A 72,089-nucleotide genomic window follows, 5' to 3' on the forward strand; every position below is an offset into this window, starting at 1 on the left:
CCCATGGATCCTTTGACCCAACAAATCCACCGGAGGATTCCTTCCGTCTACCCAGGCAGGATCTTTTCACCGATACACTTTCATCCAAGAAGGCAGGCATCCTTTCACCTTTCATCCATCCTTCACCCACCCATGCCTTCTATCAGCCACCTATAGTATATGCATCCTTTCACCCATGCATCCTTCTCTTTCAGTCATATTACATTTTACCTGTCCTTTCTCCTTTCATCCATCTTTCCTTTTTCCATCAACCTATCATAGTTAAAAGTCTTCATTAAACTTTCTCTGCTGAGTTGAAGTTAGAAAAGGCCATTAGATACTCTACTCCCGCTGTATATGCTAAGTAAGGATGGGTGTGTTCAACTGTTCGCATGTGTCAACAGTACACCCTTGCAGTGGGTATAAAATTAATTATCAATAAGCAAGCAATATGACGTATCACTACAATAGGAATAGAAAAAGTATATGTAAAGAAGTGGCTAGAGCTATTGATGAATCTGAATGAAAATGAAATAAAAGAGTGTACAATTGGAGATATGTTCTTGGTTGGCAAAAGCAATTGGGCCATCCTCCTATTACTTCCTTTCAGCCATGGTGCACAGTCATCAGTTCACCAACTGCTGCTAATAATACTAGGCCTAGCTAAGAAGACACAACTTTGGGGTATCCAACGTGACTATGGCCACTCTCTCATTTTACTGATTGAGCATGAGAAAGTAAAAGAAAGCCTTTGCTCTCATCTCAACAAACATGTGTAGAATAATACATTACTTGGAAATGCAATCTGCTACTAGTAGTATGTGACCAATGGGTTCTCTGAGTCTTACAGTACCACCACTAGGCAGTCCACAAAATATAATATAAGGGGAGAGAGAAAGCTGACTGACAAAGCAGAAGAAAGGAAGCTACAGACAGACTAGTAAACAGAGACAATTTGAAGTAAAGTACAGAAACTAGGATTATGGAAAATAAGTAAATAGCATAATGCAGGGATAACAAGAATTTAGAAATAAATAGATTGAAGAGGATTTTGAAAAGAATTAGCTAATGGGTAGAATGAATTCAAAATAAGGAGCGGTAAAACGTAAGGAAATAACGGCCAGATTCATGAACCGAAAATCGGCTCGCAAAGGGCCAGATTCTGAGAATCTGGCCCTTTGCAAGCGCAATTATTGCATTTGGGATTCATCATCCCAAATGCAATAATCGCTATTATAGAATTCGCTATTGTGCGAGGAATTGCATTTAAGGAATCTCTATTAGAGATTCCTTAAATGCAATTCATCAACCAATTTTAAATTGTGAATTCGCTATATTTGTCCGCTATTTACCACGAAGTCTGACTTCGTGGTAAATAGCGAAAAAATAGATTAAAGCACTTTAGTGCATTTTTTTCTTTTGCATGTTACACACACACATGTCCTTTGGACATGTGTGTGCGCAACACCTGTGTAATGTTGCATTTCAGGGGTGCTACAGGGTGTCCTTTGGACACCCCTGGCACCCTTGAAATCGCATCCTTATTTGCGATTAGCAAATTGCTAATCGCAAATAAGGAATGTGTAGGAATTGCAATTTATTTAGCAATTCCTACATGAATCCCGTTTTGCAGGTCCTTAATAGCGATTCCTTATGAATCGCTATTAGGGGCTCGCAAAACGGGAGAATGATGAATCAGGCTGTTAATGTATTAATGTTAACAACAGAAGGACTTACTGGGCCCAGCAGAGCCATCTGCTGAGGACGAACATTGGTACTGAGCCACAGACCTCTTCATGCACCTGAATGCTGATATAAGACATAAAGTAAAAAAGAATTGTGGTAAATAAATATTCTCTCCAATACCATTTTTTGATATGAAAAGGCAATTTCAATATCATCTAACTCAGATCGACCGGTAGTAGATTAGTATCGCAGACCGTTCTATCCTATTCTAAATTTCCAGATTTTGGAATTACTAATACATTGCAATGAAGGATGTTTGCTTCTTATCATCTCATTCACAATCTCAACCACCTTTGATGTGCCAATTCACTAAGTCTGCATTTTTTCTTTGAATGCATAGATGGATGCATGCATAAATTAAGTTGGTTGCTTGTCACTGTACAAACTACAAAAAAGTCTCTATGAACTGAAGAGCGAGGACGTGTGAGGCTCCTTTGCTAATATTAACTACCATTATCTTAGTGACAGGAAAAAGGAGTCTCTGCATTACAGTGCAAGTGCACATTGTAATTAAATAAGTATCCACTTGTATGTAAAACCATGTGCAAGTAAGCCGTACATGATCTTCAGCAGCTAGTGTACTGTAGGAGTTAAAAAAGACATCCTATTAAGAGTGCAATTGTGGTTGAAAGGGAGCGCGGAGACAGGCAACAGCTGATGACATACTGTTTGATATTTAAGGTCATTACAGTAGTAACATGCAAAATGTATAACACTTATATATTAAAATATACACTTGGGGAAAAATCCCTCCTAAAAACAAGTAAGCCATATTGTAAGAACAGAAGGAGAGTTACTCTAAAATGCGTACGTGTTCACAGTACGGCAAGACCAGAGAGTTGAATTGCTGTGAATCTTATAACCAACTGGCAAATCTGTTTATTAGGTCAACAGAAAACTTGAGAGAAAGTCCTCTAGGCATATCAAGGATGTTCAGCATATTGCTGCCGCAGAGGGTTCCAGATTGCACTCTACATAGATGCTTATCAGTAGCAGAGATCAGCCCAAGGCTAACTGTTTGTTTTTTAGCCTGAGTCTTTGTGGTAAACTTAGTTGGAGATTTGCCAAGCGCACAGGTCGAAGGCAGCAGCAACTCCTTTTATGATACAATTGTTGTGACCACCTGTGGTGTTTACCTCATTGTGCAGTAATTTCATTAATGCTAATGGATTGCTTGAAGTTACAATATGCCAGATGGATAAAGATCATAAAGCTAATGTTTAGAGCCATGTTCTCTGGATTCAAGGCTGTGATGATATCCTGCCTACAGGTCTGTTCTCCCCGTTTATTCCACTCAGACCTCGACTTTGATGTGCACAAGTCCATCAGTGCTGAGCAGAGGCACACCACGTGCACAAGAGATTTGTCTGATTTTCCACAACCCCTGCACACAACCTTGCCTGCAGAACAATACCAGTGAGGTATGTGTTTAAAGAAATGCCACTCATAAGCGTGGAAGGGTATACTCAGATGTGAGTCCCTTGCTCATTGCACCATCAGGATTCAAGCAAGCCGGGCCGACGACGCCTGAAATGGCAGAAACCGGTCCCCGGAAGCTTGTTTCCTTCCCAGTACAAGAATTGGCTTGGTAGTTTGGTTTGCCCTGTTCCCACCATGCACTGGGACAGGAACAGACTAATTTGCATATGGCCAAGTTCTGAGCTGGGATGGTGCAGTGAGCTAAAAAACGGTGATGGATCAAGCCCTGATCTTTGGACTGGGTAAGAGTGGTCTGCTTAATTCAGGCACTCTGTTCATCACCACCCCCTTTTCTGAATCATTTTGTCCACCATAAGCGTGGAAGGGTATACTCAGATGTGAGTCCCTTGCTCATTGCACCATCAGGATTCAAGCAAGCCGGGCCGACGACGCCTGAAATGGCAGAAACCGGTCCCCGGAAGCTTGTTTCCTTCCCAGTACAAGAATTGGCTTGGTAGTTTGGTTTGCCCTGTTCCCACCATGCACTGGGACAGGAACATACTAATTTGCATATGGCTAAGTTCTGAGCTGGGATGGTGCAGTGAGCTAAAAAACGGTGATGGATCAAGCCCTGATCTTTGGACTGGGTAAGAGTGGTCTGCTTAATTCAGGCACTCTGTTCATCACCACCCCTTTTCCGAATCATTTTGTCCACCATAAGCGTGGAAGGGTATACTCAGATGTGAGTCCCTTGCTCATTGCACCATCAGGATTCTAGCAAGCCGGGCCGACGACGCCTGAAATGGCAGAAACCGGTCCCCGGAAGCTTGTTTCCTTCCCAGTACAAGAATTGGCTTGGTTGTTTGGTTTGCCCTGTTCCCACCATGCACTGGGACAGGAACAGACTAATTTGCATATGGCCAAGTTCTGAGCTGGGATGGTGCAGTGAGCTAAAAAACGGTGATGGATCAAGCCCTGATCTTTGGACTGGGTAAGAGTGGTCTGCTTAATTCAGGCACTCTGTTCATCACCACCCCCCTTTTCTGAATCATTTTGTCCACCATAAGCGTGGAAGGGTATACTCAGATGTGAGTCCCTTGCTCATTGCACCATCAGGATTCAAGCAAGCCGGGCCGACGATGCCTGAAATGGCAGAAACCGGTCCCCGGAAGCTTGTTTCCTTCCCAGTACAAGAATTGGCTTGGTAGTTTGGTTTGCCCTGTTCCCACCATGCACTGGGACAGGAACAGACTAATTTGCATATGGCCAAGTTCTGAGCTGGGATGGTGCAGTGAGCTAAAAAACGGTGATGGATCAAGCCCTGATCTTTGGACTGGGTAAGAGTGGTCTGCTTAATTCAGGCACTCTGTTCATCACCACCCCCTTTTCTGAATCATTTTGTCCACCATAAGCGTGCAAGGGTATACTCAGATGTGAGTCCCTTGCTCATTGCACCATCAGGATTCAAGCAATCCGGGCCGACGACGCCTGAAATGGCAGAAACCGGTCCCCGGAAGCTTGTTTCCTTCCCAGTACAAGAATTGGCTTGGTAGTTTGGTTTGCCCTGTTCCCACCATGCACTGGGACAGGAACAGACTAATTTGCATATGGCCAAGTTCTGAGCTGGGATGGTGCAGTGAGCAAAAAACGGTGATGGATCAAGCCCTGATCTTTGGACTGGGTAAGAGTGGTCTGCTTAATTCAGGCACTCTGTTCATCACCACCCCCCTTTTCTGAATCATTTTGTCCACCATAAGCGTGGAAGGGTATACTCAGATGTGAGTCCCTTGCTCATTGCACCATCAGGATTCAAGCAAGCCGGGCCGACGATGCCTGAAATGGCAGAAACCGGTCCCCGGAAGCTTGTTTCCTTCCCAGTACAAGAATTGGCTTGGTAGTTTGGTTTGCCCTGTTCCCACCATGCACTGGGACAGGAACAGACTAATTTGCATATGGCCAAGTTCTGAGCTGGGATGGTGCAGTGAGCTAAAAAACGGTGATGGATCAAGCCCTGATCTTTGGACTGGGTAAGAGTGGTCTGCTTAATTCAGGCACTCTGTTCATCACCACCCCCTTTTCTGAATCATTTTGTCCACCATAAGCGTGCAAGGGTATACTCAGATGTGAGTCCCTTGCTCATTGCACCATCAGGATTCAAGCAAGCCGGGCCGACGACGCCTGAAATGGCAGAAACCGGTCCCCGGAAGCTTGTTTCCTTCCCAGTACAAGAATTGGCTTGGTAGTTTGGTTTGCCCTGTTCCCACCATGCACTGGGACAGGAACAGACTAATTTGCATATGGCCAAGTTCTGAGCTGGGATGGTGCAGTGAGCAAAAAAACGGTGATGGATCAAGCCCTGATCTTTGGACTGGGTAAGAGTGGTCTGCTTAATTCAGGCACTCTGTTCATCACCACCCCCTTTTCTGAATCATTTTGTCCACCATAAGCGTGGAAGGGTATACTCAGATGTGAGTCCCTTGCTCATTGCACCATCAGGATTCAAGCAAGCCGGGCCAACGACGCCTGAAATGGCAGAAACCGGTCCCCGGAAGCTTGCTTCCTTCCCAGTACAAGAATTGGCTTGGTAGTTTGGTTTGCCCTGTTCCCACCATGCACTGGGACAGGAACAGACTAATTTGCATATGGCCAAGTTCTGAGCTGGGATGGTGCAGTGAGCTAAAAAACGGTGATGGATCAAGCCCTGATCTTTGGACTGGGTAAGAGTGGTCTGCTTAATTCAGGCACTCTGTTCATCACCACCCCCTTTTCTGAATCATTTTGTCCACCATAAGCGTGGAAGGGTATACTCAGATGTGAGTCCCTTGCTCATTGCACCATCAGGATTCAAGCAAGCCGGGCCGACGACACCTGAAATGGCAGAAACCGGTCCCCGGAAGCTTGTTTCCTTCCCAGTACAAGAATTGGCTTGGTAGTTTGGTTTGCCCTGTTCCCACCATGCACTGGGACAGGAACAGACTAATTTGCATATGGCCAAGTTCTGAGCTGGGATGGTGCAGTGAGCTAAAAAACGGTGATGGATCAAGCCCTGATCTTTGGACTGGGTAAGAGTGGTCTGCTTAATTCAGGCACTCTGTTCATCACCACCCCCTTTTCTGAATCATTTTGTCCACCATAAGCGTGGAAGGGTATACTCAGATGTGAGTCCCTTGCTCATTGCACCATCAGGATTCAAGCAAGCCGGGCCGACGACGCCTGAAATGGCAGAAACCGGTCCCCGGAAGCTTGTTTCCTTCCCAGTACAAGAATTGGCTTGGTAGTTTGGTTTGCCCTGTTCCCACCATGCACTGGGACAGGAACAGACTAATTTGCATATGGCCAAGTTCTGAGCTGGGATGGTGCAGTGAGCTAAAAAACGGTGATGGATCAAGCCCTGATCTTTGGACTGGGTAAGAGTGGTCTGCTTAATTCAGGCACTCTGTTCATCACCACCCCCTTTTCTGAATCATTTTGTCCACCATAAGCGTGCAAGGGTATACTCAGATGTGAGTCCCTTGCTCATTGCACCATCAGGATTCAAGCAAGCCGGGCCGACGACGCCTGAAATGGCAGAAACCGGTCCCCGGAAGCTTGTTTCCTTCCCAGTACAAGAATTGGCTTGGTAGTTTGGTTTGCCCTGTTCCCACCATGCACTGGGACAGGAACAGACTAATTTGCATATGGCCAAGTTCTGAGCTGGGATGGTGCAGTGAGCAAAAAAACGGTGATGGATCAAGCCCTGATCTTTGGACTGGGTAAGAGTGGTCTGCTTAATTCAGGCACTCTGTTCATCACCACCCCCTTTTCTGAATCATTTTGTCCACCATAAGCGTGGAAGGGTATACTCAGATGTGAGTCCCTTGCTCATTGCACCATCAGGATTCAAGCAAGCCGGGCCGACGACGCCTGAAATGGCAGAAACCGGTCCCCGGAAGCTTGTTTCCTTCCCAGTACAAGAATTGGCTTGGTAGTTTGGTTTGCCCTGTTCCCACCATGCACTGGGACAGGAACAGACTAATTTGCATATGGCCAAGTTCTGAGCTGGGATGGTGCAGTGAGCTAAAAAACGGTGATGGATCAAGCCCTGATCTTTGGACTGGGTAAGAGTGGTCTGCTTAATTCAGGCACTCTGTTCATCACCACCCCCTTTTCTGAATCATTTTGTCCACCATAAGCGTGGAAGGGTATACTCAGATGTGAGTCCCTTGCTCATTGCACCATCAGGATACAAGCAAGCCGGGCCGACGACGCCTGAAATGTGAGAAACTGGTCCCCGGAAGCTTGTTTCCTTCCCAGTACAAGAATTGGCTTGGTAGTTTGGTTTGCCCTGTTCCCACCATGCACTGGGACAGGAACAGACTAATTTGCATATGGCCAAGTTCTGAGCTGGGATGGTGCAGTGAGCTAAAAAACGGTGATGGATCAAGCCCTGATCTTTGGACTGGGTAAGAGTGGTCTGCTTAATTCAGGCACTCTGTTCATCACCACCCCCTTTTCTGTATCATTTTGTCCACCATAAGCGTGGAAGGGTATACTCAGATGTGAGTCCCTTGCTCATTGCACCATCAGGATTCAAGCAAGCCGGGCCGACGACGCCTGAAATGGCAGAAACCGGTCCCCGGAAGCTTGTTTCCTTCCCAGTACAAGAATTGGCTTGGTAGTTTGGTTTGCCCTGTTCCCACCATGCACTGGGACAGGAACAGACTAATTTGCATATGGCCAAGTTCTGAGCTGGGATGGTGCAGTGAGCTAAAAAACGGTGATGGATCAAGCCCTGATCTTTGGACTGGGTAAGAGTGGTCTGCTTAATTCAGGCACTCTGTTCATCACCACCCCCTTTTCTGAATCATTTTGTCCACCATAAGCGTGGAAGGGTATACTCAGATGTGAGTCCCTTGCTCATTGCACCATCAGGATTCAAGCAAGCCGGGCCGACGACGCCTGAAATGGCAGAAACCGGTCCCCGGAAGCTTGTTTCCTTCCCAGTACAAGAATTGGCTTGGTAGTTTGGTTTGCCCGGTTCCCACCATGCACTGGGACAGGAACAGACTAATTTGCATATGGCCAAGTTCTGAGCTGGGATGGTGCAGTGAGCTAAAAAACGGTGATGGATCAAGCCCTGATCTTTGGACTGGGTAAGAGTGGTCTGCTTAATTCAGGCACTCTGTTCATCACCACCCCCTTTTTTGAATCATTTTGTCCACCAAAAGCGTGGAAGGGTATACTCAGATGTGAGTCCCTTGCTCATTGCACCATCAGGATTCAAGCAAGCCGGGCCGACGACGCCTGAAATGGCAGAAACCGGTCCCCGGAAGCTTGTTTCCTTCCCAGTACAAGAATTGGCTTGGTAGTTTGGTTTGCCCTGTTCCCACCATGCACTGGGACAGGAACAGACTAATTTGCATATGGCCAAGTTCTGAGCTGGGATGGTGCAGTGAGCTAAAAAACGGTGATGGATCAAGCCCTGATCTTTGGACTGGGTAAGAGTGGTCTGCTTAATTCAGGCACTCTGTTCATCACCACCCCCTTTTCTGAATCATTTTGTCCACCATAAGCGTGGAAGGGTATACTCAGATGTGAGTCCCTTGCTCATTGCACCATCAGGATTCAAGCAAGCCGGGCCGACGACGCCTGAAATGGCAGAAACCGGTCCCCGGAAGCTTGTTTCCTTCCCAGTACAAGAATTGGCTTGGTAGTTTGGTTTGCCCTGTTCCCACCATGCACTGGGACAGGAACAGACTAATTTGCATATGGCCAAGTTCTGAGCTGGGATGGTGCAGTGAGCTAAAAAACGGTGATGGATCAAGCCCTGATCTTTGGACAGGGTAAGAGTGGTCTGCTTAATTCAGGCACTCTGTTCATCACCACCCCCTTTTCTGAATCATTTTGTCCACCATAAGCGTGGAAGGGTATACTCAGATGTGAGTCCCTTGCTCATTGCACCATCAGGATTCAAGCAAGCCGGGCCGACGACGCCTGAAATGGCAGAAACCGGTCCCCGGAAGCTTGTTTCCTTCCCAGTACAAGAATTGGCTTGGTAGTTTGGTTTGCCCTGTTCCCACCATGCACTGGGACAGGAACAGACTAATTTGCATATGGCCAAGTTCTGAGCTGGGATGGTGCAGTGAGCTAAAAAACGGTGATGGATCAAGCCCTGATGTTTGGACTGGGTAAGAGTGGTCTGCTTAATTCAGGGACTCTGTTCATCACCACCCCCTTTTCTGAATCATTTTGTCCACCATAAGCGTGGAAGGGTATACTCAGATGTGAGTCCCTTGCTCATTGCACCATCAGGATTCAAGCAAGCCGGGCCGACGACGCCTGAAATGGCAGAAACCGGTCCCCGGAAGCTTGTTTCCTTCCCAGTACAAGAATTGGCTTGGTAGTTTGGTTTGCCCTGTTCCCACCATGCACTGGGACAGGAACAGACTAATTTGCATATGGCCAAGTTCTGAGCTGGGATGGTGCAGTGAGCAAAAAAACGGTGATGGATCAAGCCCTGATCTTTGGACTGGGTAAGAGTGGTCTGCTTAATTCAGGCACTCTGTTCATCACCACCCCCTTTTCTGAATCATTTTGTCCACCATAAGCGTGGAAGGGTATACTCAGATGTGAGTCCCTTGCTCATTGCACCATCAGGATTCAAGCAAGCCGGGCCGACGACGCCTGAAATGGCAGAAACCGGTCCCCGGAAGCTTGTTTCCTTCCCAGTACAAGAATTGGCTTGGTAGTTTGGTTTGCCCTGTTCCCACCATGCACTGGGACAGGAACAGACTAATTTGCATATGGCCAAGTTCTGAGCTGGGATGGTGCAGTGAGCTACAAAACACGGTGATGGATCAAGCCCTGATCTTTGGACTGGGTAAGAGTGGTCTGCTTAATTCAGGCACTCTGTTCATCACCACCCCCTTTTCTGAATCATTTTGTCCACCATAAGTGTGGAAGGGTATACTCAGATGTGAGTCCCTTGCTCATTGCACCATCAGGATTCAAGCAAGCCGGGCCGACGACGCCTGAAATGGCAGAAACCGGTCCCCGGAAGCTTGTTTCCTTCCCAGTACAAGAATTGGCTTGGTAGTTTGGTTTGCCCTGTTCCCACCATGCACTGGGACAGGAACAGACTAATTTGCATATGGCCAAGTTCTGAGCTGGGATGGTGCAGTGAGCTAAAAAACGGTGATGGATCAAGCCCTGATCTTTGGACTGGGTAAGAGTGGTCTGCTTAATTCAGGCACTCTGTTCATCACCACCCCCTTTTCTGAATCATTTTGTCCACCATAAGCGTGGAAGGGTATACTCAGATGTGAGTCCCTTGCTCATTGCACCATCAGGATACAAGCAAGCCGGGCCGACGACGCCTGAAATGTGAGAAACTGGTCCCCGGAAGCTTGTTTCCTTCCCAGTACAAGAATTGGCTTGGTAGTTTGGTTTGCCCTGTTCCCACCATGCACTGGGACAGGAACAGACTAATTTGCATATGGCCAAGTTCTGAGCTGGGATGGTGCAGTGAGCTAAAAAACGGTGATGGATCAAGCCCTGATCTTTGGACTGGGTAAGAGTGGTCTGCTTAATTCAGGCACTCTGTTCATCACCACCCCCTTTTCTGTATCATTTTGTCCACCATAAGCGTGGAAGGGTATACTCAGATGTGAGTCCCTTGCTCATTGCACCATCAGGATTCAAGCAAGCCGGGCCGACGACGCCTGAAATGGCAGAAACCGGTCCCCGGAAGCTTGTTTCCTTCCCAGTACAAGAATTGGCTTGGTAGTTTGGTTTGCCCTGTTCCCACCATGCACTGGGACAGGAACAGACTAATTTGCATATGGCCAAGTTCTGAGCTGGGATGGTGCAGTGAGCTAAAAAACGGTGATGGATCAAGCCCTGATCTTTGGACTGGGTAAGAGTGGTCTGCTTAATTCAGGCACTCTGTTCATCACCACCCCCTTTTCTGAATCATTTTGTCCACCATAAGCGTGGAAGGGTATACTCAGATGTGAGTCCCTTGCTCATTGCACCATCAGGATTCAAGCAAGCCGGGCCGACGACGCCTGAAATGGCAGAAACCGGTCCCCGGAAGCTTGTTTCCTTCCCAGTACAAGAATTGGCTTGGTAGTTTGGTTTGCCCGGTTCCCACCATGCACTGGGACAGGAACAGACTAATTTGCATATGGCCAAGTTCTGAGCTGGGATGGTGCAGTGAGCTAAAAAACGGTGATGGATCAAGCCCTGATCTTTGGACTGGGTAAGAGTGGTCTGCTTAATTCAGGCACTCTGTTCATCACCACCCCCTTTTCTGAATCATTTTGTCCACCATAAGCGTGGAAGGGTATACTCAGATGTGAGTCCCTTGCTCATTGCACCATCAGGATTCAAGCAAGCCGGGCCGACGACGCCTGAAATGGCAGAAACCGGTCCCCGGAAGCTTGTTTCCTTCCCAGTACAAGAATTGGCTTGGTAGTTTGGTTTGCCCTGTTCCCACCATGCACTGGGACAGGAACAGACTAATTTGCATATGGCCAAGTTCTGAGCTGGGATGGTGCAGTGAGCTAAAAAACGGTGATGGATCAAGCCCTGATCTTTGGACTGGGTAAGAGTGGTCTGCTTAATTCAGGCACTCTGTTCATCACCACCCCCTTTTCTGAATCATTTTGTCCACCATAAGCGTGGAAGGGTATACTCAGATGTGAGTCCCTTGCTCATTGCACCATCAGGATTCAAGCAAGCCGGGCCGACGACGCCTGAAATAGCAGAAACCGGTCCCCGGAAGCTTGTTTCCTTCCCAGTACAAGAATTGGCTTGGTAGTTTGGTTTGCCCTGTTCCCACCATGCACTGGGACAGGAACAGACTAATTTGCATATGGCCAAGTTCTGAGCTGGGATGATGCAGTGAGCTAAAAAACGGTGATGGATCAAGCCCTGATCTTTGGACAGGGTAAGAGTGGTCTGCTTAATTCAGGCACTCTGTTCATCACCACCCCCTTTTCTGAATCATTTTGTCCACCATAAGCGTGGAAGGGTATACTCAGATGTGAGTCCCTTGCTCATTGCACCATCAGGATTCAAGCAAGCCGGGCCGACGACGCCTGAAATGGCAGAAACCGGTCCCCGGAAGCTTGTTTCCTTCCCAGTACAAGAATTGGCTTGGTAGTTTGGTTTGCCCGGTTCCCACCATGCACTGGGACAGGAACAGACTAATTTGCATATGGCCAAGTTCTGAGCTGGGATGGTGCAGTGAGCTAAAAAACGGTGATGGATCAAGCCCTGATCTTTGGACTGGGTAAGAGTGGTCTGCTTAATTCAGGCACTCTGTTCATCACCACCCCCTTTTCTGAATCATTTTGTCCACCATAAGCGTGGAAGGGTATACTCAGATGTGAGTCCCTTGCTCATTGCACCATCAGGATTCAAGCAAGCCGGGCAGACGACGCCTGAAATGGCAGAAACCGGTCCCCGGAAGCTTGTTTCCTTCCCAGTACAAGAATTGGCTTGGTAGTTTGGTTTGCCCTGTTCCCACCATGCACTGGGACAGGAACAGACTAATTTGCATATGGCCAAGTTCTGAGCTGGGATGGTGCAGTGAGCTAAAAAACGGTGATGGATCAAGCCCTGATGTTTGGACTGGGTAAGAGTGGTCTGCTTAATTCAGGGACTCTGTTCATCACCACCCCCTTTTCTGAATCATTTTGTCCACCATAAGCGTGGAAGGGTATACTCAGATGTGAGTCCCTTGCTCATTGCACCATCAGGATTCAAGCAAGCCGGGCCGACGACGCCTGAAATGGCAGAAACCGGTCCCCGGAAGCTTGTTTCCTTCCCAGTACAAGAATTGGCTTGGTAGTTTGGTTTGCCCTGTTCCCACCATGCACTGGGACAGGAACAGACTAATTTGCATATGGCCAAGTTCTGAGCTGGGATGGTGCAGTGAGCAAAAAAACGGTGATGGATCAAGCCCTGATCTTTGGACTGGGTAAGAGTGGTCTGCTTAATTCAGGCACTCTGTTCATCACCACCCCCTTTTCTGAATCATTTTGTCCACCATAAGCGTGGAAGGGTATACTCAGATGTGAGTCCCTTGCTCATTGCACCATCAGGATTCAAGCAAGCCGGGCCGACGACGCCTGAAATGGCAGAAACCGGTCCCCGGAAGCTTGTTTCCTTCCCAGTACAAGAATTGGCTTGGTAGTTTGGTTTGCCCTGTTCCCACCATGCACTGGGACAGGAACAGACTAATTTGCATATGGCCAAGTTCTGAGCTGGGATGGTGCAGTGAGCTACAAAACACGGTGATGGATCAAGCCCTGATCTTTGGACTGGGTAAGAGTGGTCTGCTTAATTCAGGCACTCTGTTCATCACCACCCCCTTTTCTGAATCATTTTGTCCACCATAAGTGTGGAAGGGTATACTCAGATGTGAGTCCCTTGCTCATTGCACCATCAGGATTCAAGCAAGCCGGGCCGACGACGCCTGAAATGGCAGAAACCGGTCCCCGGAAGCTTGTTTCCTTCCCAGTACAAGAATTGGCTTGGTAGTTTGGTTTGCCCTGTTCCCACCATGCACTGGGACAGGAACAGACTAATTTGCATATGGCCAAGTTCTGAGCTGGGATGGTGCAGTGAGCTAAAAAACGGTGATGGATCAAGCCCTGATCTTTGGACTGGGTAAGAGTGGTCTGCTTAATTCAGGCACTCTGTTCATCACCACCCCCTTTTCTGAATCATTTTGTCCACCATAAGCGTGGAAGGGTATACTCAGATGTGAGTCCCTTGCTCATTGCACCATCAGGATTCAAGCAAGCCGGGCCGACGACGCCTGAAATGGCAGAAACCGGTCCCCGGAAGCTTGTTTCCTTCCCAGTACAAGAATTGGCTTGGTAGTTTGGTTTGCCCTGTTCCCACCATGCACTGGGACAGGAACAGACTAATTTGCATATGGCCAAGTTCTGAGCTGGGATGGTGCAGTGAGCAAAAAAACGGTGATGGATCAAGCCCTGATCTTTGGACAGGGTAAGAGTGGTCTGCTTAATTCAGGCACTCTGTTCATCACCACCCCCTTTTCTGAATCATTTTGTCCACCATAAGCGTGGAAGGGTATACTCAGATGTGAGTCCCTTGCTCATTGCACCATCAGGATTCAAGCAAGCCGGGCCGACGACGCCTGAAATGGCAGAAACCGGTCCCCGGAAGCTTGTTTCCTTCCCAGTACAAGAATTGGCTTGGTAGTTTGGTTTGCCCGGTTCCCACCATGCACTGGGACAGGAACAGACTAATTTGCATATGGCCAAGTTCTGAGCTGGGATGGTGCAGTGAGCTAAAAAACGGTGATGGATCAAGCCCTGATCTTTGGACTGGGTAAGAGTGGTCTGCTTAATTCAGGCACTCTGTTCATCACCACCCCCTTTTCTGAATCATTTTGTCCACCATAAGCGTGGAAGGGTATACTCAGATGTGAGTCCCTTGCTCATTGCACCATCAGGATTCAAGCAAGCCGGGCCGACGACGCCTGAAATGGCAGAAACCGGTCCCCGGAAGCTTGTTTCCTTCCCAGTACAAGAATTGGCTTGGTAGTTTGGTTTGCCCTGTTCCCACCATGCACTGGGACAGGAACAGACTAATTTGCATATGGCCAAGTTCTGAGCTGGGATGGTGCAGTGAGCTAAAAAACGGTGATGGATCAAGCCCTGATGTTTGGACTGGGTAAGAGTGGTCTGCTTAATTCAGGCACTCTGTTCATCACCACCCCCTTTTCTGAATCATTTTGTCCACCATAAGCGTGGAAGGGTATACTCAGATGTGAGTCCCTTGCTCATTGCACCATCAGGATTCAAGCAAGCCGGGCCGACGACGCCTGAAATGGCAGAAACCGGTCCCCGGAAGCTTGTTTCCTTCCCAGTACAAGAATTGGCTTGGTAGTTTGGTTTGCCCTGTTCCCACCATGCACTGGGACAGGAACAGACTAATTTGCATATGGCCAAGTTCTGAGCTGGGATGGTGCAGTGAGCAAAAAAACGGTGATGGATCAAGCCCTGATCTTTGGACTGGGTAAGAGTGGTCTGCTTAATTCAGGCACTCTGTTCATCACCACCCCCTTTTCTGAATCATTTTGTCCACCATAAGCGTGGAAGGGTATACTCAGATGTGAGTCCCTTGCTCATTGCACCATCAGGATTCAAGCAAGCCGGGCCGACGACGCCTGAAATGGCAGAAACCGGTCCCCGGAAGCTTGTTTCCTTCCCAGTACAAGAATTGGCTTGGTAGTTTGGTTTGCCCTGTTCCCACCATGCACTGGGACAGGAACAGACTAATTTGCATATGGCCAAGTTCTGAGCTGGGATGGTGCAGTGAGCTAAAAAACGGTGATGGATCAAGCCCTGATCTTTGGACTGGGTAAGAGTGGTCTGCTTAATTCAGGCACTCTGTTCATCACCACCCCCTTTTCTGAATCATTTTGTCCACCATAAGCGTGGAAGGGTATACTCAGATGTGAGTCCCTTGCTCATTGCACCATCAGGATTCAAGCAAGCCGGGCCGACGACGCCTGAAATGGCAGAAACCGGTCCCCGGAAGCTTGTTTCCTTCCCAGTACAAGAATTGGCTTGGTAGTTTGGTTTGCCCTGTTCCCACCATGCACTGGGACAGGAACAGACTAATTTGCATATGGCCAAGTTCTGAGCTGGGATGGTGCAGTGAGCTAAAAAACGGTGATGGATCAAGCCCTGATCTTTGGACTGGGTAAGAGTGGTCTGCTTAATTCATGCACTCTGTTCATCACCACCCCCTTTTCTGAATCATTTTGTCCACCATAAGCGTTGAAGGGTATACTCAGATGTGAGTCCCTTGCTCATTGCACCATCAGGATTCAAGCAAGCCGGGCCGACGACGCCTGAAATGGCAGAAACCGGTCCCCGGAAGCTTGTTTCCTTCCCAGTACCAGAATTGGCTTGGTAGTTTGGTTTGCCCTGTTCCCACCATGCACTGGGACAGGAACAGACTAATTTGCATATGACCAAGTTCTGAGCTGGGATGGTGCAGTGAGCTAAAAAACGGTGATGGATCAAGCCCTGATCTTTAGACTGGGTAAGAGTGGTCTGCTTAATTCAGGCACTCTGTTCATCACCACCCCCTTTTCTGAATCATTTTGTCCACCATAAGCGTGGAAGGGTATACTCAGATGTGAGTCCCTTGCTCATTGCACCATCAGGATTCAAGCAAGCCGGGCCGACGACGCCTGAAATGGCAGAAACCGGTCCCCGGAAGCTTGTTTCCTTCCCAGTACAAGAATTGGCTTGGTAGTTTTGTTTGCCCTGTTCCCACCATGCACTGGGACAGGAACAGACTAATTTGCATATGGCCAAGTTCTGAGCTGGGATGGTGCAGTGAGCTAAAAAACGGTGATGGATCAAGCCCTGATCTTTGGACTGGGTAAGAGTGGTCTGCTTAATTCAGGCACTCTGTTCATCACCACCCCCTTTTCTGAATCATTTTGTCCACCATAAGCGTGGAAGGGTATACTCAGATGTGAGTCCCTTGCTCATTGCACCATCAGGATTCAAGCAAGCCGGGCCGACGACGCCTGAAATGGCAGAAACCGGTCCCCGGAAGCTTGTTTCCTTCCCAGTACAAGAATTGGCTTGGTAGTTTGGTTTGCCCCGTTCCCACCATGCACTGGGACAGGAACAGACTAATTTGCATATGGCCAAGTTCTGAGCTGGGATGGTGCAGTGAGCTAAAAAACGGTGATGGATCAAGCCCTGATCTTTGGACTGGGTAAGAGTGGTCTGCTTAATTCATGCACTCTGTTCATCACCACCCCCTTTTCGGAATCATTTTGTCCACCATAAGCGTGGAAGGGTATACTCAGATGTGAGTCCCTTGCTCATTGCACCATCAGGATTCAAGCAAGCCGGGCCGACGACGCCTGAAATGGCAGAAACCGGTCCCCGGAAGCTTGTTTCCTTCCCAGTACCAGAATTGGCTTGGTAGTTTGGTTTGCCCTGTTCCCACCATGCACTGGGACAGGAACAGACTAATTTGCATATGACCAAGTTCTGAGCTGGGATGGTGCAGTGAGCTAAAAAACGGTGATGGATCAAGCCCTGATCTTTAGACTGGGTAAGAGTGGTCTGCTGAATTCAGGCACTCTGTTCATCACCACCCCCTTTTCTGAATCATTTTGTCCACCATAAGCGTGGAAGGGTATACTCAGATGTGAGTCCCTTGCTCATTGCACCATCAGGATTCAAGCAAGCCGGGCCAACGACGCCTGAAATGGCAGAAACCGGTCCCCGGAAGCTTGTTTCCTTCCCAGTACAAGAATTGGCTTGGTAGTTTGGTTTGCCCTGTTCCCACCATGCACTGGGACAGGAACAGACTAATTTGCATATGGCCAAGTTCTGAGCTGGGATGGTGCAGTGAGCTAAAAAACGGTGATGGATCAAGCCCTGATCTTTGGACTGGGTAAGAGTGGTCTGCTTAATTCAGGCACTCTGTTCATCACCACCCCCTTTTCTGAATCATTTTGTCCACCATAAGCGTGGAAGGGTATACTCAGATGTGAGTCCCTTGCTCATTGCACCATCAGGAATCAAGCAAGCCGGGCCGACGACACCTGAAATGGCAGAAACCGGTCCCCGGAAGCTTGTTTCCTTCCCAGTACAAGAATTGGCTTGGTAGTTTGGTTTGCCCTGTTCCCACCATGCACTGGGACAGGAACAGACTAATTTGCATATGGCCAAGTTCTGAGCTGGGATGATGCAGTGAGCTAAAAAACGGTGATGGATCAAGCCCTGATCTTTGGACAGGGTAAGAGTAATCTGCTTAATTCAGGCACTCTGTTCATCACCACCCCCTTTTCTGAATCATTTTGTCCACCATAAGCGTGGAAGGGTATACTCAGATGTGAGTCCCTTGCTCATTGCACCATCAGGATTCAAGCAAGCCGGGCCGACGACGCCTGAAATGGCAGAAACCGGTCCCCGGAAGCTTGTTTCCTTCCCAGTACAAGAATTGGCTTGGTAGTTTGGTTTGCCCGGTTCCCACCATGCACTGGGACAGGAACAGACTAATTTGCATATGGCCAAGTTCTGAGCTGGGATGGTGCAGTGAGCTAAAAAACGGTGATGGATCAAGCCCTGATCTTTGGACTGGGTAAGAGTGGTCTGCTTAATTCAGGCACTCTGTTCATCACCACCCCCTTTTCTGAATCATTTTGTCCACCATAAGCGTGGAAGGGTATACTCAGATGTGAGTCCCTTGCTCATTGCACCATCAGGATTCAAGCAAGCCGGGCAGACGACGCCTGAAATGGCAGAAACCGGTCCCCGGAAGCTTGTTTCCTTCCCAGTACAAGAATTGGCTTGGTAGTTTGGTTTGCCCCGTTCCCACCATGCACTGGGACAGGAACAGACTAATTTGCATATGGCCAAGTTCTGAGCTGGGATGGTGCAGTGAGCTAAAAAACGGTGATGGATCAAGCCCTGATGTTTGGACTGGGTAAGAGTGGTCTGCTTAATTCAGGGACTCTGTTCATCACCACCCCCTTTTCTGAATCATTTTGTCCACCATAAGCGTGGAAGGGTATACTCAGATGTGAGTCCCTTGCTCATTGCACCATCAGGATTCAAGCAAGCCGGGCCGACGACGCCTGAAATGGCAGAAACCGGTCCCCGGAAGCTTGTTTCCTTCCCAGTACAAGAATTGGCTTGGTAGTTTGGTTTGCCCTGTTCCCACCATGCACTGGGACAGGAACAGACTAATTTGCATATGGCCAAGTTCTGAGCTGGGATGGTGCAGTGAGCAAAAAAACGGTGATGGATCAAGCCCTGATCTTTGGACTGGGTAAGAGTGGTCTGCTTAATTCAGGCACTCTGTTCATCACCACCCCCTTTTCTGAATCATTTTGTCCACCATAAGCGTGGAAGGGTATACTCAGATGTGAGTCCCTTGCTCATTGCACCATCAGGATTCAAGCAAGCCGGGCCGACGACGCCTGAAATGGCAGAAACCGGTCCCCGGAAGCTTGTTTCCTTCCCAGTACAAGAATTGGCTTGGTAGTTTGGTTTGCCCTGTTCCCACCATGCACTGGGACAGGAACAGACTAATTTGCATATGGCCAAGTTCTGAGCTGGGATGGTGCAGTGAGCTACAAAACACGGTGATGGATCAAGCCCTGATCTTTGGACTGGGTAAGAGTGGTCTGCTTAATTCAGGCACTCTGTTCATCACCACCCCCTTTTCTGAATCATTTTGTCCACCATAAGTGTGGAAGGGTATACTCAGATGTGAGTCCCTTGCTCATTGCACCATCAGGATTCAAGCAAGCCGGGCCGACGACGCCTGAAATGGCAGAAACCGGTCCCCGGAAGCTTGTTTCCTTCCCAGTACAAGAATTGGCTTGGTAGTTTGGTTTGCCCTGTTCCCACCATGCACTGGGACAGGAACAGACTAATTTGCATATGGCCAAGTTCTGAGCTGGGATGGTGCAGTGAGCTAAAAAACGGTGATGGATCAAGCCCTGATCTTTGGACTGGGTAAGAGTGGTCTGCTTAATTCAGGCACTCTGTTCATCACCACCCCCTTTTCTGAATCATTTTGTCCACCATAAGCGTGGAAGGGTATACTCAGATGTGAGTCCCTTGCTCATTGCACCATCAGGATTCAAGCAAGCCGGGCCGACGACGCCTGAAATGGCAGAAACCGGTCCCCGGAAGCTTGTTTCCTTCCCAGTACAAGAATTGGCTTGGTAGTTTGGTTTGCCCTGTTCCCACCATGCACTGGGACAGGAACAGACTAATTTGCATATGGCCAAGTTCTGAGCTGGGATGGTGCAGTGAGCAAAAAAACGGTGATGGATCAAGCCCTGATCTTTGGACAGGGTAAGAGTGGTCTGCTTAATTCAGGCACTCTGTTCATCACCACCCCCTTTTCTGAATCATTTTGTCCACCATAAGCGTGGAAGGGTATACTCAGATGTGAGTCCCTTGCTCATTGCACCATCAGGATTCAAGCAAGCCGGGCCGACGACGCCTGAAATGGCAGAAACCGGTCCCCGGAAGCTTGTTTCCTTCCCAGTACAAGAATTGGCTTGGTAGTTTGGTTTGCCCGGTTCCCACCATGCACTGGGACAGGAACAGACTAATTTGCATATGGCCAAGTTCTGAGCTGGGATGGTGCAGTGAGCTAAAAAACGGTGATGGATCAAGCCCTGATCTTTGGACTGGGTAAGAGTGGTCTGCTTAATTCAGGCACTCTGTTCATCACCACCCCCTTTTCTGAATCATTTTGTCCACCATAAGCGTGGAAGGGTATACTCAGATGTGAGTCCCTTGCTCATTGCACCATCAGGATTCAAGCAAGCCGGGCCGACGACGCCTGAAATGGCAGAAACCGGTCCCCGGAAGCTTGTTTCCTTCCCAGTACAAGAATTGGCTTGGTAGTTTGGTTTGCCCTGTTCCCACCATGCACTGGGACAGGAACAGACTAATTTGCATATGGCCAAGTTCTGAGCTGGGATGGTGCAGTGAGCTAAAAAACGGTGATGGATCAAGCCCTGATGTTTGGACTGGGTAAGAGTGGTCTGCTTAATTCAGGCACTCTGTTCATCACCACCCCCTTTTCTGAATCATTTTGTCCACCATAAGCGTGGAAGGGTATACTCAGATGTGAGTCCCTTGCTCATTGCACCATCAGGATTCAAGCAAGCCGGGCCGACGACGCCTGAAATGGCAGAAACCGGTCCCCGGAAGCTTGTTTCCTTCCCAGTACAAGAATTGGCTTGGTAGTTTGGTTTGCCCTGTTCCCACCATGCACTGGGACAGGAACAGACTAATTTGCATATGGCCAAGTTCTGAGCTGGGATGGTGCAGTGAGCAAAAAAACGGTGATGGATCAAGCCCTGATCTTTGGACTGGGTAAGAGTGGTCTGCTTAATTCAGGCACTCTGTTCATCACCACCCCCTTTTCTGAATCATTTTGTCCACCATAAGCGTGGAAGGGTATACTCAGATGTGAGTCCCTTGCTCATTGCACCATCAGGATTCAAGCAAGCCGGGCCGACGACGCCTGAAATGGCAGAAACCGGTCCCCGGAAGCTTGTTTCCTTCCCAGTACAAGAATTGGCTTGGTAGTTTGGTTTGCCCTGTTCCCACCATGCACTGGGACAGGAACAGACTAATTTGCATATGGCCAAGTTCTGAGCTGGGATGGTGCAGTGAGCTAAAAAACGGTGATGGATCAAGCCCTGATCTTTGGACTGGGTAAGAGTGGTCTGCTTAATTCAGGCACTCTGTTCATCACCACCCCCTTTTCTGAATCATTTTGTCCACCATAAGCGTGGAAGGGTATACTCAGATGTGAGTCCCTTGCTCATTGCACCATCAGGATTCAAGCAAGCCGGGCCGACGACGCCTGAAATGGCAGAAACCGGTCCCCGGAAGCTTGTTTCCTTCCCAGTACAAGAATTGGCTTGGTAGTTTGGTTTGCCCTGTTCCCACCATGCACTGGGACAGGAACAGACTAATTTGCATATGGCCAAGTTCTGAGCTGGGATGGTGCAGTGAGCTAAAAAACGGTGATGGATCAAGCCCTGATCTTTGGACTGGGTAAGAGTGGTCTGCTTAATTCATGCACTCTGTTCATCACCACCCCCTTTTCTGAATCATTTTGTCCACCATAAGCGTTGAAGGGTATACTCAGATGTGAGTCCCTTGCTCATTGCACCATCAGGATTCAAGCAAGCCGGGCCGACGACGCCTGAAATGGCAGAAACCGGTCCCCGGAAGCTTGTTTCCTTCCCAGTACCAGAATTGGCTTGGTAGTTTGGTTTGCCCTGTTCCCACCATGCACTGGGACAGGAACAGACTAATTTGCATATGACCAAGTTCTGAGCTGGGATGGTGCAGTGAGCTAAAAAACGGTGATGGATCAAGCCCTGATCTTTAGACTGGGTAAGAGTGGTCTGCTTAATTCAGGCACTCTGTTCATCACCACCCCCTTTTCTGAATCATTTTGTCCACCATAAGCGTGGAAGGGTATACTCAGATGTGAGTCCCTTGCTCATTGCACCATCAGGATTCAAGCAAGCCGGGCCGACGACGCCTGAAATGGCAGAAACCGGTCCCCGGAAGCTTGTTTCCTTCCCAGTACAAGAATTGGCTTGGTAGTTTTGTTTGCCCTGTTCCCACCATGCACTGGGACAGGAACAGACTAATTTGCATATGGCCAAGTTCTGAGCTGGGATGGTGCAGTGAGCTAAAAAACGGTGATGGATCAAGCCCTGATCTTTGGACTGGGTAAGAGTGGTCTGCTTAATTCAGGCACTCTGTTCATCACCACCTCCTTTTCTGAATCATTTTGTCCACCATAAGCGTGGAAGGGTATACTCAGATGTGAGTCCCTTGCTCATTGCACCATCAGGATTCAAGCAAGCCGGGCCGACGACGCCTGAAATGGCAGAAACCGGTCCCCGGAAGCTTGTTTCCTTCCCAGTACAAGAATTGGCTTGGTAGTTTGGTTTGCCCCGTTCCCACCATGCACTGGGACAGGAACAGACTAATTTGCATATGGCCAAGTTCTGAGCTGGGATGGTGCAGTGAGCTAAAAAACGGTGATGGATCAAGCCCTGATCTTTGGACTGGGTAAGAGTGGTCTGCTTAATTCATGCACTCTGTTCATCACCACCCCCTTTTCGGAATCATTTTGTCCACCATAAGCGTGGAAGGGTATACTCAGATGTGAGTCCCTTGCTCATTGCACCATCAGGATTCAAGCAAGCCGGGCCGACGACGCCTGAAATGGCAGAAACCGGTCCCCGGAAGCTTGTTTCCTTCCCAGTACCAGAATTGGCTTGGTAGTTTGGTTTGCCCTGTTCCCACCATGCACTGGGACAGGAACAGACTAATTTGCATATGACCAAGTTCTGAGCTGGGATGGTGCAGTGAGCTAAAAAACGGTGATGGATCAAGCCCTGATCTTTAGACTGGGTAAGAGTGGTCTGCTGAATTCAGGCACTCTGTTCATCACCACCCCCTTTTCTGAATCATTTTGTCCACCATAAGCGTGGAAGGGTATACTCAGATGTGAGTCCCTTGCTCATTGCACCATCAGGATTCAAGCAAGCCGGGCCAACGACGCCTGAAATGGCAGAAACCGGTCCCCGGAAGCTTGTTTCCTTCCCAGTACAAGAATTGGCTTGGTAGTTTGGTTTGCCCTGTTCCCACCATGCACTGGGACAGGAACAGACTAATTTGCATATGGCCAAGTTCTGAGCTGGGATGGTGCAGTGAGCTAAAAAACAGTGATGGATCAAGCCCTGATCTTTGGACTGGGTAAGAGTGGTCTGCTTAATTCAGGCACTCTGTTCATCACCACCCCCTTTTCTGAATCATTTTGTCCACCATAAGCGTGGAAGGGTATACTCAGATGTGAGTCCCTTGCTCATTGCACCATCAGGATTCAAGCAAGCCGGGCCGACGACGCCTGAAATGGCAGAAACCGGTCCCCGGAAGCTTGTTTCCTTCCCAGTACAAGAATTGGCTTGGTAGTTTGGTTTGCCCCGTTCCCACCATGCACTGGGACAGGAACAGACTAATTTGCATATGGCCAAGTTCTGAGCTGGGATGGTGCAGTGAGCTAAAAAACGGTGATGGATCAAGCCCTGATCTTTGGACTGGGTAAGAGTGGTCTGCTTAATTCAGGCACTCTGTTCATCACCACCCCCTTTTCTGAATCATTTTGTCCACCATAAGCGTGGAAGGGTATACTCAGATGTGAGTCCCTTGCTCATTGCACCATCAGGATTCAAGCAAGCCGGGCCAACGACGCCTGAAATGGCAGAAACCGGTTCCCGGAAGCTTGCTTCCTTCCCAGTACAAGAATTGGCTTGGTAGTTTGGTTTGCCCTGTTCCCACCATGCACTGGGACAGGAACAGACTAATTTGCATATGGCCAAGTTCTGAGCTGGGATGGTGCAGTGAGCTAAAAAACGGTGATGGATCAAGCCCTGATCTTTGGACTGGGTAAGAGTGGTCTGCTTAATTCAGGCACTCTGTTCATCACCACCCCCTTTTCTGAATCATTTTGTCCACCATAAGCGTGGAAGGGTATACTCAGATGTGAGTCCCTTGCTCATTGCACCATCAGGATTCAAGCAAGCCGGGCCGACGACACCTGAAATGGCAGAAACCGGTCCCCGGAAGCTTGTTTCCTTCCCAGTACAAGAATTGGCTTGGTAGTTTTGTTTGCCCTGTTCCCACCATGCACTGGGACAGGAACAGACTAATTTGCATATGGCCAAGTTCTGAGCTGGGATGGTGCAGTGAGCTAAAAAACGGTGATGGATCAAGCCCTGATCTTTGGACTGGGTAAGAGTGGTCTGCTTAATTCAGGCACTCTGTTCATCACCACCTCCTTTTCTGAATCATTTTGTCCACCATAAGCGTGGAAGGGTATACTCAGATGTGAGTCCCTTGCTCATTGCACCATCAGGATTCAAGCAAGCCGGGCCGACGACGCCTGAAATGGCAGAAACCGGTCCCCGGAAGCTTGTTTCCTTCCCAGTACAAGAATTGGCTTGGTAGTTTGGTTTGCCCCGTTCCCACCATGCACTGGGACAGGAACAGACTAATTTGCATATGGCCAAGTTCTGAGCTGGGATGGTGCAGTGAGCTAAAAAACGGTGATGGATCAAGCCCTGATCTTTGGACTGGGTAAGAGTGGTCTGCTTAATTCATGCACTCTGTTCATCACCACCCCCTTTTCGGAATCATTTTGTCCACCATAAGCGTGGAAGGGTATACTCAGATGTGAGTCCCTTGCTCATTGCACCATCAGGATTCAAGCAAGCCGGGCCGACGACGCCTGAAATGGCAGAAACCGGTCCCCGGAAGCTTGTTTCCTTCCCAGTACCAGAATTGGCTTGGTAGTTTGGTTTGCCCTGTTCCCACCATGCACTGGGACAGGAACAGACTAATTTGCATATGACCAAGTTCTGAGCTGGGATGGTGCAGTGAGCTAAAAAACGGTGATGGATCAAGCCCTGATCTTTAGACTGGGTAAGAGTGGTCTGCTGAATTCAGGCACTCTGTTCATCACCACCCCCTTTTCTGAATCATTTTGTCCACCATAAGCGTGGAAGGGTATACTCAGATGTGAGTCCCTTGCTCATTGCACCATCAGGATTCAAGCAAGCCGGGCCAACGACGCCTGAAATGGCAGAAACCGGTCCCCGGAAGCTTGTTTCCTTCCCAGTACAAGAATTGGCTTGGTAGTTTGGTTTGCCCTGTTCCCACCATGCACTGGGACAGGAACAGACTAATTTGCATATGGCCAAGTTCTGAGCTGGGATGGTGCAGTGAGCTAAAAAACAGTGATGGATCAAGCCCTGATCTTTGGACTGGGTAAGAGTGGTCTGCTTAATTCAGGCACTCTGTTCATCACCACCCCCTTTTCTGAATCATTTTGTCCACCATAAGCGTGGAAGGGTATACTCAGATGTGAGTCCCTTGCTCATTGCACCATCAGGATTCAAGCAAGCCGGGCCGACGACGCCTGAAATGGCAGAAACCGGTCCCCGGAAGCTTGTTTCCTTCCCAGTACAAGAATTGGCTTGGTAGTTTGGTTTGCCCCGTTCCCACCATGCACTGGGACAGGAACAGACTAATTTGCATATGGCCAAGTTCTGAGCTGGGATGGTGCAGTGAGCTAAAAAACGGTGATGGATCAAGCCCTGATCTTTGGACTGGGTAAGAGTGGTCTGCTTAATTCAGGCACTCTGTTCATCACCACCCCCTTTTCTGAATCATTTTGTCCACCATAAGCGTGGAAGGGTATACTCAGATGTGAGTCCCTTGCTCATTGCACCATCAGGATTCAAGCAAGCCGGGCCAACGACGCCTGAAATGGCAGAAACCGGTTCCCGGAAGCTTGCTTCCTTCCCAGTACAAGAATTGGCTTGGTAGTTTGGTTTGCCCTGTTCCCACCATGCACTGGGACAGGAACAGACTAATTTGCATATGGCCAAGTTCTGAGCTGGGATGGTGCAGTGAGCTAAAAAACGGTGATGGATCAAGCCCTGATCTTTGGACTGGGTAAGAGTGGTCTGCTTAATTCAGGCACTCTGTTCATCACCACCCCCTTTTCTGAATCATTTTGTCCACCATAAGCGTGGAAGGGTATACTCAGATGTGAGTCCCTTGCTCATTGCACCATCAGGATTCAAGCAAGCCGGGCCGACGACACCTGAAATGGCAGAAACCGGTCCCCGGAAGCTTGTTTCCTTCCCAGTACAAGAATTGGCTTGGTAGTTTGGTTTGCCCTGTTCCCACCATGCACTGGGACAGGAACAGACTAATTTGCATATGGCCAAGTTCTGAGCTGGGATGGTGCAGTGAGCTAAAAAACGGTGATGGATCAAGCCCTGATCTTTGGACTGGGTAAGAGTGGTCTGCTTAATTCAGGCACTCTGTTCATCACCACCCCCTTTTCTGAATCATTTTGTCCACCATAAGCGTGGAAGGGTATACTCAGATGTGAGTCCCTTGCTCATTGCACCATCAGGATTCAAGCAAGCCGGGCCGACGACGCCTGAAATGGCAGAAACCGGTCCCCGGAAGCTTGTTTCCTTCCCAGTACAAGAATTGGCTTGGTATTTTGGTTTGCCCTGTTCCCACCATGCACTGGGACAGGAACAGACTAATTTGCATATGGCCAAGTTCTGAGCTGGGATGGTGCAGTGAGCTAAAAAACGGTGATGGATCAAGCCCTGATCTTTGGACTGGGTAAGAGAGGTCTGCTTAATTCAGGCACTCTGTTCATCACCACCCCCTTTTCTGAATCATTTTGTCCACCATAAGCGTGGAAGGGTATACTCAGATGTGAGTCCCTTGCTCATTGCACCATCAGGATTCAAGCAAGCCGGGCCAACGACGCCTGAAATGGCAGAAACCGGTCCCCGGAAGCTTGCTTCCTTCCCAGTACAAGAATTGGCTTGGTAGTTTGGTTTGCCCTGTTCCCACCATGCACTGGGACAGGAACAGACTAATTTGCATATGGCCAAGTTCTGAGCTGGGATGGTGCAGTGAGCTAAAAAACGGTGATGGATCAAGCCCTGATCTTTGGACTGGGTAAGAGTGGTCTGCTTAATTCAGGCACTCTGTTCATCACCACCCCCTTTTCTGAATCATTTTGTCCACCATAAGCGTGGAAGGGTATACTCAGATGTGAGTCCCTTGCTCATTGCACCATCAGGATTCAAGCAAGCCGGGCCGACGACACCTGAAATGGCAGAAACCGGTCCCCGGAAGCTTGTTTCCTTCCCAGTACAAGAATTGGCTTGGTAGTTTGGTTTGCCCTGTTCCCACCATGCACTGGGACAGGAACAGACTAATTTGCATATGGCCAAGTTCTGAGCTGGGATGGTGCAGTGAGCTAAAAAACGGTGATGGATCAAGCCCTGATCTTTGGACTGGGTAAGAGTGGTCTGCTTAATTCAGGCACTCTGTTCATCACCACCCCCTTTTCTGAATCATTTTGTCCACCATAAGCGTGGAAGGGTATACTCAGATGTGAGTCCCTTGCTCATTGCACCATCAGGATTCAAGCAAGCCGGGCCGACGACGCCTGAAATGGCAGAAACCGGTCCCCGGAAGCTTGTTTCCTTAACAGTACAAGAATTGGCTTGGTAGTTTGGTTTGCCCTGTTCCCACCATGCACTGGGACAGGAACAGACTAATTTGCATATGGCCAAGTTCTGAGCTGGGATGGTGCAGTGAGCTAAAAAACGGTGATGGATCAAGCCCTGATCTTTGGACTGGGTAAGAGTGGTCTGCTTAATTCAGGCACTCTGTTCATCACCACCCCCTTTTCCGAATCATTTTGTCCACCATAAGCGGGGAAGGGTATACTCAGATGTGAGTCCCTTGCTCATTGCACCATCAGGATTCAAGCAAGCCGGGCCGACGACACCTGAAATGGCAGAAACCGGTCCCCGGAAGCTTGTTTCCTTCCCAGTACAAGAATTGGCTTGGTAGTTTGGTTTGCCCTGTTCCCACCATGCACTGGGACAGGAACAGACTAATTTGCATATGGCCAAGTTCTGAGCTGGGATGGTGCAGTGAGCTAAAAAACGGTGATGGATCAAGCCCTGATCTTTGGACTGGGTAAGAGTGGTCTGCTTAATTCAGGCACTCTGTTCATCACCACCCCCTTTTCTGAATCATTTTGTCCACCATAAGCGTGGAAGGGTATACTCAGATGTGAGTCCCTTGCTCATTGCACCATCAGGATTCAAGCAAGCCGGGCCGACGACGCCTGAAATGGCAGAAACCGGTCCCCGGAAGCTTGTTTCCTTCCCAGTACAAGAATTGGCTTGGTAGTTTGGTTTGCCCTGTTCCCACCATGCACTGGGACAGGAACAGACTAATTTGCATATGGCCAAGTTCTGAGCTGGGATGGTGCAGTGAGCTAAAAAACGGTGATGGATCAAGCCCTGATCTTTGGACTGGGTAAGAGTGGTCTGCTTAATTCAGGCACTCTGTTCATCACCACCCCCTTTTCTGAATCATTTTGTCCACCATAAGCGTGGAAGGGTATACTCAGATGTGAGTCCCTTGCTCATTGCACCATCAGGATTCAAGCAAGCCGGGCCGACGACGCCTGAAATGGCAGAAACCGTCCCCGGAAGCTTGTTTCCTTCCCAGTACAAGAATTGGCTTGGTAGTTTGGTTTGCCCTGTTCCCACCATGCACTGGGACAGGAACAGACTCATTTGCATATGGCCAAGTTCTGAGCTGGGATGGTGCAGTGAGCTAAAAAACGGTGATGGATCAAGCCCTGATCTTTGGACTGGGTAAGAGTGGTCTGCTTAATTCAGGCACTCTGTTCATCACCACCCCCTTTTCTGAATCATTTTGTCCACCATAAGCGTGGAAGGGTATACTCAGATGTGAGTCCCTTGCTCATTGCACCATCAGGATTCAAGCAAGCCGGGCCGACGACGCCTGAAATGGCAGAAACCGGTCCCCGGAAGCTTGTTTCCTTCCCAGTACAAGAATTGGCTTGGTAGTTTGGTTTGCCCTGTTCCCACAATGCACTGGGACAGGAACAGACTCATTTGCATATGGCCAAGTTCTGAGCTGGGATGGTGCAGTGAGCTAAAAAACGGTGATGGATCAAGCCCTGATCTTTGGACTGGGTAAGAGTGGTCTGCTTAATTCAGGCACTCTGTTCATCACCACCCCCTTTTCTGAATCATTTTGTCCACCATAAGCGTGGAAGGGTATACTCAGATGTGAGTCCCTTGCTCATTGCACCATCAGGATTCAAGCAAGCCGGGCCGACGACGCCTGAAATGGCAGAAACCGGTCCCCGGAAGCTTGTTTCCTTCCCAGTACAAGAATTGGCTTGGTAGTTTGGTTTGCCCTGTTCCCACCATGCACTGGGACAGGAACAGACTAATATGCATATGGCCAAGTTCTGAGCTGGGATGGTGCAGTGAGCTAAAAAACGGTGATGGATCAAGCCCTGATCTTTGGACTGGGTAAGAGTGGTCTGCTTAATTCAGGCACTCTGTTCATCACCACCCCCTTTTCTGAATCACTCACCCAGCCTAAGCACCAAAAATCTCAGTTTTGAGTGTAGGGAGTATGTGCAAGCAAGGTGAGGCAAAGGAGGGGCCAACTGATAAGATTTAATTACTGCCCATGTACGCTTTCGATTGGCTAAAGTCTCTCTGTTGGACAAACTGGTGTACAGTTTGGTTAGCTTCTTAGTGCTTGCTTTAAAAGCTTTTTTACTTTGGGTTGAGAGACCACAGTTCACTTGCTGATATTTGTAACAGGCATTCATGAAAAAATTGATTGTGTGCTGTGGTTGCTGATGCTGAAGTCAGTCCAAACAAGAGACTCGAGTGAGCCACCTCTAGCCTGCCTCAACTTGTGACAGAGGTTCAGAAAGGTTCTCACACTTTGTAAAGGGTAATTTACAAGACCAAGTCCCAGGTGAATCTGGGCGGTGGACAAGGTTTTTTGTAGCCACCGAACCTTTCTGTAGATGCTGGTTAAGTGCAATGCTAAGCTTGCCCAAAGAGATCTTATAGCCATTCGACAAGGTGGGACCGATCTTGGCTCTCATTACCTCCAGCATTGATGCTAAGCAAGGACCTGTCACATTTTTAGCGAGATTGGAGAGGCTGACTTGAAGAACCAGGGCTTTAATGGTGATGTGACTATGATGTTATCAATAAATCAATCAATCAAGGATTTGTAAAGTGATCTACTCACTCATGAGGGTCTCAAGGTGCTGGGGGAGAGCGTTCAGCTCATATTCAGCCAAAAAGTCAGGTCTTGAGGCTCTTCCTGAAGGTGTGCAGGGTGGGGGAACGTCTGATATTGACCGGGAGCTTGGTCCAGGTTTTTACCGTGATGTTGTAATAGGCTCTTCCACCTGCTCTGCAGTGGAGCAGAGGTTTCTCCTGGGTACGTGGAAAGAGACTCTTTCACTGAGGTATTGGGGTCCGGTGTTGTGGAGGGATTTGTAGGCGTGAGGGAGTACCTTGAAAGATGCTCTCTTATCGAGGGGGATGCAGTGGAGGTCTCATAGGTGCTGGGTGGTGTGGTCATGTCATGGGATGCCAAGGATGATTCTGGCAGTAATGTTCTGGATTGTCTCCAGTTTTCCGAGCAGGGATTTCTTGATTCTGGCATGGAGGGCATTTCCCTAGTCCAGTCTGCTCGGTGACGGTTTTCCTGGATTCGGGGGGATCAATTTGAAGGCCTTGTGGAGGATGCAGAGGGTGTTGAGGCATGTGGAGGAGATTGTGTTGAATGATCTCTCAGGTTATGCTGAAGGAGGAATAGAGTATGATGCTGAGGTTGCGGGCATGGTCCATGGGTGTGTTGAAGAGGGCGGTAGGTCACAGGTGTTGTCCAATGCTGAGGGGGTTGGTCTAAGGACAAGGACTTCTGTCTTTTCTTAGTTGAGCTTGACAAAGCTCCTGCTCATCCAGGAAGTAACATCTTTAATTACTTCCTGGAAGGTGAGTCTGGTGGTGTTGGGTTCCTTCGTGAGGGAGAGGATGAGCGGAGTGTCATTGGTATAGGATACTATGCTGAGTCCATGCTGTCTGACTATAGTGGCGAGGGGGGCTAAGTAGATGGTGAAGAGCGTGGAGCTGAGCGATGATACTTGGGGTACTCCGCATCTGATCTCTGTGGGTTCGGAGAGGAAAGGCTGGAGTCTGAGTCTTTGGGTTCAGCTGGTGAGGAAAGAGCTGATCCAGTCGAGAGAGGTTTCTGTATTCTGTGTTGTGGAGTCTCGTGGTGAGGGTGCGGTGGGAGACGGTGTTGAAGGCTGCAGAGAGGTTCAGTAGGATGAAAGCCTCTGTGTGGCACTGGTCAAGGAGAGTGCGGATGTCATCTGTGGTAGTGAGGAGGGTGGTCTTGGTGCTGTGGTTGCTGCGGAATCCAGATTGGGAAGAATAGAGGATGGAGTTGGCTTCGATGAAGTTTGTGAGCTGGATGTTGACGATCTTCTCTGTGAATTTGGCCATGAAGGGGGATGAGCGAGATGGGTCCGTAGTTTTTTAGGTCAATCAGGTCTGCGGGGGGCTTCTTGAGGACAGGCTTGACTTCTGCGCGTTTCCAGTTGTTGGGGAATGTGCCTGATTCAAAGGTGGCATTGATGGTGCGTTTTAGCTCAGGTGCTGTAGCGACGGCGGCTCTGTGGAAGATGTGCAGCGGGCAGGGGTCTGTGGGGGGTTCTGAGTGAATGCTCTTCATGGGTGTGGCGGTTTCTTCAGTGGTGACCGGGTTCCAGGCGGAAATGGTAGGTTGACTGGTATTACTGGAGGTGGGAATGGTTTCAATGTCTGGTGTTTGTCCGTTAAAGCTGTCATAGAGGGATTTAATCTGGAGATGGAAGCAGGAGCCGAGTTTGTTGCAGGGTTCCTGGGAAGGTGTGATGATAGAAGACTTCACTAGGGGGTTTGGTGAATTGCTGTATGATGCTGAAGAGTTCTTTTGAGTTGCTGAAGTAGCGAGGATTTTGTCCTGGATCAAGGTAATTTTGGTGGATCTGATGTGGGGGTGGTATTCTGTCATGGTGTTTTTTATGTGGTCTGAGTTTCCAGGGTTTTGCTGTTTCTCCATACTTTCTCAAGACATCTGCAGGTACATCTGGATTCTTGGAGGTTGGTGGTGAACCAGGTGGCTTTCATGGGGTGCTGTTTGTCAGAGTTCTGTAGGGGGCAAGCTTGTATGCGCAGTTGGTGATCCATCTGTGTAGTTCATCGGCTGCAGAATTGACGTTGGTCATGGTGGGAGGGAGATCATGGTGGTGGTGGGGTTTAGCTGCTCCTCGGTTACCTTGCTCCAATTCCTTCGCAGAGGGCACAGAGTGGGTTTGTGAGCGGTGGTTTTATCAAAGGTGGTGTTTGTCCAGGCTTCTGTGAGGAAGGTGATATCTGGCGATAGGGTGACGATGAAGTCTCAGATTCATACTGCATGTCTGTGCATGGAGCGTACATTGAGGAGGATGAACCTAAGGGATTCAAGTATGCTGGTGTCTTGTGGGAGGGTGGTGGCCGTGGGGGACCAGAGGTGGGTGAAGGATCGGCTACAGTATCTGGAAGAAAACTGGTTGTGGGTGGAGTCCGTCTTCGTCAGATGGCAGTTGTTGTTTCTTCTGGGGCTATGAGCGTGGAGGGTGGCTGAGACGCAGTGGTGGGGGGTTGGAAAACCAGGGTCCCTGGCCCTGGTCGTGGTTTGGTCACAGACGGGCTTGCCTTTGGCGCACCAGCGGTGCAGCCGCTCAGCGATCACCATTAAGTAAGGGACAGGGAGGGAGCGCAGTTGGTAGGCGGGAGCGGGAACCAGCAGGGGGAGGTGCTGTGGGGGCAGCAGTGGCAGGGAAACAGCACAACAAAGAGAAAAAAGAGGAAAAAAACACAAGGCACAATAAAGAGAAAAAAGATTAGAAGACACAGATAGACAAAAAAGACAGACAGAATGGAAGACAGTGACGGCTGGCAAAGCAGACCAGCAGAAGAGCAAGGCTCTCCCACTGGACCCCCAGGGATGAGGCGCAGGCAGGAGCCTGCGGGTGGAGGAGGACCTTGAACACCTACCTGAAACCAAAGAGGTGCAGTTGGCAGCGGGGCAACGATGGAGCTGTGTGAGGGGAGAGCGAAGTTTCCTGACCTGGAGCATATGTGAAAGTAATAGTAATATTTTAATAATTAGTTATTCACCAAGCCCCGCAATCTCAACCCCTAGCAGGTCCTGCAGCTCCTACTATCAGTCCAGGATGTCAGACCACCAATGAGTTAGCTGATTATGTGTATGGGGTACCCCAAAGCAGTGATACCATGCCCGGAGCATCTTCGCTGCTGGGGCTCCACGTAGCACGTAGTTCGTACTTGGACCCAGGCCTGCTGCCAGGGTGGAGGGGAGATGGTGCTGGACATAAAAAAAACAGTACTGCCAACTCAACCTCAGAAAACAAGGCCTTGGGATGCACCACTTCCTAGAACTGCCTTCTGCAAGGAAGAAGGCTATTTGTTGCAGTCGTTTTGGGCACAACATTATCTGCCGAGGTGCTGTGGGGGTGGAAGAGAGAAAATGTAGAAACAGGAATAATTAATGCTAAACAATAAAGTACAAAACTTACAAAAAGTTTAAAAAAATAGCAAAACACACTCAGAAAGACAAATGGTTAGATAATAAATATAAAAGATGGGAAAAAAAGTTTTAGAGCACAGGGATTGTAAATATTCTGGAAGGATAACAAAAATAGGCCTCAGCACCATGAATAGACTGAGAAACAAGATGGCCGGCCCTGTGTGCGACCGCACAATGAAGTTTGAGCAATATTTCTGCATGAACATGCAGTCTGCGTTGCTGTACGGCAGAAACATCACGCAGCCCAGTGGGACAAGGCCCACTCACGGGAACTCCACGTAGAGCATGGTAGCTTTTTTGTCACAATGCAGAGTTCTGCATAACTCCTCCCACCCTTACATTACAGATCATCTCGAAGCACAAATCCTCTCTTGGCTCTCCTGGAATCCAAAAGAGATACCGGGCATACCAAGGCACAAATCCTCTTACTGTGTCCTGAATTCAAGCCCTTGCTAATTGGCTCAGCATAGATGCATTGTGCTAGTGATGACATGGAGCACTGTTTGTCTCACAGCAAAGCATTTTATAATACTATCAATCTCTCGCCCTCAGGCATGACGTGTCCTGTAAGACTGTCTGTCTGCTACAATGTACACACGTACAATATATAATCCTCTAAAAATGCATGGGAAAATGTACATAATGTACTATTGGCGTATTACCATCCACTCTTCATACTCCACCAATATGATCTATATGTAAACATTTATTTGTAAATGATATTATGCTACATCTAAATGCTGTATGCAGATCTTCTATTACAAAGAAACTCATGATCTCTTAAAAAAAAATAAAGAGCAATTCAATGTTGTACTATAATCATAATAATTAGAAATAACATTTACAACGATTTATATGGTGGAAAAGGTTGATCTTTTCTGCTAGGTGAACAAAATAATCTTGCATAAAATGGAAACAAATTCAAATGAGGCTGATAAAGTACTACCGTAATTAATTAAAACACTGAAACCATACTTACTAATTAGTTCAAACCTCTAAATCTGTTGGGAACCTATATATATTTATACATGATCAACAATCTCAGGATTTCCTCAAGGTATATGATCAAGCTATACAATGTACAACGCTAGCTCTGTAATTTAAGAACAATGGTCTGTAAAGGTTTTGGTAGATAATAAAGGTCAAGAGGAGAAGACGTCTCTACACTCATAAACACTCTGGTCCTATGGCAATATCATGAATAGGTGTGCTAGTTCAGAATGGACCTGATGCCATATTATGATCCCTTTCCTGTGCTGATGCAGAAGCGACGCGTGTGTTTTGCACATACATTAACTAGAAATATCTCTGATTGAGTGTATTTGTTGCTCATAACAAAGCTCGTAAACACAGGGCAGTAATTGTCTCTGTGTTTCCAAGCTCTGCTGTCTGCAAAACATGCACTAACTTAGAGAAATTTTGAGTCAATGTATATACTCAAGATGTCAAAAGACACCACAGATGCATTTTTCAACAGCATAGTGCAGAAATGGGATCACAATGCAGCCCCCTGCTGTGTTTATAATGACATTATCTACAGTTGATACTGAAAAGAACTACAGCATATACTGCTAGAGCTGCTCCACTGGTCTCCTCTGCAGGAAGGAACAATAATGGGAACGGAGGTACGAAGACCCAGCTTTTCACCAATGCAAAGATGTGCTATAGACTTCAGGTGAGTATCTCCATAAAGATGTATTGCAAGACCAATGCGACGCAACTGGCATAGCCAACAACAAATCACACCATGTATTTCCTTCCCAGCCACCTTCCAACAATCTGGAACCAAGGTCCAACACATCTTTTCCCTCACACTGACTAACCCGAACTATGGGCCATAGTATCAAAAAAGAGTTTTGGAATCCTACATATTCCTTATTTGCAAATTGCACATTGAGATTTGCAAATAAGGAATACCTTCCCATTCATTCCTATGGGCTAGGAGGCCAACAGGAATGATTGGGAAGACATTCTCAATTTGCGATTACCAATTAGAGAATTGCAAATTGAGAATGCAATTTCAAGGTTGCCAAAAGGACACCCTGTTGCACCCCAGAAATATGAATGTATGCACATTTTGCGCACATACATGCCCTAAGGTCATGTATGTGCAACATATGGTACTTTTAAAAAACTAAAAAAAGCTTTTTTAAAGAAAATCGCAAATTACCACCAACTTGAAGTTGGTGGTAGTTAGCAAATTCTTAAGGCCAAATAGCAAATTTCTGCTGCTTTCAGAATTGCATTCAAGAAATCGCAATTTGCAATTCCTTAATTGCATTCGCAAAATAGAGGATTGCACATTTTGCAATTCTCTTTTTTGCGATGGCCTTTTGGGATGATATATACCAAAAGGATTTTTCCAATTTGCAAACGGGCTGATTCTGAGAATCTGCCCGTTTGCAAATGGGAAAAAGGCTCGATACATATGGCCCTAAGCCCCAATATATAAAAAAACATAACAAACACCCACATGGTAAAACAGGTCACTTCAAATAAAAAGTAAAAAAAGCACAATACATTGATAAAATGTGAAGGATTGACTCAATCACAGACATAATCTCCCAGACCCTTAGGAGGATTCCTTTCAGCTGGACACTTCAAACATCAACTCTTCTTGTGTTCTTAATTATGTTCATTGTCATACATACCATGACACTTTGGTGGCAGAACATGGCTTTGTAAAGACAATTTCACTTTGTTTCACCATTTCCCTTCTTCTAACTTCACCACAAACTCTTTAATATTCACCACGCTCCTAGGAGAGCAGAAAACTTAGAATGCCCCTTGGTAACAAAATGTGGTATTTTTATCTTGACCTACTCACCAGCTATTAAATCCAACTGACTATTATCACATCTCTCATTCATTTCAGCATACTTTTTTGTACCGTTGCCCTTTACACTTAACAACTGACAGATTTTCCTTCATGCCACTTTTCTTACTCCCATAATCTCTTCAATTTGGTGGAAGGCACACGTTCTTTTAAGAGATAAAACAGGGACAGATCTGTGAGAGCATTGGGAGTTGTGTGATTAGCCCACAACAAATCATTCAATTCCTTTTTCTAATCCAAACCAAAGTCAATGCACAATTGCACATTGCCATGGATCAACTGTTGCATCTCGCCATCTGACCATTGCTATGTGGATGGCACAATGATGTGGTTACATGTTTGATTCCTCAATTTTCCAAGAATTTATCAAACTCATGGGAGGTAAATTGTACACCATTGTCAGTCACCATTTTATCAGGCGCATCCTCCCTCAAAAAAATTTTTTAAGAAAAATTCAGCTATCTCAGTTGCACCAGCATTTTTCACAAAACAAACTTCATGCCACCTCAAAAAATGTATCTGAAACCACCATGCCAAAACTCCCTGAATACATTCATGGGTCCAACAGATCCATACCTAACTTTATCCAAGAATTCCCTGGGGCGGTAACAGCCTCAACTGGACTAGGAAACATGGCTTGAGATTTGTCACTCATGGCACAAGCCACACAGTCTTTCACCTAATGTTCAACACCCTTATCCAAACCCGGCCACCAAAACAGATACACCGTTTTCATTGTTCGTATATCCATGTGTCCTGCATGTCCCCACTACAAAATATTAGCATGTAACTCAGAACGAACACTAACAAATCAGACTTTCTAAAAATGCCATAAACTACATTTAGCTTATAAACTAAAGAATTGGCAAATTATAATATTATTAATATAATAAATCAAACAAATATTATACAAATTACAACATAAAATACATTCTTACAAATTAAAATGAATACATATACCTTTCCCACCACATTAAAAAGAAAACATGTTTCTAAAAATTAAATATAAAAAAGTATTACTCCAACCTAACACAACACAAAAGTAACAAAATATTTTACACCACACAAAAAAGATTTACTATTCTAATTACAATAAATATAAAATTGCATAAAATATAACATTACAAAATACTACAATGTACTACTCCCCTACACTTAACACAACATTAAAATCTATAATTAAAAAGCAATGCCCGTTCTAGTCAGTGCAACAGTAGGGAAAGCGTTGGATTGCAGAGGTGTAAAATTTACGATTCCCACTCCAGTCACTGCAACAGTAGAAAAAGCACTGGATTGCTGTGGGGTGAAATTTGCAATTCCCACTTCTGTCAGTACAACAGTAGGGAAAGCATTAGATTGTGGAGGGGTACAATTTACTATTCCCACTCCAGTCAGTACAGGGAAACCATTGGATTGCACAGGGGTAAAATGTTCTATTCCCACTTCAGTCACTGCAACAGTACGAAAAGCGCTGGATGGCGGAGGTGTAAAATTTACTGTTCACACTCCAGTCAGTGCAACAGTAGGGAAAGTGTTGGATTGCAGAGGGGTAAAATTTACTATTTCCACTTCAGTCACTGCAACAGTAGAAAAAGCGCTGGACAGCTGAGGGGTAAAATCTACAATTCCCTCTCCAGTCAGTACAACAGTAGGGAAAGCTTTGGATTGCGGAGGGGTACAATTTAATATTTCCACAGCAGTCAGTACAACAGTAGGGAACGTGTTGGATTGTGGAGGGGAAAATTACTATTTCAACTCCAGTAAATGTAACAGTAGGGAAAGTGCTGGATTGCACAGAGGTAAAATTTACTATTGCCAATCCAGTCACTGCAAAGGTAGGAGAAGCACTGGATTGCAGAGGGGTAAAATTTACTGTTCCCACTCCATTCAGTGCAATTGTAGGGAAAGCTTTGGATTGCGGAGGGGTACAATTTACTATTCCCACTCCAATAAATGCAACAGTAGGGAAAGTGTTGGATGGCGTAGGCGTAAAATGTACTATTCAGGCTCCAGTCAGTTCAACATTAAAAACAAACAAAATATTAACCTCAAAATGATTATATATTTGAAAAACAAAGAAAATAAAAAAATATATAAATATGTTGAAAAATATATATATTTAATATTAAAATATTTAAAAAATCATAATGTAATGTTAAATACATACACATATTACTATACATACAATAAAAAATGATTTTCATACAAATATTTTTATTTAGAAATTATTCATTAACGAAAACATTAATTATTACTAAAAATTTAATTTACTTACTTCCCACCCTATAACATCACAAACTCACAACCTGCACCTAAAAAATGAATTAGGATATTAAAATAAATATTCAATAAATACATTTTCATTAATGAAATATTCATTATTAATTAATTATAATTAATGCACTTCCCACAATATATCCCCACAAGACATGCAACACAATTAATTATTACATTAATAATTATTATTATTAATTGAAAAAATATATTAATTGCTTAAAATAGATTTCAATATCCAATGCCCCTACACAACCCACAACCCACATCTAAAATGTAAAAAGAAAAAAATTATTTGCACAATTAACATAATTAATTATCGGTAAAACAAATATTATTAATTAACTTCCCACCCTTTACCCCTACAAGCCTCACCTAAAATGTAACTTTAAAAATATTAATTACACATTTAAATGTAATTCCCAATTAAATAACTAACAGCATTGAACAACTAATTGCAAATTAAGTAAAATTAATTTACTCCCCACCCTATACCCGTATAGACCCACAACCAAAGATTAAACAATTAACATAATTAACTGTAATTTAATTAATGAATATTAATTTACAACTAATCATTATCTAATTAAAAATAAATTAATTCCAACTCTTCAACCCAATTAACTCTACAACCCACTCCTATAAAAATGACACAATTTACCCCAAAAAGATTAAAAGTGAAATTAACACTATGAAATATCAATTAAATGAATATATTTAAATGAAAAATAATCATTAATTTATTGCAATTAAATTACTCCCACCCTATTCCCCTATGAACCCAAAACCCACTACGGAACTAAAAGATGCAACATTTAATTAAATTTAATGTAATAACAACTAGAAATGTAAACATATATTAAAAACATAAACAATACTTACACAAAAATATTACATCACATATATGAAAATATATATACTAAAATACATAACACTAATTGAAGTCGATATTTTAAACAACTATATTTTTGAAAATAATATTAATGACTTCGATATTTTTAAAAACAATACTAATTCCATTTGAATCACTATTCTTGAAAGCGATATTCTTGCACTCTATATTACCATTCACGATATTTCTCATTCGATATTAATGTTGTTCACATTTTTTGTATCAATATCCTGTCTCATTGCTGTGCCAGGGCTGCGCCGCCAGTCACCGCTGCTGTAAGGAACAATAAAAGATTAAAGATTTATTGCAAGACCAACGCGACACGAGCAGCAGAGCCAGCAAGAATACACAACTGCCACCTCAGTTTCAAAACACAACATTCCATTTCTTTCCCACCTCTCAACAATCAACCAAAAGACCCAACACCGACGTACTTTAGGAAATGTTCCAAATTAGTCCTTGAAGTGTAGATAGCACACATGTGAAATAGAGTGACACCTGGGCTATATGTAACTCATGCACTAATTTAGAGACATTCAGGAGCATATTATCAAGAGATTCCAATTGAAGCCCATGTTAAATGTGAAGGACATTTAACATGGGCTTCAATTGGAATTCCATAGAGCATATTATCAAGCCCATTATCGCCGTTTTAGCGGCAGTTTTCTGCCGCTAAAACGTCGATAATTGTATCGCCTGTTTTGATAATATGCCCCTCAGAGTTCAATGAATGCACATTAGAATATGCAGTTGTATAAAACAGAGGCACGTCTGTGCCATGCGCGAGCGCACACATTCACGTTACGGCCATGGTTTGATTTTGCAGCCTCCACACAAAATTCTCCTGCATGAAAGAAACGAAATAGCACGAATGCATTTTCCTCTATATTGATGTTTTGTGTGTGCTGCCAAGTGTATAATTGAGTACCCTCTTTAACAATGTTGCTTTTGACGTATGTTTCTGTCAATACGATTGTATGTAAAATGAGTTCAAGTGGAATCACAGCAGAGCAGCGCTGATGGAAGTGAGCACAACACTTCAGCGGTGAGAAATGCAGAAATAAAGATGTTAAGAGAGAATAGTTGATGCTACAGCAAAAGGCTCAAGCTTCAGGATAGTTTGCTACTGTTAGACTCATTTTTTTTTTTTAGAAATACAGACTCGTTGCATCTTCTGGGAATTCTCTGGTTGAGCAAATAGTGGGGAGAGGTCACCCAGGTGAAAGAGTCTTTTACTGTAATTGGGCTGAGAGAATACTTGTTCCGTTCACCAGGGAATAACCGCTGCTTCTGGACAACTCCAGCTTCAAGTGCCCCATTCTAGAGAAGGCTGAAGCTGCTCCCACAAGTCACCACACTTTGACATTAGACACCTTGCAGCCTACGAGAGAGAATTGAACTAAATGATATTATATTAAGCTTTTGCTGCACGAAATAGAACACCTGAATCTAACCAACCACCACTGTTCCCTTGCTCAATATAATAATACATTGAAGGTATTCTGGTGGGGTTTTAATACCGAAAGGTTATCCATTTACTTTTCACGCTTTTCATTCTACTTTTGTTTTTCCAGTCATGTATTTGGAAAGCGCTACAGTTACCTAAAGAGAATCCAATCGTGCACACTGAAAAGAAAAAATTAAGGGGCAGATTTACAATTACTGGCGCATCCCTGCAATTTAGCAGGGATGCGCCAGTAATTGTGCGCAGCAGCTCCATCACCCATGATGCGCCGCATTTACAATGCGGCGCACTATGGGGCCAAAACGGTACAGATGCGTCACGCATCTGTGCAGTAAAGGCGGCGCATTGCTGGAGTTGCGTCGCAAGCGAGGCGCAGCGCCAGCAATGCTCAGGGGGGGTCCTATTCTGTCAATGCTGCCTCAAGCCTTATGCCTGCTTCAAGCAGGCGCTGGGTTTTGACGCAGCATTGGCCTAAAAGTGACTGAGTGGAATCTTGTAGGAACGCCCCCTTGCGCAGGAACGCCTCCTTATGGCGCAGGGCCTTACAATGTGACACATCTCCCAGATGCGTCACGTTGTTAATACCCCGCACCAAGGCGCAAATGTGATGCAACGGGGCGCAAAAGAGGCGCAAGGGGCTTGTAAATCTGCCCCTTAGAGTCAAGAGCCAGTTTAAAGAGGGACCAGCAACTAAAATGATGGATCAAATGGGCGGGGGCAATCGAATAACAGGACGGAGAGTGGAAGGGAAATGATTCATAATCAAGGTGGAGACTTGAAAGCCTGATTCACAAAGGCAAAATACACTTTTGAGTAAGTTTATTCTTTTCAGTAAATGTAATCCTTTTCAAGTACTCACATACTCCAAGTGTAATTTACAACTAAAAAAAATCAAAAAAGGAAAAAGTATTAAGTCCAGCTCTACACATAGCCAACCACTCCAATAGAAAAAAACACTCCATTAGAAAATAAAGTGAATGACTTACTAATCTGTTTTCATTAGTAACTTAAACGCGAATTTGTGAGTATTGAAAAAAGTACACTTAATCAAAAATGTGAACTTATTCAAAAGCGGAAATTAACTTTGTCAGTCACACCCTTAAGATACATGTACTGCTTTATGGATAGGTTGTTTGTTTTTCCATGGATCATATGACACTTGCACAGTTACATTTCTTAAAAATTTAAAATTTCCAATGCATAGATGTGATGATCAAAGAAGGGCATAGTACTGAAGTACAATAGTGAAAAAACATGAAGAGAGCAATCTTCTGCTACTATGTTCTAGTCTCACCGGGCAATGCATGAGAATAAAGCAGAGGCAGCACTAAAGAATTGCACAAGAGCCTTTATATCTCGACATCTGTGAACAGAAAAAACATTCAAATCACTACTTAAGCCTGAAATGCCATGTTCTTGGTCATGGACATCAAATTAAATTAATCACAGTGCCATGGGTAGTAGACATTACATCATACACGTGTTAACCTCAACATTAAACGAAATGACATAATATGACTTAACCTTGAAGGTTCATCCGACCTTCATGATTATTACAACAACACAACATGGATAATGGCCTATATAGCACCTATATTTTAATTAGTATACCAACATGATATTCCAGAGGAACATTATACTGCCATAAAACATAGAACAGCACTGTGAATCTTAACAATGAATGCCACAAATCATCATTATATCATGGTTTCCCAAGTGTATGGCTATAAGAAATTGGATTATTGGTTTAGGGGATGGAAGACCTACTCTGGCAACAACAGCAGTCCTTATCAGGGTGAGCTGCAAAAGTTATTAAATTAACCCATGTTTAGCCCTCTGGTAACTTGGAACAAAAGCAGTCAGGCTCAACTTAGAGGCAATGAGTACAGTATTTAAGCAGCACACAAATAATAATAAAGTGGAAACACAATACAAGAAAACGCCCAAACCCATTTAGAAAATTAGAATAAATGTTAATGAATAAAATGATATCACAATAATAAAATCCTCATCAGTGAAACTGGAAATATTCAATGTCAATGCTGCAGGTGAAAATAATTCCTAAAATCACAAAGTGACACTTGTGGTCATCTGGTCGCGATATATCAGGGAAAGTCATAAGTTCTGGCAGACCATGATGGAGCTCGTATTAGATACAGGGACCAGGTTAGTCTCACTGAATGGTTACCCTATCAAGTCAAAACCAAAGAGGGTGATGGATGGATTGTTGAACAATGCAAGCACTCCTCCCCAGTCAACTAATCTGGGTTTAATCCATCATCATTCTTTAGCTCACACCGCCGCCCCAGTTCAGATATGGCCATATGCAAATCTGTCTGACCCTGTGCCTCATGGGAACAGTCCAGCCCGAACTGCCAAGCCATGTCTTCCCTGGATCGGAAACAAGCATCCTGGGACCGGTTTCTGGCTAATCAGCCGTCATCAGCCAGGCTACCTTGAATCCAGTGGCAAAGTGAGCAAGGGACCCACATCTAGGGCATACCTTGCTAACTTAGGGGGAACAAAGCAAAACCAAAGGGGGTGATGGACAGAGTGTTAAAACAATGCAAGTACTCACCCCTAGGAATAAGCCATGAGGAGGAGGCTGAGTAGGGTGGCATGGTTGTTGCTGTAGCCCGATGAGCAGGTCGGGAATCGTAGTTGGTATTGCTTTAAGTGCGAGAAGCCGGATGGGCGCCCGGATGGTAGTACCTGTAACTTCACATTGGCGGTAGTTGTGTGCTCACATTGCTGAAGCATGAAGTGCAGGTTTTGTGTTACCGGTCACTGCAAACAGTCAATGTTGGAATGAAGAGCAGATTTCACAGGAGCTGTGCATTGGCTGTCGTCACATGCATCAGAGTTTTGATGTGAATGGGCCCTTTCACAATCACGAGGAGTCCAAACGTCAGGTTTATCGCCTTTAGTTGCAAGGTGAACTTCAACTGATTTCACACAAGGGTCCAGGAGGCATCTCTTGGGGATCAGGACTCACTCCAGCAGAGGATGGCAGCAAAGCTCAGCAGCTAAAGTTGCAGCATGTTCGTTGGGCATTTACATAGCTCAGGCAGGTCCAGTTGCAGCACATCAACTTGGCGGTTTCAGGTAGGCCTCCGAAGCTTGTTGTGACCTGGTAGCTCAAAAAGCAGGTTAGCCCACTGGAACCTGGAGTTAGTTTGTTAGTCCTGGATTCAAATAAGCAGGTCACGTTCTCCTTCCTCAGACAGCAGGGCAGCAAGGCATCTGGGCAGTCCTTCTTCTGAATCTTCCACAGGTCCAGAAGTGATGAGACCAGTGACTCTGGGGGTCCAATATCTATACCACAACTGGGTCCAGAAAGTTATTCTACTGATCTAGGCTCCAAACTGTCTAGAGGTTACAAAAGGCAGGGAAGGCCTGGTGTCACGTTTCTTTATGGGTGCTGTACACAGAACCCTTTCAAGTGTAAGTGCAGGTAGGTATAGCTCCACCCCATCCATCCTATCAGGATGGTCCATACTGGTCCATACTGTACACAACCAAGCCCCCTTTATGTTACCTTCAGGAAGCAATACACAGACTGTAACAGCAGAGCCATTCACATTCACATGACCCTGGACACAAGGTTGGGCCAAAAAAACGTCAAATTTCTAAAAGTAGCACTTTCAGAATTCTACATTTAAAATCTGTTGCTGCCATTAAAAGAGATTTAAAATTCCAATTAATTTGAGTGTAAACAGCATATCTCTATCTGCTCCCAATCTAAAGTTAGCACTTATTAAATTTAACAGGGCAACCCTGTGTTATTCAGAGGGAGTGACAGGCCTTTTAACCGTGATAAATGACTTTAGAAGTAGTGTATTGGTTGAAAGGGGTGAACCCCTACTCAAGCAGTAACCACAACCCTAGTCAGAGTCACGTTACAAGCAAATCCCAAATTAACTTGTGATCAACCCTATGGTAACTTGGCAAAAAAACAGTCAGGTTTAATTTAGAGTCAAAATGTATGCAGCACTTCAAATACTTATAAAGTGAAAACCTAACACAAGAAAATTAAAAACCAATTCAAAACAATAGAGTAAAGTTTAATAAAGACAACAAGAACGAAAAAACAAAATTCAAAATAATATAACTGGAGATATATAATTTCAAATATTTTAGTGAAAATAGTGCCAAGGAGCACAAAGCATCAACTGTGGTTACCTGATTGGGACAAATTCACATGGTGTGGTTGACCACGATAGAGCGCTGGCCATGAACAGGCACCCAGTTAGGCTCGCTCAACTAGAGTGACTTAATTCCTGGTTGCTAAGTGTTGCGAGGTTCCAGGTCGTGGATGCATTGTGCAGCCAGGGAGATGTATGGTCCTGATCGGAGATCCATCTTGGAACATCAGTTCTGAGGAGTTACTAGACCGTGATGCGAGTTCCTGTTTTATCGTCGAGGATGCCCTTGATGAAGGGGCTTGTTTTGCGAAGGCATGCTTCAAGGGCGCATAATACACTGGGTGGTTCTAAACAAGCTGTGGGGATTGCAATGTGGAGTCCTGCATCATTTTTGAGGATGCCTTCGATGAAGAGCTTGCAATGCAAGGACCTGAGTCTAGGATGCATCACGAAGAATGCGGTTCCAATGAGGCTTTGGGTTACAAAGGCAATGCAAATTCTTTGTGTCCGTAACGTCCATGCATCAATGGCAATGCATCAGTTCTTCTGGGGGTTGCACTGTACCACAGAGGAGCTATGTCTATTCAACTAGGTTCACTGATGGTTACATAGAACATACAGACTCACTTCCTATAGTCCTCGCACCAGTTGGGATAGCAGGACTAACAGGTGGCAGAGTCCAAGAGATGGGCTGAAGATGGGCCTATCTGTTGGAAGCCTGTTCTGTCCATGAGGCTTCTCATTCGGAGCCCAGCCAACTAGCCATTGGAATCACTGTGGGGTCCTGAAATTTTGAGTTGCAGGTCCAGTCCTTCTCACCTACGCAGGAGGACAGCAGGGTGGCAGATCTGCACAGTTTGGCAGCAGACCTTCAGGGCAGTAGTCCAACAGAGCTGCAGTCTTTTCAGCAGCACAGCCATTCTTCCTGCCAGAGTTTTCCACAGGTCCAAAAGTGCACTGAAGAGTTGGGTCTTAGGGTCCAATATTTAAACCATGTGCCCACTTTGAAGTAGAGGAACCTTCAACAGGTTTCCTACACCCTGAGGAGTCAGGTATATCCCTCCTCCCTGTCCTGACCCCAGCTTGATTGTGGTATCAAAAGACCACTTTCAAACTTTTTGTGAGAGTGCTGAGGCAGGGCCTTTATGATGTGCAAGTGTGGTGGGTGACAGCTCCTTCCCATCATTAACTATGAGTGTCCTATCCGGCTAACACGTAGCCTCACTTTGTCTCATTGTCTAGGAGCAGTGCACAAACACCAACTGTCAGCCGCTCCTAGTCATGTAACCCAAGATTAGGCTGCAGGAACCACATGGTTAGGAGAAGAAAATGCTAACTTTCTATCAGTGAAAAAAAAGATCAATTGATGGACAAAATGCTGAACAATGTCAATCATTCAACACCAGTATAGATATCAGGGACTAAATCCATCTTTTTTTGTTCACCATGCAATTCCAGTTTGGAGCCAGCCATATGCAAATCAGTCAGGAGCCTAGTCCCCATGGGAACAGTCCACTCCATGTTGCCAGGCCAGGTCCTCCCCAGCCGAAATCAAGCATCCTGGGACCAATTTCACCCTTCATCAACCAGGCTACCTTGACTCCAGTGCCATGGAGCACACAGTCCCCATGTCTGGGCATACCGCTCCACTTGGGTGATAAATGCAAAAATAACAATTGTTGGACGGAATGCTGAACAATGTCAAACGTTTACCCTTAGTACAGAGATATGGGCCTAAATCCATAATTTATTTGCTTACCATGCCATTCCAGTTTGTACCCAGGCATATGCAAATCAATTTTGACCCTGATCCCCGTGCCACTGGATTCAAGCTAGCCTGGCTGATGAGGGGTGATACCCTAAAATTAGTCCCAGGATGCTTGCCAGTACCTGGCTTAGCAGTACGGGCTGGACTGTTGCATGAGGAGAAGGACTAAGACTGATATGCATATGGCTGGGCCCAAACCTGTGTGGTATGGTGAGCAAGAAAAGATGGATTAAAAGCAGATCTGTGATGGGGTGAATGTTTGCATGGTTCAGCATTCTGTCCATCATCTTTTCTGTATGCTTTTATTGCCCTAAGTGCGAAGGGTATGCCCAGACGTAGGTCCTGTGCTCACTGTGCTACTGAATTCAAGATAGCCTGGCTGATGAGGGGTAATACCTCAAAACTAATCCCAGAATGGTTGTTTCGGGTCTGGGGAGGACCTCAGCTTGGCAGTTCAGGATGGACTGTTTCCATGAGGAGCAGTGTAAAGACTGATTTGCATTTGGCTAGGCTCGAACTGGGGTGACATGGTGAGAAAAAAGAAACTGATGGATTAAACCCAAATATTTAACTTGGGGTAAATGTTTGCATTGTTCATTATTCCATCCATCATCTGTTTTTTTCTGATTGAACTTTATAAAAGTGCCATTTTCAGAATAGTGCTTTTAATTACAATTCTTTAGAGGCCAAATGTGAACTGTGCACCTGCTCCCAATCAAACGTTATCACTTACTACATGTAATAAGGTAAATCAATGTGATCCCATGAGCGAAGTAGGCCTTACAGTAGTATAATACAAATATAGGATTTTTTCACTATCAGGGTATGTAAAACTTAAAAGTAAATGTCCAATTTTTCAAATAAAGTGTATACTGCCCTACTGGCTGTTCAGGGCCTACTCTAGGGCTGATTTATATGTATTTAAAAAGAAGGTTTGGGCATGGCAAAAGCTTTCTTTTGCAGGTCAAAATGACAGGCCATCTAGTAGCATATAACTTACAGGCCCTGGGCAAATGTTCTACCACTTTACTTGGGACTTTCAAGTAAATGAAATAGGTCAATTGGGTGTAAGTCCATTACACCATGTTTAAAGTAGAGAGCACAAGATTAGCAGTGGTAAATGTGGCCATATACTTTTTCACTACTAACATTATTCTACGTCATAATACCAGCTTACCCTCCTTTATTTGCCAAGCCCAAGACATGGTATCCACTAATTAATTGCTAAATAACCACAATGGTTCAATTTTTCTACTAAGGTTTCTTCTAGTACCTACCCCTACATGAATGGTATGCATTTAAGATCATATATTTTGTCTTCCCTGGATTAATCTTAAGCCCTTAACAAGAGCAGAAGTGAGAGAATTGATTTAACAGTGACTACCTAATATAATCTGACTGGCCAGTTAGTAATATATACCATGATGCTATCATTATGTCTTCACAGTTTACATATATGCAATTATGTACATGTCTAACCCATTGAATTATTTTATTAGTCAAGGATTTACTACCTTCTATAATTTATGGGTGGAGTATAAGAAGCTTAATCATAAATAGTTCCTTATCTCTAGGTCGAATGACTTCTTTCTTGTAGTATACTTCACACCTGTTTGTGTGGGATATGTGAGGTTGTAAATAACATTAATTGATTGTATATCTCCAGTCAGAAGGTTGTGTTCCATTTCTTCTTAATCCCATGGTGCAATCACCCATTTTTCGATCACCTAGAGTGTATGTATCTTTCATAGTGTGTCCAATCTACAAGCTTTTAAAACTGCTTTGTTGAAGGCCTAATGTTTTTAGTATTAATCATATTGCTAGAGCGGAGATTTAATTTAAACATATTTATGACAAAAAGAAAGGATTATGACAACACTTTACATAAATGATGACAAACGTGTGTTAAGCTACACGTTTTTGAAAATGACATGCAACCTTGATTCAGAGACTGCATCATAAAGGCATGCAGATGGTAGAATAGTAAAACTATTAATGAATCAGATCTTGTAACATTATAATGCGATATTAATGAGAACAAAGAAATCCTATGCACAATAGATCAATTTACATGTAAAAGATACGAAGTATTATTTCATGTTATAACGTGTGCACTGAAAATGACAACAAAAAAAGTAGATGTTGCACAGTCTTAGTTACAGTTGTTTTCATAAAAACTTTCCTCTAACATACATTTAAGATATGTGTGCCTTGAGTAGCATTTACGTAAAGAGATTTGCGTGTGTTTTCCTATATGTTTAATGTCGACATATACAAAAAATGTGTATGAGTACCTTATACTTACACAAATTAATGATGATTTAATTGGAGTGTTTAGTGATGCATTCACTTATGAAATTAATAATGCCTGATGTTATTGATGCAAGATTCATAATTCACCAAAACTCATCATGTATTAGCTGTATTTCATTTAGGCTTCATATCTTGCTCTTTCTTGTAACATAAACTGGTGAACAGAATAGTCTGAAGCTTGTGAGAATATTCACTAAAGTTACCATTATTATCTCAACTCTTAAATGTTTGCTTTGACATCATCAGTACAGCTCGACTACAGTTGCAACATTTTTTTGTTAGAGACTAGGACATATGCTTGGGACAGGAATAACGAAAGTCAAAGCTTTTTTTTCTTTTTCTCTCTGAGATGTCTTATGGTTCATACGGTTAAGATTACATTTCTTAAAGAAAATAGGTAATTGAAATTGCTTACTTTTTCTCGATTTTATTCATTATACCTACTACATCACTTTCATCCCATCGTGAAGGACCAATATGACGGTGTGGTCTGACATTTCTGGTGAAGCCAAGGGGTGTCACCCGGATACTTATGGAGTAGAATTGTTTAGACTTTGGCACCGAAGGCAACCAGCTCCACTTTTGCAGTGGTGAGGAATGATGGCTTGGACATCTGCGGACTGAAGTGAACTGTTACGTAACACTGTGATCTGCTGCCAATGGGTGTGCTAGCTCAGTTTGAACCTTATCAGCTGAAGGGTCCACATTGTGCTGCTGTAACTTTACTGTTGCAGCAACAGACTGGAAAAGATTGCTGTCCTTAACGAACTAGAACTGCTCACTTGGAACTTCCTTGAGGGTGTGTATGAGGCTCAACTTATTTTTTGTCGACCCCATATGCTGTAGGATTCCAAATCTGCCTCGGCAGAGGAAGATTTTCACCTGCCATCCTTGAATATCCGAGAATTACAATTATGTCATTAAATCTATTACTAATTTATTACTAGGGTTGTATGCTATTTATTTAATGTTCTTTACTGATGGATGAATAACTAAACTAAAATGTAAACTAAATTCTGCTGATTCTGACTCATAATTTCCTTGTGGGTATATCATTTGACCTTTGAATCTCTAGGGTCAATTTTGAATACATTTCTGACTGTAAGAAGTAGAATTTGATGATAGCAAGTATCCTAATTCTGTCTTGATTGGATAATTGCCCATTCTCTGAATATCCAGTCTCTTTCAGCACAAAACAAGATCCACCAGAGGACCAATTGACTGTGATAGGTAGTATTAGTTAAGAAGGAAAGTAAATATTTCATAAAGACTTTCTGGGCCCATCATAATGCTACAACACTATGCCCTTCCCTTTCCCACTCAAAAGGAAAACAAGTTTCTAAGTATTGTGTTCCAGAACTATCCATTATTTGTTGAATGTCTGAGATTGCTCCATGGTCATACTTAGTAGAGCAGACCAGGGCATAGCAAGTGAGTGCAAAAGTAATTACCTCAATCTTATTCAATCTTTTTTTTATTGCATTAACATGACTTTTAGAATTTGAATACAGCTAGCAGCAATTATATCTTCTTCTCCAATTCCTCCTCATTGTGTGGTTGTGTAATATTATCAAACATACTCAGATAACATGTCTTATTACCAGGTCCTTCAATCACGCCTGGTATCGATTCTGAAGGATAACGTTGAAGCAAATATGATTTGTACATAACCCTTTATTCTCTATTGTAGTATACTCATTTCCAAGTCTATTGTTAATGGGTATGCCAGGTTTTTGTACAAAACGAGTTCATGGCTAGTGCCCTTTTGGAACATAAGGTTTGCAAATGAATGTTTTAATATCCCTTATTTTAATACTGGGTTTTATTTTCTTCTCTTTAGTGTCTAACAAGCCTTTGACTTCTTCTATAAGGTAATCAATTTCGGTAAAAATACAATTTTGCTTTGCCAGGCCCCACAGAACTGTCTCCTGCTTTTTGATTCCCCATGTTTAGTCTGCTGAAATTGCAAGTCCACATTTATACTGTCCTGGATGGGTTTACACAGATTGGAATGGGATAATGAACACCTACACTTCAAAATGCAGATGTTGGTAGATATTTCCAATTACACTTAAATTATTGACAATGTGCTCCTAATCCAAGTTTGTTATATTTTACAATTGAAAGCACCCCAACAACTCAAGCCACGACATACGCAATTGTAATACTACCTTCTGGTTTCAGTTCTTGGCAGTTAAATCTCAATGGGATACAATATAAAGGGGGTTTACCTATCCTGCCTCTTTCTGTCACTGACGGGCATAGATGTTCTCGGCCTTGGCACAAGCTATCCCCAGGCGAGGCCTGCGCATGCCCCGTGAAGCAGGTCAAGGTCCAGCCCCACACACAGCAAATAAATAGGTGGGAGGGGTCCTCCCCCTCTGCACCCCCACACCCCCAACTGTCCCAGCAACAATGTGGATTCTGGGGATTGGAGTCCCCTTCCTTGAAGATGATGCCATTTGTCTGGTTTGGTAGAGGCCTTGAGATCAACTGTGGTGAAGCAATGAGGTAAAGATACAGAGATGAAAGAACTAGAACTTTGTGAATTCACTAACTCTGATTCGGAGCAACTGCCTGAATTTGTTAATATAAAGTGAAGCTGCTAGCAACTCCCTCAGCACCTTTTGGCCTTAAGGAAATGGTGTTGCTGGTTTCAGAGTGTAGATCTAAATGGTGCCCCCTCAATCCTGGCTAGGAAGAAGCCTTAGGGCCCTGCTGAAACTGTGCAGGATGACTGTGCTGATCCTTTTGTCCTCAAGCAAGCGCCAGGAGTCGTGAACATACAGCCCCTTGAAGTCCTCTCTATTGCTAACCTCAGACCAGAGGAGGGCTGCCTCAAGGTGTCTGTGCTACTAGTGTAGGTGAGCTCAGTAGAGACACTTCTTGTCTGTATCAGATGTTGCACTTTTTTCTTTAAGTGGTCCGGCACAGTTTGTCTTGCTTGCTAGGCAGATGAAGAGACCTGTGTTGGCTAGAAGTATCCATTTGTACCTGGGTGTGTGCAGAGAATACTCGGAAACAACATTGAGTGCTTCTAGGACTTCTCAGTAAAGAGATGCCTCCAGTTCCTATTGTGCAAAATCCAGACTTACCTCATCGGACGCCGTAGCTCACTCACAGATATTCAAGGCACTCTCCCTTTACTCTGTTTCCTTTCACTGCATATACAAGAGTGTATTTACGATTGCACCTAGCTTTATGTGCTTTCATAGCTTAAGTGCCATTCCTACATGAAAATGCAAAACACTATTCAATTTAATACATTGCCATGTCTCCCCAGATGAACCAAGCACTTACTAATGTGCCGACATTGTAAAGTCCTGCTTAGAGAGTAATTTTAAAATGTTCTGTACAAAACATGTATATTTATAAAGAAATCACTTAACTTAAGCTAATGCATAGCTTTTAAACAGCTTCTTGTCAGACATAGTTGGATTGAATCCTTTCCTGTCTCTGCTCTCGTCACTGTGCATGCCCGAAATGCCCTTATGATAATACACTCACTCAGCTTCCTCTCTGTGCCTGTATACTGTCAGGAATCAGGCGACCTGTCTTTTGAGGCCCAACGATGAGAAGGTAACAGTATGGATCACCAGAAAAAATGTCACTCGGAATGTAGTGCAAATGACTGAAATTACTTTTAAAAATGACATCACCTGACACTGACATCATTAGTGATCTTAAAATATGCCTGAGCCCATCACACTGCCAATCTCCCTAGTTAAAGACCCCCAGATCTCCCTGGTTCTGTCATGAATTCTCAGAATCTCACCTGCCCAAATATCTGTCAGAATGGCTGTCCTAGCTTTTTTTCGACATATAGCATGCAACTTGGCACCCAGGCTGTGGGCATTTAGTAACTTATTAAAAGTAAACGCATTGTTGTTTTCAGGGGGAGTAGTAGGAGGGTTTTATTTACAAGGCTAATACATATTCGTGCACGGAATCCTTTCCAACTATAATATCACACATCTTTTCAGCAAAAGTGGCGGTGCAATTAGCTTAACGCCGCTTTATGCATTGCTCACCATTAAAAATACGAATCCCTCTAACTGCGTGCCATTTGTATTCTGTTTAGTGCATTATGTTGGCAAGCAGAGCGTGAAAATGAGAAAGAGCCTTTGTGTGAAGCCGCTGCAGAAAACAAACACATAACTGAGATGTACATTTCACCTGCAGGATAACACTTTGGGAAACCGAGAAAACAAATGAACAGTTATTATATAATTAAATGGTAGCTTTTGTTTTTTTGGAACCAGTCATATCTGTAATAAGAGTCATTTGCATACATATAACTCTTTTCATGCAACATGATCTCAGGGTATTTGGCAATCAGAGATTCTCTGAAGCGAATGCATGCTTCTTAGGTAGAGAACTGCTCTGTGAAATGCTTACTAGGTTGAAAGACGTGAGAAACATTTCGCAGTATTGTCTGATTACCAAATAGGGTCAATGAAGTAGAGTTAGCTGCTCACGGTTTCGCAAGCATCGCCAAACAAATGAAAAGCTGGAGAATATGTTTCTAAACCAGAATTTTATTATTGATACTAGTATCGGCAGCCAAATCTTTTTACCGCACTACGTATTCAACTATTTTTAAATTGCACATTCGGATAAAGTACTGGATAATGTTATTTTCCGATGACCTGGGAGTACCCCCAAAACTTTGATTTTTTTTGTTTTTGTTTGCGCTATGGTATTTTTTCATATACATTCATGTATACAGAAAATGATTTGGCTATATGCTTGTAATAATTATCTTTAAAGATTGGGTGATTTCATATTGCCTTAGTTCTTTATGGCCCACTTAGCTGAAGTGCACCATCCCTTCATCTCAAAGGTTCAAAGGTTCAAAATAAGCTTTATTCGATATTCAAAAAGAAATATCATATAAGCATACATAGTTATAACTGTTATAAAAATAGACATAAAATTTCGGTTTGAAATCATCAATTACACAGTTAAAAAGTTTAACATTCAGAAGTAAGAGAGGACAAAGCCAATATTAAAAAACAGCATCAATATCACTATCACACAGACCATTCTAAAAATTGTTGGTAGCACACAGTTCATGGCATCCCCTTTTACCCAAATTTATAGTTCCAAGTCGCTTGCCTTAGGGACGGGTAGGGTCGGGGGCCGGGATAAAAATCGTGCAAGTCCCATATGCGAATGGGACCATCTCCCTTTTTGGGTTGGGAGGCTCGCAAATAGGGGACAATATTCGTAGTTTTGAATTTAATTAAAATAAGGTCGCCCGGGATGTCTTTGGCCGACGTACCAAGCCACCCCACCCTCCTGACCCTCAAAATGCCGCCATCTAAAGCAGGTGGCAATGGTCTGTGTTGTTTTAGCCAGGAGATGGTTTTATTTAACAAGTCCTGATGAGATTCAAATTTGCCCTGAATCGATGCAGGGACCCCAGAAAGAACAGTCACGTAGGGGGCAGCTTCTGGAGGTAAGTTGATCCAATTCCTGCGTTCATGTGCAAACCTGGGTAGTCTATGGGGTGCAGGTACGGAGTTAGAAATAATGCTGTTCTGGCCTCTTGGATTGGGTGGAGAGATGAGAGGTTCAGGGATTCGAGCTTTCATAGGTGTCGTGGGTTTGAAGTTTTCTTTGTTGCAGGGGAGAATAAAGTGAATGGGTGCGGCAATTGTTTCAGTGGCGATAAGATTTCTAGATAATTTATTTTCAATACTAGTCAGCCTGTCTCCCAGCTCATTGATTTTAGTAATCAAAGGTGATAGTGTAGTTGTTAACAAATGTTCAATCTGTGCCAGTAGGGTCAATTGAGGTGGTGAGACTGGGTCAGGTGTTTTATTCATCGCCTCAGTTGGAAAAATTATTAATGGTAAATTGGAGGGTTGTGGTGAGAGACTAGTGCACATTATGTCTGTATTCACAATGTCAATGTCATTTACCTCATCAGCATCTCTGTCCACTATAAGGGGAGTAGATACATTCTGGGCGTAGTTCGTGCCACACAGGGCGTTCAACTCCTCCCAGATGGACATGATGCGAGAACAGTGCAATGTCAGAATCGGTATGAAAAAATACAGTACCTCCAAATTTATAACAGCCAAATGGGGTGGCCCGTCCCGGCCTCTTCGTGCCTCTGAGGGCCACAGAGGGCCCGCCCTTTGCCCGGGCTTAGCCCGGCGCCGTCCCGCGCGCGTCCCGCGTTGCGGGAGGTGTTCCGCGGTCTTGAGGCGCCTCCAGGCGCAGCGGGAGTGTCACGAGCGCGCCAGGACCCGGGGCTGCTGGGAAATGTAGGCGTTCACTGCCCGCCTTGGCCAGGAGAGTCCCAGGTGAGTCCCCGTGGCCCCGCTTGGTCCGTTGCCTTTGCCGTTCCCCTCACAGCTGGATTAGTGGAGGGATTGCCCGGCCGTTCCCCTCACGGCTCCCCGCCACTGCAGGTGAGTTCAAAGAATGCCCCCAGGCCCGCTCGGCGCTCCGCGGTCTTGAGGCGCCTCTAGGCGCAGCGGGAGCGTCACGAGCGTGCCAGGACCCGGGGCTGCTGGGAAATGTAGGCGTTCACTGCCCGCCTTGGCCAGGAGAGTCCCAGGTGAGTCCCCGTGGCCCCGCTTGGTCCGTTGCCTTTGCCGTTCCCCTCACGGCTGGATTAGTGGAGGGATTGCCCGGCCGTTCCCCTCACGGCTCCCCGCCACTGCAGGTGAGTTCAAAGAATGCCCCCAGGCCCGCTCGGCGCTCCGTGGTCTTGAGGCGCCTCCAGGCGGGAGCGTCACGAGCGCGCCAGGACCCGGGGCTGCTGGGAAATGTAGGCGTTCACTGCCCGCCTTGGCCAGGAGAGTCCCAGGTGAGTCCCCGTGGCCCCGCTTGGTCCGTTGCCTTTGCCGTTCCCCTCACGGCTGGATTAGTGGAGGGATTGCCCGGCCGTTCCCCTCACGGCTCCCCGCCACTGCAGGTGAGTTCAAAGAATGCCCCCCTTCATCTCAGAAGGTAGTGCTCAGCCACCCGAACATAAGGGCATATTATCAAGAAACGGCGTTAACATTATCGCCGCTTTAGCTGAAGAAAACTGCCACTAAAGCGGCGATAATGGGCTTGATACTATGCCCTTGTGAATTCCCATAGAAGCCCATTTTCTGGTGTGTACATGGGCTTCTATGGGAATGCTCTACGGCGTATTATCAAGCCCATTATCTCTGCTTTAACAGCAGTTTTCTGTCGCTAAAACGGCGATAATGTTAACGCCGTGCTTGATAATATGCCCCTTACTCACCAATTCACATTACCAGAGAAAGAGATGTATTGGTATTTACTTTCAGAGGAAGAGCAATGTGTACTGGAAAAGTGTCCTTTTCTCATGGCCAAAAGTGCTTTGTGCTGCTTTTCATCACTTTATGTCAAGGTGGCATTACTGCGGCTTTAGTTGAGTGGACCAAAGCACGCATACATGGGTTTTGACATGAATGCCAATACACTAACTAATTAGACCGGGCTGTGCTTCGAAGGGAAAGGCTTGTATTTCTAGAAGAAAAACGCACTCTTTGCATGTGTGTTGGATTGCACAGTACACACCCAATGAGTGAGGTCCTTCTGAGTTTGTTTTGCCATTGGAATTTGTTAATAATTTCTCCTCGTATCGCTATTCTAATGCCTGGCATTCCATGGTATTGGTTTTTGCCACTGCCACAGCCTTGTAAATCTGGGCCTGAGGCAAAAAGCAATGGGTGTTTTGGTGAAAGTCCATCAGCAACACCCATAGCGTGCCCTTTTGCCATAGAGGACTGCAGTGGAAAGGAGCATAATTATAAGCATAATGGCGCTGAGACACTGGAGAATTAAAAAAAGTGACGCTCCAGTGGAGATAAGGGCTTGTAAATATGCCCCTAGTAAACACACATTACCCTCTGCACTATGGTGTAAGGGTGTGTGACACACACGCTAGACTAATTAGAGCACTAATGTAAAGTAAGACAATAGCAGAGTGACAATCTTAGTAGATATGGTTCTGCACTGTGTTTCCCTCATTGTGCCATACAGCAGCCAATTTGGCTTCTAAGCTGCAGTCTGGAAAAATATGTAAATCTGACCCAGTAAATAGGAGATTTACTTCTGATAAGGACAGGAAAAATTCCTTTTCCAGGGAGGTAATGAGCATTTTCTCAAGATTGAAATGTTTTACCCGTTTTCCACATGCACAATTGCATCCCATGTACATTTGTGCAAAAAGGGATTTTCTGCTTAGCCCCAACTTTAACTTTACTCGGCAACTTCAGGCTTTTGCAGTTTCTAAATGTAATCTGTGAAAACTGTGAGAATTACAAAGACTTGGGAAAATGCACCAATGAGAGGTTGTTAACCTGTGCTTTAAAATATCCCATACTGTAAAGATGTGTGCCGCGTGGTCCACTGCTCGTGGTATCTGTGGGCATTCGTGTTTGGAATGTGGGGTGTGGAAGACGGCAGTTGCTGCCGAGACAGTGATCTATTGGGAAGATTAAAGAAGAGCTCCACATCATACCTGTGTTCCTGCTTCTTTTCATTGGCGACGATGAAGACTCCCAGTAGTCCCTGCTCTCACTGGTGTTGCTGGACGCCCTGAAATCATCTCTACTTCATGGCGAGGCAACTGCGACGTCGAGGCAGAGAACTTCATTAATTTTGCCGACGGACGCGTTTCTGGACTTTCCCTGTTCGTATCTGTGAGTAGTAAGTTCCTCTGGCGAGGATTTACTCTGATTTTCTGTGTTTTGCAATTTTGACCTACTGTGCCAACGCCTTTTGCGCGAGTCTAGACGAGCCTTCAGCGCGAGCCTGAGCGCGAACCCTGAGCGCAAGCCTGCCATGCTGTGTGCGTTTCGTCAGCCACTTTCTGTTGTCATGGAGCCCTGATATCAACGCTCCAGGACACACATTCACACGCTGAAGAGCTGTTTTAATGGATTTGATGTTTAAAGGACAAAGTCATTACCATTTTGTCCTCGTGGTGTGTTTGGGCATTTCTATCTATACGCGCTGAAGAGACGTCTTAAGGAGTTCAAGGAATAAAGACATTTTAACTTATTTTTTTTTCTTTCTCTTTCTAAAAACATCTTAAATTGAATGCTGACTGCATTGCATTGCACACAACGGGAAAACTGTCATTTGGAATTTCTGGCACTTTTGGCATCTTAAAATTATTTTAAGGTGTTGTGATTCACTTAAGCTTATTATTTATTTTATTCGCTTGGGGGCAGCAACTCACCCACGCAAATGGAGAAAGTAGCGTCACCACCTTCCTTTTTGCAATCTCCTGGTCCTCCTCCCATGATTTGGAAGCAATGGATAGCCACTTTTGAGGCTTACATTGATGCAATTGATGGTGATATATTCACTTCGAAAAAGAAGAAAGCACTTCTTGTGTACAATCTGGGGTTTGAAGGCAGATCCATTCTAGAAACGCTGCCTCTGGAGGAAGTGAGAATTCTCAACAATTCACGTGAGGATGGTGATTCTTTGGTCATTGATGAATATGCTTCGTTAATAAGAACGCTTGATAAGAGGTTTAATCCTAAACGCAACATTGTTATGGAACGTCATAAATTCTTGCAACGTGCACAAATGCCTGGAGAGTCAATGGATGACTTTGTCGCAGCTTTGAGGATTTTAGCAGTGAACTATAGAGAGTTCAGAGATGAGATCATCCGTGATCAGTTGATTGAACGCACATGTGACAAGAAAGTGCGAGAGAAGCTTTTGTCGTCTGATGATCCTGATTTGGAGACTGCTTTCTGGCTAAATCTGTTGAACATTCACAGTTCTGTATGAAAGAGATGAGTACACCTGTTACTGCTCCTGCATCTACATCTTCTACTGTAACGGAGATCAATGTACTCACTCCCAAGCCTTCAAAGTTTTCCAAGATTACGAACACAAGTGTTTCCCGGCCTTCAGTCTCTAAATCAAAGAATAATGCTCAAGGCTTGTCATGTTATCGATGTGGCAGTAGGTCACATCTGGGAAATTTCAAATTTCGTTTTGCTGCTAATCAATCTTGCTTCAAATGTGGTAAAAGGGGTCATCTTACGCGTATGTGTAAGGCTTCTGTTGTACAAAAAGGATCTGCACATACTGTAAAGAATATAGAGGAGCATAATGTGGAATGTGATGATGATGACACCTGTTATGAGTTGTTGATGTTATCGGCTTCTCCCATGGAGGCTGAGGGTATAGTGGTAATTGCATCCCTTGATGAATCCCAGAGGAGAAAATCTCCTATGTGTGATATCAATCTTAATGACAAGCCCACCAAATTTCTTGCTGATTCAGGGTCTCCTTTCACCTTAATTTATGTTGGAGACTTCGTGGTTCTGGGAGAAATCTATTTGGCACCATCATCAATCAAGATGTTTGCCTATGGGGGTAAAAGAGTAGAAGTTTTCGGCAAATTCAAAGCCAAGCTTGATTTTAAAGGAGAATGTACCGTATGTATGATTTATGTCGTTGAGGTGCTAATTTATTGGGATGGCATGAACAAGGGGAGCTTAGGATCATTCTTGACCCTAATCATCCTGATATGGTTTTATCTAGGGGTGAGGCAAAGCAATATTATGCTTCTCTTTCGAATGCTGTGCCTGTGCATTCTGTGTGTGCTTTGGGTGAAAGTGATTGGGTTCAGAAGTATCCTGATGTTTTTAGTGATAGGCTGGGCAAACTAAAGGGCTTCCAACATCGTATTGTTTTAAAAGAGGGTGCTAAGCCGATTGCACACAAGGTTCGCAAGGTACCTCTTAGTATGCGTAATGAGTTGAAGTTTGAACTTGAGAGATTGTGTGCCTTGGGTGTTATCGAGCCTATTGAAGGGTCAGAGTGGTTATCTCCCATAGTTTGGGCGTGCAAGCCCGATAATTCCCTTAGGATGTGTGTGGATTTGCGCGACTTGAACTCCTGCATTTGGATAGATCGTCAGCCCTTGCCCAATATAGATGAGATGTTGTCTACTTTGGAAGAGGCGAAGCATTTCTCTACTCTTGACATATTTTCAGCGTACCACCAAGTTGAATTATGCAAAGAGTCTAGACATCTCACGTCATTTGTGACTCCTGAGGGGGCTTTTCGTTATCTGAGGATCCATTCGGACTAGTGTCGGCTTCTGCGGTGTTTCATCGTGTTATGGGTAACCTGTTTAAAGACACCGCAGGGGTCGTCTTCTCTCAGGACAATATTCTTATACATGGGAGGTCATTCTTGAACATAATGAGAGGGTCAAGACTGTTTTGGATATTGTAAAATCTTATGGTTTGACTTTAAGGAAGGACAAGTGCAGCTTTCTCAGGGACGGTGTAGATTATTTAGGTCACCATATTTCAGCCAAGGGTGTGGAACCTAAAATGAAACTGTTGGATGCCATTCGTAATGCACCTGAACCGCAGAACAAAGACCAATTACGTTCCTTTTTAGGACTAGTTGAGTATTACGCAAAATTTGTTCCAAATTTTGCTGACAGGACTGTGTGTTTACGTAATTTGCTGAAAAAGAATGCAAGGTATGATTGGTCTGAGCAGTGTGCCAATGATTTTAGCTCTTTGAAAGAAGTAATTGTACAGGCACGTCCACTCAAGTTATTTGATCTCAATGATCAATGCATCGTCATTACAGATGCCAGTAACCTTGGCCTGGGAGCGTTTTTAATGCAAAGGAGATCTGATAATAGAGAGGAGGTAATAGCTTTTGCATCCAGAACTCTTCGTGGTGCTGAAAGTACCTATTCGACTATTGAAAAGGAAGCTTTGGCCTTATGGTGGGGTGTACATTATTTTAGAAATTTTTTGTGGGGTAATGATATTATACTCAAAACTGACCACAAACCTTTGGTGGATCTCTTCACAACTAAGGGTGGTGGAAGAGCTACAGCTCGCTTAGCGAAGTGGCAGTACAGACTGGCTGAGTTCAATTACCATTTAGAGTATGTACCGGGGGTAAAGAACAGTGTAGCTGATTGTTTGTCGCGGTTACCCCTGTCTCACAACGATTTGGTACAGGAATATGACCAGTTGGAGATGGTGTGTGCTGTTAGTTCTGTGTCTGAGACTGATGCTTCTTTGTCTGAGGTTGATTGGAGACGTGCAATTTCTGAGGATGTTGATTTGTGTAAAATGATTGACTTTGTAACCAGTGGATGGCCTTGTGAAAAGTCTTTATCTGTAGAGTTGGTTCCATTCAGTAGGGTTAGTGATGAGTTGTCTTTGGTGGATGGTATTTTACACAGAGGGGGTTTGTTGGTTGTGCCCAAGTCACTTTGTAAAACTGTTCTAGATTTAGCTCATGTTGGTCATTTGGATATTCGTGCCATGAAAAGTAGAGTGCGTGAAGATTTTTGGTGGCCTGGTGTGGATCGGGCAATTGAACACTGTGTGCGTGATTGTGGAGCCTGTGTTTTGAGCGAGAAGACTCAAGTTACTTGTCCGTCTGCTGTGAATCCTATCTCTGTTAAAGAGGTACCCTGGTGCAAATTGGTGTTCGATGTGGCAGGTCCATTTTATGATTTGGGTAGTACCCCCAAGTATGCTTTAGTCTTAATTGACTACATGCCAAAATGGCCGGAGGTTAAATTTGTTGATGGTATCAATTCTGCCACGGTGATTAATTTCTTCACGGATGTTTTTCTGAGAGAGGGGTTCCCAGAGGAATTAGTATCGGACAATGGTACCCAATTGGTTTCAGCTGAAATGGAGTATTTTTTTTAGAAGCATGGTATTAAACATATACTTACCTCTTTATATCATCCAATTAGCAATGGTTTGGTTGAGCGCTTGAATCGTGTCATTAAAGATCAATTACAATTGGCTTCTATAAATGGGTTACATTGGAAACAAGTAATTTCGGACATGTTGTGGGCTATGAGTGTTACTCCTCATTCCAGTACGGGTGTGTCACCATTCACTTTGCTTAGGGGTAGGGTGGCAGGTTCCAAACTTAATAAGGATTGGATGTTGAGGAAAGAGATGGATGTTGGTAAGATTGGAAGAGTGGCTGATGTTAGGGCTGCAGCCCAAGCAAAATATGCACGTAGTAATATTAGAACATCTCCAGTATGTCAAGGTGATTGGGTGAGAATCAAGAAACCCATACTCATACGCAAAGGTCATGCTAAATTTTCTCCTCCTATAAGAGTCAAGGAGGTGAAGGATCATGTTGTGGTGCTCGATAATGGGAAGATTTGGAATAAGTCTTGTATTTCCATTGTACCCAAGTCTAAAGTGGAATTTGTAAAGAACACATTTAGTCTGGATTCTCCAAATCCTCCCAGTGTGAGCGTGAGGACAACTGATAACTGTATTGTTCCTCAGCGGAGGTCTTCTAGAACTATTTCTGTTCCTGCCAAGTATCGTGATTTTGTTACATCTTGAATGATCATTTGTCTTTTTTTTTATGTCTTTGCTTGTTTATTTTTTCTCTCCTTTGTTTTTTGTTTTTTTGGGGTGGGGTGGTTAGATTAAATTTCTTTGTTTGAAATGTGGGTAAGGGGATGTGTTAAGATGTGTGCCGCGTGGTCCACCGCTCGTGGCATCTGTGGGCATTCAGGTTTGGAATGTGGGCTGTGGAAGACGGCAGTTGCTGCCGAGACAGTGTTTTATTGGGAAGATTAAAGAAGAGCTCAACACCATACCTGTGTTCCTTCTTCTTTTCACATACCTTTGGTGAATCTTGTAAATAGCCTCCATGTGCCGGAAGCAGAGAGAAAATCACATTCTTCAAGATTCGGAGTACAGAGACCAAGTTATGCTGCCTGGACATCATATCCCTTCTAAAATTCTAGGGATAGTTAAGTTGTTGACAGCTGCATCAGTTACACAACTGAAACTTTGACCCGCCTCTGAATGAACAACCCAGCCCAGAAGAAAAACAAGCATTTGCAATGCAATAGTTCTCGCCTTTACGAGAGATTAAGCTATTGGCATTGTAAGTGACAATGCCTTTTATTTATGTTTTGTTTTTTAAAATGGATAAATAAAAGGCATTGTCACTTACAATGTCAATAGCATAAACTCTCGCAAGTGCGAGCCCTATTGCTTTGCAAACGCGTTTGGGGGCCTGTGCTATAATAATATAAAAAGCATTAGGAGAGAGCGTGTGTCCTGCCTGCAACAGCAGGCAGGACAAAGCTATTTGTTAAAATAGTGCTCAGAGGTGGTAAGTAAAGCCTACAGAGTCTCACCACATGTAACAGGGGGTGTCGCCATGGGAGGTTACAAAATTAGACAAGGCGGTAATAAGGAGGGACTATTAAGCCTTTTGACCAATGAACAGCCACAGTTTACAGTGGACAATGACACAAGCCAATGAAAAATATGGGCAGAGAGTGGTCAGAGTTCAAGTCCCTACCTGAATACAGCATGCCTTGCAGAGCAGCCATCTACTGCCCAGGCTCGACCTAAAAAGCAAATTATGTGTCATTATAGATCACATTCTGTGGCACTACTACTTCACTATTTTGATGTTTTAACACATACTGCAACCAGCAACTCAATATTACCTTTTACCACACAATAATGAGACCAGCAACTCAACTGTGACCCTCTGCAATGGGTCCAATTTAGCTCCAAATTTCAAAATATTTTGTGATGCTTGGGTAGAAATTGTGTTGGCTGAGATATAGGCTCCCTCTTGGCACCCGCCACCCTCAAACCTTTATAAAACTGTTATCTGTGGTAGAGGTGAGCGAGCTACTAAAAGCTCGAGCCAGGCATGAGTCTGAAGCTTGGCTCAGCTCGAGGTCCTCCTGGAACCTCAAGCTCATAACAAGCCTAGTTTTAATGTGGCTTCAGCCTACCTCCCTAGTCCCTATCCTCAAGATCTGATGTTAAGGTTAGACTGGTTGACTGTGGAAGGTTCAAATCTCAGCATTGGCTCCATAACATTCTCTGATTCTGGACAAATCACTTGATCACCCCGGGTCTATAGCCAATGCACGCAACCCTGTGAAATGTAGCTAGCAAATATATGTAAATAAAGTGGTTTGATACCTTCGGGTTGAGTTTGCACTATATTTTAAAAACTGCAGAAAAATGCACTAAGATGTAAAAACCAAGCCTTGACATAAGAAAAGACAAATAAATGCCAACTTACTGCTGTTCTGTACAATGTGAAAACAGAAACACTGTATATATCGTGGCTTTCCCTCTTACACTGTGTGATCTGAGGGAAATATTTTATTGCATCAAAACTCTTTTCTTCATTTTTGCATATGAAAGTACTTTCAAATATGTGAGTTGAGGCTACCAGTTCTAAAAAACTATCACGTCAAAGCCTTCCCATTTTAAAGAAATACACTTTTAAAAATTTTGAAGAGACTATCATAAATTTACATGATGTTTGCTGTATGATTTACATAGCAAATCATTTCAGGGCTCTAAAATCTGAACCCTTTGCTCGGCTTTGGCTCTCCCTGTTAATTTGTTGGCTCGCCCACGTCTAATCTGCGGCACTTGTAATTGTTCAACAAGACCTTGTGGGTTAATTGACTGGATGGGTTTGAGTGCCTGTAGGCCACAGACACAAACTTTTACATAGTTCCCCTTTCAAGAAATAACCAATTTCTGCGTAGTATTGACTAATTCCATAGATTTTGTATGTGCAATTTGCAATTTATGGAAATCTCTCGTTGAAGATAATTCATCGTCACAGATTACAGTTTATTGGCAACCCTCTCTGAGGAGTGCAGAAGCATCTGCTGGGCCTGAAATCTGGTTTGATAAATTTTCAACAATATTACCAGACAAGAACGGTTTAGTTTGAGGGCGTGGCTTACGCCCGGAGGAGATGGCCGCGTTTCCTTAGCTCTCCGTGAGACGAGGACAGAGGCCGGCCCGACGTGACTTCCTCTTCAGCGAACGGCATCCAAATCCGGAGATATGCCGTAGGAAGGTCTCCTCCTGCCTTTTATTCCTCTTTGGGAGCTATTGCTGGGCTTCTCCCTTGAAATTTGCGCAAGTGAGTGCTGCGCGGCGCCGCCGATTTGATGGCCGCCATTTTGTGACTACCGCCGACGGAGCGCTGCTCCTAGCGGTCTACTAGACTCTACTAGACTCTACTAGCCTCTACTAGACTATACTTTTCCTTGGAATTTTCTAACAGACTTTAAGGCTAATTACCCCTTTGCCTGCTATTTAAACAATGCATTGCCTCTCTGATATATCCCACATACTGCTGTTTGTTATGCATTATTCCTATTAACGCTCAAATTGGTTTTTTCTCAGCGATATTTCACCAGTTTTGGCTCTTCATTTATTTCAAGGAATGTGATTCTTTATTCTACTGACTGCCTATAAACTGCATGCCTATATGTTTCCTCATCTTCTAATGCCTGTTAAATGTACCGTTGATACGCTGAGCTATTGTTCTTATTGCATGCAATTACCTTACTTGCCTATTCAATATAGGTGTGGTTTTTCATGTATTATGTCTTTTTACATATTTCTTTTTAGGGTCACTGAGTTCTTGTGCCTTTAGTTCCCATGCCACTTCTATATTGATGGTTTCATTGTCATAAGTATCTCTTTTATTCTCCTGGTTGTTACATTTTAACTGAGCTGCTCCTATATAGCCCTTAATTTTGAATTACCTACCTTTTGTCTGGGGAGACTTTCTAAAGACCTACGTAAACCTTCTCCCTCTGCTAGGAAATTTTTAGTTCACACCAGTTCTCGCTATCAGTGTTTAATGATGGATGACTTACCTGATACCCCGTCCTCTAAAGGTTCATTAACATCCTCAACTTCGTCAACAGCCGCTACTAAAAAAGTTCCATTAAAAGATTAAAGAAGGACCCTCCCTCTCCTTCTAAACAGCCTTCTTCAACTATGATGGATTTATTACTAGACGAAATAAGGGCCTTGCGCCCTTTCATTGAGGAGACCAAATCTACACTCCAAATGCTTTCGGATAAATGGTCTACTGTTGATGAACGGGTTACTGTGCTGGAACAAAATGTTGCCTCACTTAAGTCTTCTGTATCTAAAGTTGATCCATTATGCACACAAGTTTCTGTCCTTCATAAGCAGATCGAAAATTTGGAGAACAGAAGCAGGAGAAACAACCTACGCCTTTATGGCCTTGCAAAGGGTTTGGAAGGTTCTGATCCTATTGCCTACTTCAAATCCTTTTTGCCAAAACGTCTTCAATTACCGGAAGGTACTATTCTCAACATACAGAGAGCGCATCGTCTGGGCTCAATCCGTGGCATGACGCCTCAACAACGAAGAAGCCAAGAGGTGTTATCATGTATTTCCTTGAATATACTGACTTACTTACAGTTCTTTCTGCAGCACGAGCTATGAACCGTATCACTTGGTCAGGAAACCCTCTTTATTTTGCACAGGACTATGCTAAATCGACAGCGGACCGACGTAAGGAGTTCCTGTCTTTCCGACCACAGTTGCGTTCTTTGGGAGCACAATATGGGCTGTTTCATCCCTGCCTTTTTAAAGTCACTCTCAACAATAAGACTACTACTTATGATGACCCGATGAAGCTAAAGAGTTTCCTTTACTCTCACTCTGTTGACAAAATGGATACCACTTTTGCATCAGGCTCTAAGTAATCTCCTTTCAACGAAGGTGTTTAGTTCAACTGTTTTGTAGTTAATGTTTTTGATTGCTGTTCATGCTATATTGCATATACAATTTATGTTATTAATTGCTTGTTTGGTTTACTCTTGCATTCTTATTTCTTCACACAGATCTCCTTCCTGCACGTCTAGTTCCTCCCTTATGTCTTTGAAGTCCGTTGGGTCCGCCCTTCCCCTTCATCTTCCCCTTTGAGATTTGGACGCACCATTGTCCATGTGGTCTCCACCCTTCCATCCCTTGTATGATCCAGATGTTTTGTAAGTTACTTACTTTCCATTTTATCTTCTTGTTTTTTGTCATTTTCATTTTCTTTTTTCTCTTACTTTTTTTCTATTTATATCTCCTCCCTCATCCTCTTTCTTATTCAGCCATGCTGTGCATTTTACCTGCTCTTCTTATCCTTTCTCTGCTGCTTCTCTTTTCCTCGTCTCTATTTTTTCTACTGTTTCCTTTTTCTTATTCTCAGCTATCTCTAGCTTCATACAGCTGGTTGGTTGTAAAATTAAGTTCTCGCTCTTTCTGGATATATTTTGATTGTCTTTTGATGTAATTTAATGACTTTTTCATATGCCTTTCTCAAGTTTCAGTCCTTCTCATCTCTTTATTCTTCTTCCTTTTAATGCTATTTTCTTTTCTTTCTCCTGTACTTCTTTTTCTTCATTTCCAGTGTTTCCTATTGTTCCCTATTTGGCATTAACCGCATTTTGTTCCTTGTTCTTCATGGTTATATCTTGTTTGGTTGATGATGTATCTTCCTATATTTCTCACATGCATGACTATTATTTTTCTTGAACATTTATTACTCAACTGGCTTTTGATGATAATTGTTTTTTACTTCTTTCCATGCCTTTAACAATTGTTTCATGGAATGTTAGAGGTTTACAATCACCAATTAAGAGGCAGAGAGTTTTAACTCACCTTGCTAAACTTAATTCAGATATCACATGTATACAAGAATCACACCTTTAAGCTGACGAATCTGTTAAATAAAAAAGAGGTTGGGTGGGGGAGGTTTATTTTTCCCCAGGTGATGGTAAGCGTAATAGTGTCCTGATTTTGTTTAGAAAATCTCTTCCCGTCAAACTCGTAACAAGTTACATGGATCACTTAGGCAGTTGGGTTCTAGTAAATTTTACATTAGATGATGTCCCTATATCCATTCTGAACATTTATGCCCCAGCGACTGGTGATGCCTCTTATTGGACCTCCTTAGCTTCGTACATCACACAACACTATATTGATAACTTCATTCTTGCAGGCGACTGTAATGAGGTTTTCGACCCATTTTTAGACAGACAATCCGCCAGTGCTTACATCCCACACAAATCACATAAATCTTTTACACAACTTATTCATCAATACAAATTCATTGATGCATGGAGACTCTGTAACCCCACTTCACGAGAATACTCCTTTTTTCACCACCTTACCACACTCAATTAAGATTGGACTATTTTTTCATCTCACATCACATTTTCCAATCCCTCATTTCCTCAGATATTGGTTCCATTTTAATATCCAATCATGCGCCAGTTTCTATCACTTTGGATGTAATTAGTAAACCCAATTCTACTAGGAAATGGTGTTTTAATAATTCTCTCCTTCTTGATTCCGATTTTGTCTCTTCTTTTACTTCCTTTTTCCATGAGTACTTTTTGTTAAATCAAACCGATGATATACAATTCCCTGTAGTGTGGGATGCTTTCAAAGCATCACCCAGAGATTTCATTATTAGATATGTTTCTTGTAAGCGGAAAACGGCACAACAAATTACAAAGGAACTCTTCTCTAAAATTAAACGATTAGAACACTCCTACTATACTTCCAAATCTAAAGAATGTTTATCTGATCTCATTGCCACCAAACTCCAATTCATTAAAGATTCCACGAATAATGCTTCCAATTTTTTATTAAAATCCAGCGCTAAATTTATGGCGGTCAAAATAAGGCTGGAAAATTATTGGCTAATTACTTAAAAGCAAAACAAAATAGAGTCAATATAGAATCCATTCTCGGTCGAGATGGGTTACTTAAACACAAGGATGACGAAATTTTACAGGAGTTTCTTCATTTTTATGAATCACTGTATTCCTCTGAATCGACTTCATCTGAGAATTCTATTTCTCAATTTCTTTCCAAAATTCAACCTCCTTTTGTTACTCCTCCAGATCTTTCTCCATTGGAAACAGACCTAACACAAACAGAACTTATACTCTTAAACATGGGAAGGCCCCGGGCCCGGATGGTTTTACAGTTGAATTCTTTTCTCACTTTTCCAAATTGCTCATCCCCAAATTACATATTCTTCTTTCCACTTTGCTTCAAGCAGCACCCGCCGCAAGTTAAAAATGCATGCTTTACATTTACATGCACTGCGCGGTGCCTGCCGCTTTGCACATGTAAATGCTGGGGGGTACCATAGGTACCCCCAACCCCCGACACCCTGGGGGCCCGCAACGGGCCCCCAAACACCAAAGACCACATGCTTTTCCACGGCGGGAAAGCCGCCGCGGAAAAGCATGTTTTCTGCCCCATCCTAATATGGCTGGCGGTTTCTGATAGACACCGCCACCATATTAGAGCTTTTCCGCCACGGTCGGAAGGCGACCGTGTCGGAAAAGCGGCGGACGGTCTTCCCGTCCGCCAATGATCCCCCAGCCATCCTAATCTGGCGGGTGGTCTTTGTAGGCATCGCAGCGGTGAATCCGCATCCTCCGGGCCGGTGGTGGCTTCCGCCGGCCTGGAGGATGCGGATTCACTGCAATCCTAATCGGCCCCAAAGTTAGTGACAGGATACGCACTTTCACTGATACAGCAGTGCGCAAAAAAAACAAGCAGGGCTCGTTTTAGAGCCTTTACGGTAATCTTGCTTAAAGTATCCCAGACACCTCTTCCAGTTTTGGGAATGTTGTTTAAGAATCTAGGAGAGGTCGGAATGGCAATAAACTGGGTCTCCCTTCTCCGCTACCTAGGTAGATGCAAGGGCTCACCCAACAAGTCCTATGCACACGCATATGAGTAAAAAACAGTACAACACAATTAATGTTGATCAAGGATGAAGACAATGGTGTTCTTTTTGCAATGTTCACTTTTAATGTTGCGTTTCTTACAAGCCAGCCAACACGTGTTTCGTTAATAATGTATTCGCTCCTTTACTTGCGTTACAGGCAGTGTCTTTCCGGAAGTGTGTGTAAAGGGTTTCTGGAGTGTGTGTAAAGTGTTTCTGCTAATGTAAATTTCAATGTCTAAGAAGGTGATGGCTGGCTCACTACTCTGGTGAGTAAATTTCATGTCTTATGTGTTGGTATTCAAGTAAGTGCAAAACTGTACAAGTTTTTCCTGTGTGGCTGACCAAATCAGAAGGCTGTTGTCGATGTAACCACCCCAGAAAATGATTGAATCATTAAAGTGGCTGCCTTTATTGCCCCAGATCCATTATTCTTCCAAGCGGCCCATAAATAGGTTTGCAAAGCTAGGTGAATATTCTGAACCCCAAGCGACACCTCTTTTTTGTCTATACCACTGTCTGTCAAATAAAAACACATTATCATCAAGAGTCAGTTCCATCATGGTAAGCAGCATGTTGGTGGGCTGCCATTGTGTTGCTCATCTCCTGTGCAAAAGATGTTGAACTACCCTTAAACCCAAATCTGGTTTGAGGCTCCTGTAGAGCGACACAACGTCTAAAGTGGCAAGAGTCATATCTTGTTCCCATGAGAAGTCAGCCAGGATGCTAAGTATGTGCTTTGTGTCCCTAATATATGAAGGGAGATTCTGGACTAAAGGTCCAAGAAAGAGATCTACATATTCGGCTATTCGTTCTGTGGGTCTCCCTATCCCCAAGACAATTGGTCTTCAGGGGGGGGAAAGGTAAGTGTTTATGTACTTTAGGTAACGTGTAAAGACACAGATAGTGAGGCCTGAACACTTTCATGTACATATGTTGGTCATCTTTAATAAGAACCGCAGTGTGCTATTCAGCAAGACCTTTGTTGATCTTGATTGTTAATGGTCCTTTGGGATTGTATGTCAGACATTCGTAGCAAGTTTCATCACACAGTTGTGTTAGAATCTTATGGTTGTAGTCCTCCTTGTTCATCACTACAACATTGCCTCCTTTGTCTGCCTTCCTGATGACTATATCATTAGTAGTAGTTAGTGTTTTGAGGGGTGCCCGTTGTACTGATAGGAGATTATCAATATGTCTCGTCTTTTTCTTAGTTCTCTTGTCACTAAACATATCTAGGTCCTCAAAGACTAGTTTGTCGAACATGGCACTCGAAGTAATACCTGGTAGAAGGTGTCCATTTGGATTTTGTTTTCAAACCACTGGCTATGCTGATGTCCGTGTCCACATTATTTTCTTACAAAAGTCTGTCAATGTGGTATGGTGTGTGTTCCTTATCTGTGAGAGATAAAAGTAAATGTGTATCATGCACATCGTGAATGCTAAGAACATCAGATAGCGAACCAGTTGGAATGTTAACATTTCCTTTATTAGGTGCTGGATTTGAATTGAAAAACCTTTTTACTTTTAGATTTCTTACAAATTTGAAGAGATCAAACTTAGTATTGCATACATCACCCTCATCTTTGGGGTTCTGACTCAAACCTTTCTTTAAAAGGGAGAACATGACCTCATTGTGTGTCTTGGATGATTAAGGACCTTGACCCCTATCTGCATTATTTATTTGTTCCTGTCGTCACCAGATGTCAGTTTCTTTTTGTAATCTTCCTTTTCCTGATCTTTTGTCTCTGTGTGTCTTGTGTCTTGATTTACTCATCTGGGTTGGGCCCTGTTTCCCTTCCAGATTCTCTTTAACTCGCGTAAAAGAAGAGTGTCCCTGCCTATTATCGGAAGAGGTGCCTGCATTGTCAGTCTCACTATCACTGGTGAGGGGGGCGCTCAGAGTTGTGGAACTGGGAGATTCTGCTTTCTTTGTAGTCATGTTTGTCCCGTCTAAGCTTCCTAGCCTTCCTTTCCTTAATGTCATTTTGATCTTTT

This window comes from Lissotriton helveticus, chromosome 8 (genome assembly GCF_964261635.1).
Source record: "Lissotriton helveticus chromosome 8, aLisHel1.1, whole genome shotgun sequence".
Taxonomy (NCBI): domain Eukaryota; kingdom Metazoa; phylum Chordata; class Amphibia; order Caudata; family Salamandridae; genus Lissotriton; species Lissotriton helveticus.